Genomic DNA, 72,089 nt, shown 5'->3' with positions numbered 1-72,089 from the left:
AAGTTGAAAATTCAGCAGGGCATTCCATTAGATACCAAGACCTGAAAATAATCCAATAACAAAGACTCAATTCTTTGTCCTCTGGCCCCACCAGAGTGGCAGGACTGAATACTAGGCTCTAAGCAGACCAGTCTCTCACCCTCTCAGTTCCCTGGGGCACTCTGCATTCAGGGTTCTGTCCCTGGAGTTATTCTTCCTTCATTTTACCCCATTTCTATCCCTTTCAGTTTAGGCTGGCTTTTTTTTTTTCCCTAGTAAAAAAAATGTTAAATTCCTGTCTGTCTTCCATAGTTGTTGACTAAGTCTATACCATTGGACACAAAGGTTCTTCAAAGATCCTTCGTAGATAACCACACCTCTATTTCTAATTTCCAGTTGGTTGGATTCATAAGCCACACTCCTAATCTCTTTAGTAAATGCTTGTCATCCATAGCCTTGACCCCATTTCCAGAAGATACTCTGTCTGGATAATCTGAGAACATCAAGTTCTTTTTTATTTAGCAATTTCTTTTTCAATGTATCCCCTTTTTCTCACATTTTACTAAAAGCAGCAAGGAGATTTTAGGCTGAGCCTTCTACACTTTACTTGGAAATCCCAACAGCAAAACATCTAAGTTCACTGTTTACAAGTTCTACCTTTCTGCCAAGAGCAAAATATAATTCAAATAACTTCAATGTCACTTTCTAACAAGAGATCGCCTTTCCTCCAATGTCCAATAACATCTTCCTCATTTTCATCTGAGACCTCACCAGAAGCACCTTCACCATTCATCTTTCTAACAATGTTCTATCATGATTATATGTGTATTCACTCAGATAGTAGAATCTTTCTCTACTGCTGCCCTCTCTTCTAAGTTCTCACCAGAATTGCCTTTAATGTTCATATTTTTATCAGTGATCTTTTTAAGGCAATCTAGGCTTTTTTTCTATTGAGTATATCAAAATGCTTTCAGTCTACATTCATTACCCAATTCCAAAGCCATTTACACATTTAAAGGGATTTTTATAGCAGCATCCCACTTTCTAATACCAAAATCTGTACATATAAGTATGTATACATAGAGAGCCACCAATTGCCTATCTTTCTGACTAAAAATATAGGTTCCGTAAGAGCAGGAATCGGTCAGTTTTGTTACCAGTTGTATTCAAATACCAAGATTCTAGAACAGAACTTAGCATATTAGTACTCAATAAATAAATGCATAAACAAATAAACAAAACAATGCACACAAAAAAGAAGTCCAGTGCCCTTCTTTGCATATAATCATCAAACATTTGGTATGTTTGGGAACAGCACAAACTGTGAACACTGTAAATACAAGCAATTTTTTTCTGTCAATATTCATGCGTACTACTCCCCACACACACACACAAAATATAACGCCATTTGGTATGTTTTGACTGTGTTCCCACCCAAATCTCATCTTGAATTGTAGTTCTCATAACTCCCAAATGTTGTGGGAGGGCTCCGGTTGGAAATAATTGAACCATGGGGGCAGTTTCCCCCATACTGTTCTCGTGGTAGTCAATAAGTCTCATGAGATCTGATGGTTTTATAAGGGAAAGTTCTTTTGCTTGATTCTTATTCTCTTCCCTTGTCTGCCGCCATGTGAGACATAGCTTTCACCTTCCACCATGACTGTGAAGCCTCCCCAGCCATGTGGAACTGTGAGTCCATTAAACCTTTCCCTTTTGTAAATTGCCCAGTCTTGGGTATGTCTTTATTAGCAGTATGAAAATGGGTTAATGAAGTAAATTGGGAAAATGGGTTAATGAAATAAATTGGTACCAGTAGAGTGGGAAGCTGCTGAAAAGATACCCAAAAATGTGGAAGTGACTTTTGAACTGAGTAATAGGCAGAGGTTGGAACAGTTTGCAGGGCTCAGAAGAAGACATAAAAATGTGGGAAAGTTTGGAACTCCCTAGAGATTTGTTGAATGGATTTGACCAAAATGCTGATAATGCTATGGACAATGAAATCCAGACTGAGCTTGTCTCAGAGGAAGATGAGGAACTTGTTGGGAACTGGAGCAAAGGTGACTCTTGTGTTTTAGCAAAGAGATTGGTGGCATTTTGTCCTTGCCCTAGAGATTTGTGAAACTTTAAACTTGAGAGAGATGATTTAGGGTGTCTGGTGGAAGACATTTCTGAGCAGCAAAGCATTCAAGAAGTGACTTGAGTGTAGTTAAAGGCATTCAGTTTCAAAACAGAAACAGAGCATAAAAGTTCAGAAAATGTGCAGCTTGATGATGCAGTGGGAAAAAAAAACCCATTTTATGAGGAGAAATTAAAGCCAGCTGCAGAAATTTGCATAAGTAGCAAGAAGCCAATTGTTAATTCCAAAACAATGAGGAAAATTCTCCAGGGCATGTCAGGGACCTTTGAGGCAGCCCCTCCCATCTCAGCCACAGAAGCCTAGGAGGAAAACATAATTTCATGGGCAAGCCTGGGGCCCCTCTGGTGTGTGCAGCCTATGACATAGCGCCCTGCAACTCAGCTGCTCTAGTCATGGCTAAAAGGGGCCAACATACAGTTCAGGCCATGGCCTCAGAAGGTGCAAGCTCCAAATCTTGGCAGCTTCCTTGTGGCGTTGAGCCTGTGGGTGCACAGAAGTCAAGAATTGAGGTTTGGGAACCTCCGCCTAGATTCCAGAGGATGTACGGAAATGTCTGGATGTCCAGAAAAAATTTTGCCGCAGGTGCAGAGCCCTCATGGAGAACCTCTGCAAGGGCAGTGCAGTAGAGAAATGTGGGGTCAGAGCCCCCACGCAGAGTCACTGCTGTGGCACTCCTAGTTGAGTTGTGAGAAGAGGGCCTCTGTCTTCCAGAACCCAGAATGATAGATCAACTGACAGCTCGCACTGTGCACCTAGAAAAGCCACAGGTACTCAATGCCAGACTGTGAAATCAGCTGGGAGCAGGGCTGTACCCTGCAGAGCCACAGGGGAGGAGCTGCCCAAGGCCATGGGAGCCCACTTCTTGAATCAGTGTGACTCAGATGTGAGAGATGCAGTCAAAGGAGATCACTTTGGAGCTTTAAGATTTGATTGCTCCTCTAGATTTCAGACTTGCATGGGGCCTGTAGCCCCTTTGTTTTTGCCAATTTATCCGATTTGGAATGGCTGTTTACCCAAAGCCTGTGTCCCCATTGTATCTAGGAAGTATCTAATGTTCTTTTGATTTTACAGTTCATAGGCAGAAGGGACTTGCCTTATCTCAGATGAGACTTTGGACTGTGGACTTTTGAGTTAATGCTGAAATGAGTTAAGACTTGGGCCACTACTGAGAAGGTATAATTGGTTTTGAAATGTGAGGACATGAGATTTGGGATGGGCTAGCGGTGGATTGGTATGGTTTGGCTGTGTCCCCACCCAAATTTCATCTTGAATTGTAGTTCCCATAATTCCCAAGTGTTGTGGGAGGGATCCAGTGGGAGATAATTGAATCATGAGGGAAGTTTCTCCAATACTGTTCTCATGGCTGTGAATAAGTCTCATAAGGTTTGATGGTTTTATAAGGGGAAAGCCCTTTTGCTTAATTCTCATTCTCTTCCCTTGTCTGCCACCATGTGAGAAATGCCTTTCACCTTCCACCATGACTGTGAGGCCACCCCAGCCATGTGGAACTGTGAGTTCATGAAACCTCTCTCTTTTGTAAATTGCCCAGTCTCAGGTCTTTATTAGCAGCATGTAAATAGACTAATACACCATTTCTGAAGACTAAGTTGGTTTCTGAAAATAAATCGAGTTTTCTATGCTGAAAATACCAAGAATGTCATTCTAAAAAATGTCAAAATGTCTAGCCCAGTCAATAAGAAAATAATCAGTTTGTTTTATTTATATATACATATATATATGTGTGTGTGTGTGTGTGTGTGTGTGTGTGTGTGTAGTTATTTTGCTGGGCATGGTGGCTTATACCTGTAATCCCAGCACTTTTGGATGCTGAGCCAGGAGGATCACTTGAGCCCAGGAGTTCAAGACTGGTTTGGACAACATAGGGGTACCCTCATCTCTACAACAATTTTTTAAAATACATATTTTGATATCATCCAGAGCAGGTGAGTCAATTTTCATGTTAAGGTTCTATTGTCATTTGCAAAACTGGCCTTATGTAGACACTCTATTCCAAACCATCAATTGAAATATGTTGATTTTTTTAATATGCATCATTCTGTCTTCTGATTAAAAGTCTGAAAAATATAAAATCTGGGAAAGCTATAGATAAGTAAACCATGTTGATTCTTTGTCATGTACCAAATGTAACAGATTTAATAACAATATAATTACTCATCTCCCTTTATCAGATAAACTAACACTAGGTGAGAGCCGTTTACTTAGAAAGATGATTAAGTTTTGTTGTGATCAGTAAGTTGATCAATTTGCTTTTAGCAATGTTTATTGTAAGCAAATGATACAGTTTAAAAATATTACACAGTTAAAAAATCAAATATTGGTAGAGTTTAAAAACATTTCTTTATAATACCTGGTTAGATAAGGTTCAAAATGAAAAATATAGTGACATAGTATACCAATAAAATTGTAATAGCAACATAAAAATGATACTTAGGAAAATGTAATATAAAACATAAAGTAGGATATAATTACACTGATTAGAGAAGACTGAATTATTATTTAAATGAATGGTCACGAGGACACTTTAATATCACGAGTACAAAATTAAAATGAAGTAAAAGAGTTTAAAATGACCTGAAAAGGGTCCTTTGTTATTCTGAAAAATACAGACTCAAAATCCTTCCGTTTCCTCATTTAGCTACATAAATCAAGAAAATGAAAGTATTAGGAGCTGAGGTGTTCTGAAAATATAAATGTTCAGTGAATTTTTTAATGATTAAGGAAAATAAAAAACTTATCTTCTCATTTATACCTGTAACATATATAAAATAATATTTAGCGACCAATAAAATTTCAACATGAAGTCGTACAGTCCTTGGTTTCAGCAGGGGTGGTTTACTGAAGCCTCAGAAATTAAATACATTTGTATGAAGATACGAAAGGCATTATTTAATTTAGCCCTCATAATTCCCTTTTGAAGTAGGACTATCCTGCTCTATGTAACCTATATTTTTACTTGGAAAGACATTGTGGAGGTGAGGAAACTGAGCCAGGAAGGAATTAAGTAGACTCAACTAACAAGAGGAAGAGCTGAGGTTTGAAGTAACGATGTTTGACTCCAGCATCTTCACTCACAAGCACTACTCTATACTGAGTATGGGTTGTAGACCTAATCACCAGTCTTTAGCTTGATGAGTTAAAAACGTGTGAACCAATTTTTGCATGCTGAATGTTTCTGTGAACACAGCATAATAGGAAGATGGGCACTGGTTAAGACGTACAGTGTCAGGGAGACAGTTCAGCAGGCAGCATGAAGGAAGAATTTGACACCAAAATGTTTTCCCAACTGACATGCTCCAGAGATGTTTGTTTCTTGAAATTCCTTTAACTCTCCTGTTAAAGTTTTGGTATTTTTTGTAACAAGCAAAACCTGCTAATCACAGAAAAGTTTTTAAAACAAAATATCACAGTGAAAGAAAACATGAGTGAATTGATTTTCATGGTTTCTCCTGCTCTTCAGCACACATCCAACAGCGACTGGGATTCCAATATAGCATTTGCACCCTTGATTCTAACTCTCTTGGTGTTTTCATCCACGTTAATAATATTATATTAATACTGATACTGTTAACACTAGCATTGTGTTAACATTAACACTATTTACTAACATAATTAATTTTGTAGAAAAATTTGTGCAGGGTCTTCTTAAATATCCTCCAAAGATTTATTTTAAATGCCATATTCAAATTGTATTGTTTCCTTTGCTGGATTTTTAAACAAAACGTGTTTCTGCTAAGGAATTAAAGGAAATAGGATAAACAAAATTCATAAGAAACAGTAAAAATAGATAGTAAATAAGCTAGAAGTTTATTAAGTATAAATAAAGCTCATAGGATATGTCAAATATAAAGAATGAGTAACTAATTAGCTGGCAAAATTCATCATATATGTTAAATGTCCATGGTAAGTTAGTAACCTGTAAAACATATTAAAGGTAGGATGAATAAGTAGAAGATACAATGGAACAAAGAATGGTAACATATAGGAGGAAATGGTCAGATGGAGCTATGATTACGTGACCTCTAGGCTGAGGACAGTTTCCTCTAAAACAGGCACACATTAGTTATTCTGAACAGGGACACATTCCAGCAGTATGTGTGCCCTACCCTAGACCCATAAATAAAACTCATGGCTGTTCAGCAGGTTAATTGGCAGGCCAAACTGTGCCAAGCATTCATGCCTCTGCATTTCTCTGATAGGCAAATGTAGGTCTTTGGCCCAAGGCTTTTTTCATGTGTGGACTTGCTTGCTCCAACTTCTACACTTGTTCTTCTAACCACACCATCAGCTGGGAAGGCTAATGGAGCAGAGATATGTGAACATTGCCTACTCCAGGATGCAACTTTCTACCAGCTTGCACTCTATTCTGTATATATTATTTTATCCAATTCTTTGTCCTTGCTTTTATTTTTTCAACCTTTTGTATGATTTTCATTTTTTTCTTGTTACAAAAGTACTAAAATAGTATAAAAGTTTATGTCCTGTCAAAGTTCTCCAGAGAAATGGAATCAATAGAAAATTATGTATATAATAATTATATATATACATATATATGCTGAGAAGTCCCATATATATATACACACACATATATATATATATGCTGATAAGTCCCCTAAATTGCTGTCTGGACACTGGAGACTCAGGCAAGCCAGTGATGTAATTTAGTCCAAGTTGAAAGGCCTGAGAACCAAGGATGCTGATGATGTAAATCCTAGATCAAGGGCAAAAGAAGATGAGGTAAAATGTCTCAATTCAATACTGAGGTAGAATAAAAAGGAAAGTGAGGCTGAAGTTCTCCTTTCTCCACTTTTTATTCTCTTAAGATCCTCAACCTATTGGATGGTGCCAGCCACATTGGAATGAGCAATCTACTTCACTTAGTCCACTGATTCAATTGCCAATCTTATTCTGAAACACCCTCACAGACACACTCAGAAGCAATGCTTAATCTGGGCACCTATGGCCCACTCAAGTTGACACACAAAATTAATCATCACTGTTGAAGAAATTTTAATATTTAATAAACTATGTGGTTCAAGCAATGTTATATACAAACTTGTTTTGTGATCTCACAGGCTATATATGTTATATATGAACTTCCTGTTTTGCGTTCTCACAGGTAGCTTGCCTGGTGATGTACTTTGAGGCTACCATTTTATAAAGGAAGCTTCCTACATGATCCAAGTTTGCCTTAATAAAGTTACAAATGGCTTATTGTAGATCAATAAAAAGTCACCACTTGAGAACACAAAATTCCTCAGCTAACAGTCAAAGTGTTTGAATGGCATTGAGCTATTATTATAAATTGAAGAAAGAAGATAATATTAATAACATAAACTATCCCAATTGTATAAGTTTTAGTGTAAAAAAAGAAAATGAGAGAGAACACTAAAGGCACAGAGAAATATAGCATTATAGGTTGAAAGTATCATTATGTTTTAGAGTTTTCTTTCTTTCCCATAACTTTCAAAACTTCCTAACTTATATTTTCCTTTCAAAACTTAATGTTTGAAATATTTGTCTAGATGTTGTTTTATAAGTGAGCAGTCATTTAGAGGTAAGTTCTGTTGAACCGATGTTACTCTTTAATATTTGGACTGAGAAATTAAATTTAAAACACAGTTTATTGGCTGGGCGCGGTGGCTCAAACCTGTAATCCCAGCACTTTGGGAGGTCGAGACTGGCAGATCACGAGGTCAGGAGATCGAGACCATCCTGGCTAACACGGTGAAACCCCGTCTCTACTAAAAAATACAAGGCGAGGTGGCGGGCACCTGTAGTCCCAGCTACTCGGGAGGCTGAGGCAGGAGAATGGTGTAAACTCGGGAGGCAGAGCTTGCAGTGAGCTGAGATCCGGCCACTGCAGTCCAGCCTGGGCGACAGAGTAAGACTCCGTCTCAAAAAAAAACACACAAAAAAACCCCACAGTTTATTTATTATATCCACATTACATCATCCAACCAGCTGTCCATCACCTGGGATCATTTTGAATTATCTGGGAAATCTTATTTCCTCTCATCCCTGACCCTACATTCAAATTTCTTACATTAACTCACCAGCTTCATTAAGAGTATTTGACTTTGTGTTATTAAGAACTTATCTCAATTAAAATGTTAACATTTCTGGTCATTATTTGTTTCGGTTAAGCCTTTACAGCTCCCAGCGTGGAATTATGAATAGCTCTATCAGACACTTTGTAAGCTTGAAGCTAGCTTGGGCAACACCCATATAAGGAAATAAATCACGTAGTGAAAGGAAGGAATGGGAGGATGGATACATGATGAGGACATTTCAATAAGTGATCTGAGCATGGAAAGACTACACTAGTTAAAAGTTAAAAATCACCCTGCAACACATTTTTGTGCATGTCCAACCCCTGCTTGGAGAAAATTTCCCTTCCAAACAAGCAGAATAGTAATTAATGCAATGAGAGTCTCTGCTAGCTCTCCTTCTGTATTACACTAATGACTCCAATCTTAGCTCTACCTCATATTTCAGCTACCATTTTGGGTCCACAGTTATCAGACCCCATTCTAGCATCAAAAGCAAAATTCTCAAGTGAAAGTAGCCGGGCAACCTCAGATAACCTGAAAAAGAATGTTTTTTCAAAATTTAGAACACAAAGCTAAGGCTTTATGATTTTTGGTTTATAGAAGTAAGTACACTTCTGTCTAAAAGATCACTGCTATTGAATAGTGAATAGGTAAATATCATATGAACCTACATATTTCATTAAGAAGTTCTAGTCAAGAAGAAAGAGCCATTTGCTACATGTTAATAAATGTAATTGAGGAAACCATCAAAATATGATGGACATAAAGAAGATACTCAACTATCCATCATTAGTGAAGCTCCATTATGACAGATAAATAATATTTGGGAAGCAATAACTTTAAAAAATTGCACACTTCTTTTAGGAAAAGCACCATAATGGGTCAACTGAGTTTCTTCATTCATTCAGTTAACAAATGTTTACTGAGTTCCAATTGCATTCCAGATTCCAAGTTAACTGCTAGACACTGGAGATTCATTGGAAATACAGTTCTCATCCTTAATGAGTCTATGTACCTCGAATTTTTCCTATGTATCCTCAAACTTTCATTTTTTCATTGTTCAACTGGCATTTGTCCTATATTACAGCAGATTTTGTACAACAGAATCTTAAGGAGCAGTAATAAAAGTGCTGTAAGAAAATATGAACTGGTGAAATGATAGGCCCATTTATGTTGTTGACTAAAGGAGAAATTATGTTTGATCAGTTTAGAACAATACTTTTCACAGTTTAATGTGCTTACCAATTCCATATACTCTCTGTTGAAATTTAGATTCTAGTTCAGTCTACAGTAGGACAGAGATTGCACATGTAATGAGCTTGGTGATGGGCAAACTGCTGGTCCCTGAGCCTTACTTCTGGTTGGAAAGCATATGTGTGTGTGTGTGTGTATGTATTATTTATACATATATAATATATATTATATATGTATATATACATGTATATATTATGTGTGTGTGTGTGTGTGTATATATCCACAGACAAAAGCAGATTTGGTAGTTAAAAGATTTTTCATGTGTCAATTTTTAAATTTCTCTTTCTCATTTTTGATTATCAGTCTCTTAATTACCTGTTCTCTGTTCTAACTGTCAGCTAGGGAGCTCTAAATTTTTATTTCACCAACTCTTATGTGAAACAAGATAAAGAATTCATATTTTACCCAAACCAAGTAAAAATAGTGTGAGTAACATTTCAATTAAGATGGCCAGAAAAAGCAGACACTCTTATGCAGGTAGATTGTCTTAAAGATGTAAGTTAATTAAATTACTGGTGGAGCCTTTTAAGGAACAAAACTAAGAAAGCATGCAGTTTCTAGGGTCTAATAAGCAGGTACAGCTGAAAGGCAAAACAGACACCCCAAATTAAGGATCCCATATTTACACCTCTCAAAAGAGGTGAAGGTCATCGGACCAGAGAGTATAATGTTTTTACCATGTATTTTACTGCAAGGACATTCCCCTGAGGCTGGTGGGCAACTCAAAGCCAACCAGCCCATTTTATAATTAACATTGCTATTTTTTTTGGTTTTTCAGAGTCCAGAAAACTTTTTTTGTTTTGACCTATGTACAGCTTTTAACAATTGGATAAAGCATACTTCTGTGAGCAAAATTTTGAGCATATTACTTTCTCTCTACCTGATTTCTCAAAAATTTGAATACCATTTGTAAATATACTTAATTTATGGCAGTATAGTTATTTGCATAATTTCAATAAGAATCGGTTCTCTTTTGTAACAGGACATAATTAGAAACACTGGATTTTTTTTTTTTTTTAACCAGTGCTTTCACTGGAATGGCATGCTTTCAAATATAAACAGACTATCAAGACGAACTTTTAGAGTCAGTAAAAGTCCCTTGGAAAAACTGGCCTCATGTCTTGTCTATGCAGTCCCTATACAGGGTTCCTGACCTGTGGTAAGTAAAGAATGTCACTTTCTAACAAACCTAGGAGCCACAAGTTATCTTGGACATTGAAAGGAGAGGAATTCACTTAATCAGTACAGGTATTGGTAGCACAAATAAATTCATGGCTGAGCTTGAGGTTTTAAAAAGTTTAATCCATAATTCTTTATAAATAAGAATTCCAGCAAAGCCAATTTTAAAGGGATCCTATATGGCAGATAACTATTTTTTTCTGCACTTCATGAAAATAATCAGACCAAGCCTCATAAGACTACAACTTATTTTGCAAATAAATTTGTCCTACTGTAATTTGTTTTTAGTAAAAACAAACTAGAGAAAGAAAATCTATGTTTCTGTAAAAACTACAGTACACCTGTTGTTAGATTCTAGTCTTGTCCATTGTATTTGAATTTTTATTATTTTCCTCAATTTGGAATAAATCTTTAATTCTTTCTTTGCTACAAGACTCTAATGCATTTGAATCTTTCTTCCATTTTTCTGATTTGGAATCAATGAAATTATTACCACCTTATTTCTTGTAATACAGGTGAGAAAAACATTGACAGACTACCACTGCCTTCCTCAAAGTACTAATGATGCTTTGAGTCCAACATTTGGATACATTGTGGCAAACATTAACCTTTGTTTTTCTTCTATTTCCATAAAAACACCTCTTAAAAATACCAGTAAGAGGTATTTTTGTGGAAATAGATAAAAATCTATTTATGTTTGCCACATACAGAGGCCCACCCCTTCTGTAACACAACCTCCTGGATTGGATACAGCTATTTAATTAAATTGATTCATACTCAAGAACTGGACAGAAGTTATGACCACCTTCATGAACATTCATAGCTCCTCCTGTAACCTATTAAATATGTACTTAATCAACCTATCATCAAATCTTCACAAGAGGTCCAGTTACAACTGGCATTGGGGAACCTGCATGATAATTAAAACTAACTGCAATGTATACATCCTAGGTAATTGGGGAAATGTCTTGATACCCCTGTGAGACATGCATCAACAAATCAAAGCTTTGTCTTCACCCCACATTGTCATTAGATCAATGATTAGAATCCTGGTTTGGGTCAGGATCATCCTGGTGGTGAGAGCTACTTGTAACTTTGGCTCTGGTTGCAAGAACAGGCATATTTTTCTGCTGCAGTTTTTACTGTTGTTTCACCCTCTATATGGGAATGCAAAACAGGCTTTCCTAGAAACGTTCCAGACCTCATACCATCATTGTCCAACAAATACCATTTTTACGTCCTCGTACTTATGAATATTTCCAACTCCAAATGATCAGTTTCATACTGATATCCAATAACTATGCCCCCTTTCCGCAGGAAGTAGCCAGAATGAATATGGTACCCAAATCTCATTAAAATGGCATAAAACTTGACAGTGGGGAATTATAACCAAGTACCCCCATTTTTCTAAGCAATACTTTAGCCTTTTTCTCTCTTATCTTCTCTTTCTCACATCCCCACTTCCTACTTAGCTCTTTAGACTTGCAGTTATAACCTTTTATCTTCACTTCATGAGACACTACCTACAAGGCAAGCTTACCTAACTGTGTGCTTACTTAAAAGCTCCAGAGCAGAATGCTTTCCTACCAGGAGATTGCCTCAAGAGACGATAATCAGTTTACAACCAAAAGTACAACATAATTCTACCCACAATGGTGCCACCATTACCGCCCAGGAGATAACGCACTAAAGTGCATCATACAGACTCCCACCTGAATTTTTCTCCCTGTATGCCATTCATGCCAAGTTTCCTTTTTAAAGTGCCTACTTTCTGCTCTAAAACTAAAGCAGTACCCTTAAGGCAGGAGCCTATAATCCTTCCCCTAAGCTAACTTTGGAATCAAAGTCACTTTCTTCATACCATACTTTGCTCTTGTTAATTGGACTCTGTAAGTGGTGAATGACGGAACCTACATTTTGGTTATAGAGACATATTTTGGGGTGGCATATTCTAGTCTCTTGTAGTTATAAATCAGGGTAGCATGTCCTGAACCCCATTACTACATTAATTTATGCACTAGAGAACTTTTTCAAAGTGGACAGGTAAGCGGGAAAAAGAGTTATGCCACTCTTTTTCATTTAATTTTAATGAAAATTAAAGATTTTTAATAGGAGAGCAGTAGGCAAAAAGAGATCCTAGAATTCTGGTGGAGCAGTTATCTTAGGAGAAAACCTCTAGAAAAAAAATAGGTGGGTAAAGAAAACTATCAATGGATCAATAGCAAATTTGGGACAATTTGAAATACCCAATGATGCAATTTGCATATTGACAGCTCCTTAGGCAATTTATATATGGTCTTGAAGAGAGAAAACAACTTTTATCTGAGAAATATGAGCTCTTTCAAATTATCAGGCCCAGAAAAGCATTAAAATAAGACAGCAATCACCTCCTACCTCTCCCTTTTTGAGCTATGTTTTCATCTTTTGAAACTACTGGCTATTGTCACAAGTAGGTATAATTAACCAAATAATGCCACACTGAACACCATAACCCATACAATGTAGCTTAATAATGTATAGCCAATCAGTAGTCAATGTTATTTCTATAAGCCATTGAGAATCCCTGACAAAAATCTTTGTATCAGTCCATTCCCTGTGCCCCTTTTTTTGCCTTTAAAAACCTCTCTGTAACAAAGGTCAAATTAAGCTCATATCCAAGGGGACTTAGGGCTGAGTCTTCGAGCAGCTATCCTCAGTTTGTCTCAGATAAACTCTTTAAATCATATTTTGTGCTTCAGCTTCTTCCTTTTAGGATGAGAGACTTATATTACTTTTTAAAGGTTTTTCTAATTTACGTGTTTATATTTTGGACCTGACCATGTTTACCTTAGCTTTACCCCAGCCACACAATTAAACAGTTGAAATTGGCACTTTACTTCAGCTCAGGTTTTCAGAATAGCTCTTCCTTCCTCTTTATATTCAGTTTTTATTTACTATCCCTTTGTAATTATTAAGTGCAATCATATCTCTTTAGCCTGTTTTAAAATGCATTTTATAAACATAAATGTATTCAGTTTTGAATCCTTCCTTACAAAAATAGTTACTCTGATTTCCGAATAAATTTTATAGTCATTTTCAGCATCATTCACCAATTTGTAACACCTTAATTACACTCAATATTTAGAACCCAATATAGCATTGCTTATGAAGATTTGTAAAACAGATGTATGATTTTCCTTGATTCAGAACAAAGTTCATGAAGAAATACCTTGATTTCATTCCATAAATTTTTGCCCTTCCAAATCTCTAGGCTGCGATCCTAAGGAAACAAAGCAACCATTAAAAAATGAGACAATTTTGTTCAGCCAGAAGGTATTCAATTACCATAGCAATGAGGGTTGGGCAGTTCATGACACTCACATAGTGAACAACCTCATCTTTGTTAATACAAAGCTGCATCACCTTAGCTGTGTCCCTCCTGCATCATGACAATTGGGCAAGATTTTCCACAGTGCTCTGCTGTGATTTCTGTAAATTTCCCCTTCCCTACTGGGTATCTCTTAGGCTGTAAAATCACATCCTTCTATTGTTAGATATGCCACTTGGGGAGGCATTTTTAAGACTCATAGAGCATAGTCATCTGAAACATCCTAGAGTTTTATTTTACATATGTCCTTGGAATATCATGTAGAGGAAAATAGTTGTAGTGAAACTCATACAAGCTCTGTAAATTCCTAACTATGTGCCACCAAAGTTCAGTTTTCTCTGTAAGCTTGTTCCTAGATCATTGTTATGCCTGTCTTCTCAAACTTTAGTGTGCATAGATAGAAGTCATCTGAAAATCATGGCTGGGTGCAGTGGCTCACGCCTATCATCCCAGCACTTTGGGAGGCCGAGGCAGGCAGATCACAAGGTCAGGAGATCAAGACCATCCTGGCTAATATGGTGAAACCCTGTATCTACTAAAAAAACAAAAAATAATTAGCTGGGCATGGGGGCGGGTCCCAGTTACTTGGGAGGCTAAGGCAGGAGAATGGTGTAAACCCAGGAGGTGGAGCTTGCAGTGAGCTGAGATTGCAACACAGCACTCCAGCCTGAGTGATGGAGTGAGACTTCATCTCAAAAAATAATAATAAATAAATAATAAAAATAAAAATAAAATCATCTGGAAATCATGTTAGATCCATATTCTATTTCAGTGGTCAAGGAAACCAGGATTCTGTATTTTAACAAACTCTCAAGTGATAAGTGGTACCAGTGCTGCTTGTCTGAAGCCACACTCTGAGTAGCAAAGTACAAAAGACTCATTGTGAACAACTTAAGTTCTTTCAAAAAGCTGTGAAATCTCATGAAATGGAATCTGAAAGGTATATTTCAGATGTTACTATAAGTTACCTTTGGAGGTGAGTCAATGGAAAAATTGATGTTGAGCAATTTAACAGTCAAAGGATCTTGGACCATAAAGGTTGTGAGTAACCTTTGAGATCTGATGTAATCAGTGAGAGATTATACTAATGAGATATTGAAAAAAACTGATTGGGTTTTTATTACAGAATAATCACCACTGAAAAATAATCTTCAAGGTTCCAAGATGGCCGAATAGGAATAGCTCCAGTCTACAGCTCCCAGCACGAGTGATGCAGAAGACGAGTGATTTCTGCATTTCCAACTGAGGTACCAGGTTCATCTCACTGGGGCTTGTCAGAAAGTGGGTGAAGCCCACGGAGCAGGGCAGGGCATCGCCTCACACGGGAAGTGCAAGGGGTCGGGGAATTCCCTTTCCTAGCCAAGGGAAGCTGTGACAGATGGTACTTGGAAAATTGGGACACTCCCACCCTAATACTGCACTTTTCCAACAGTCTTAGCAAATGACACACCAGGAGATTATTCCTGTGCCTGGCTCAAAGGGTCCCACACCCATGCAGCCTCGCTCACTGGTAGCACAGCAGTCTGAGATCAAACTGCAAGGTGGCAGTCAGGCTGAGGGAGGGGTATCCACCATTGCTGAGGATTGAGTACCTAAACAAAGCAACCTGGAAGTTTGAACTAGGTGGAGCTCACTGCAGCTCAAAGAGGCCTGCCTGACTCTGTAGACTCTACCTCTGGGGCCAGGCCATAGCTGAAGAAAAGGCAGCAGAAACTTTTGCAGACTTAAACATCCCTGTCTGACAGCTTTGAAGAGAGTAGTGGTTCTCCCATCATGCAGCTTGAGATCTGAGAACGGACAGACTGCCTCCTCAAGTGGGTTGCTGACCCCCAAGTAGCCTAACTGGGAGACACCGCCCAGTAGGGGCTGACTGACACTTCATACACTGGGTTTCCCTCTGAGATGAAGCTTCCAGAGGAAGGATCAGACAGCAACATTTGCCATTCTGCAATATTTACTGTTCTGCAGCCTCTGCTGCTGATACCCAGGCAAACAGGGTCTAGAGTGGATCTCCAGCAAACTCCAACAGATCTGCAGCTGAGGAGCCTGACTGTTAGAAGGAAAACAAACAAACAGAAAGGACATCTGCACCAAAACCCCATCTGTATGTCACCATCATCAAAGACCAAAGGTTGATAAAACCACAAAGATGGGGAGAACCCAGAGCAGAAAAGCTGAAAATTCTAAAACTCAGAGCTCCTCTTCTCCTCCAGAGGAATGCAGCTCCTTACCAGAAATGGAACAAAGCTGGACAGAGAATGACTTTGACTAGTTGAGAGAAGGCTTCAGATAATTGGTAATAAGAAACTTCTCTGAGCTAAAGGAGGATGTTCGATCCCATTGCAAAGAAGCTGAAAACCTTGAAGAAAGATTAAACAAATGGCTGACTACAATAAGCAAGGTAGAGAAGACCTTAAATGATCTGACGGAGCTGAAAACCATGGCATGAGAACTATGTGACACATGCACAAGTTTCAGTAGCCAATTTGATCAGTGGAAGAAAGGGTATCAGTGACTGAAGATCAAATGAATGAAATGAAGTGAGAAGAGAAGTTTAGAGGAAAAAAGAGTAAAAAGAAATGAACAAAGCCTCCAAGAAATATGGGACTATGTGGAAAGACAAAATCTACGTCTCATTCTTGTACCTTAAAGTGACAGGGAGAACAGAACCAAGTTGGGAAACACTCTTCAGGATATTATCCAGGAGAAATTCCCCAACCTAGAAAGGAAGGCCAACATTCAAATTCAGGAAATACTGAAAATGCCACAAAGATACTCCTTGAGAAGAGCAACTCCAAGACACTTAATTGTCAGATTCACAAAAGTTGAAATGAAGAAAAAAATGTTAAGTGCAGCCAGAGAGCAAGGTCGGGTAACCTACAAAGGGAAGCTCATCAGACTAACAGTATATCTCTTGGCAGAAAATCTACCAGCCAGAAGAGAGTGAGAGCCAATATTCAACATTCTTAAAGAATTTTCAACCCAGAATTTCATATCCAGCCACACTAAGCTTCATAAGTGAAGGACAAATAAAATTCTTTACAGACAAGCAAATGCTGAGAAATTTTGTCACCACCAGGCCTGCCTTACAAGAGCTCCTGAAGGAAACACTAAACATGGAAAGGAACAACGGGTACCAGCCCCTGCAAAAACATGCCAAAGTGTAAAGACTATCAATGCTAGGAAGAAACTGCATCAACTAATGAGCAAAATAACCAGCTAACATCATAATGACAGGATCAAATTCACACATGACAATATGAACCTTAAATGTAAATGGGCTAAATGTTCTAATTGAAAAACACAGACTGGTAAATTGGATAGAGAGTCAAGATCCATCAGTTTGCTGTATTCAGGAGACCCATCTAACATGCAAAGACACACATAGGCTCAAAATAAAGGGATGAAGGAAGATCTAACAAGCAAATGGAAAACAACAACAACAAAAAAGCAGAGTTTGCAATCCTAGTCTCTGATAAAACAGACTTTAAACCAACAGAGATCAAAAGAGACAAAGAAGGCCATTACATAATGGCAAAAGGATCAATTCAACAAGAAGAGCTAACTATCCTAAATATATATGTACCCAATACAGGAGCACCCAGATTCATAAAGAAAGCCTTAGAGATTACAAAGAGATTTAGACTCCCATACAATAATAACGGGAGACTTAAACACCCCACTATCAACATTAGACAGATCAACGAGACAGAAAGTTAACAAGGATATCCAGGAATTGAATTCAGCTCTCCACCAAGTGGACCTAATAGACATTTACAGAACTCTCCACCCCAAATCAACAGAATATACATTCTTTTCAGCACCACATTGCATTTATTCAAAAATTGACTATATAGTTGGAAGTAAAGCACTCCTCAGCAAACATAAAAGAACAGAAATTATAACAAACTTGTCTCTCAGATCACAGTGCAATCAAAATAGAACTCAGGATTAAGAAACTCACTCAAAACCAATCAACTACATGGAAACTGAAGACCCTGCTCCTGATTGACTACTGGGTACATAACGAAATGAAGGCAGAAATAAAGATGTTCTTTGAAACCAATGAGAACAAAAACACAACATACCAGAATCTCTGGGACACACTCAAAGCAGTGTGTAGAGGGAAATTTATAGCACTAAATGCCCACAAGAGAAAGATGGAAAGATCTAAAACTGACACCCTAACATCACAATTAAAAGAACTAGAGAAGCAAGAGCAATCAAATTCAAAAGCTAGCAGAAGGCAAGAAATGACTAAGATCAGAGCAGAACTGAAGGAGAGAGAGACACAAAAAAACTTCAAAAAATAAATGAATCCAGGAACTGGTTTTTTGAAAAGATCAACAAAATTGATAGACTGCTAGTAAGAATATAAAGAAGAAAAGAGAGAAGAATCAAATAGATGCAATAAAAAATGAAAAAGAGGATATCATGACCGATCCCACAAAAATACAAACTACCATCAGAGAATACTATAAACAACTCTACACAAACAAACTAGAAAATCTAGAAGAAATGGACACATTCCTGAACACATACGCCCTCCCAAGACTAAACCAGGAAGAAGTTGAATCCCTGAACAGGCCAATAACAGACTTTGAAATTGAGGCAATAATTAATAGCCTACCAACCAAGGAAAGTGCAGGGCTAGACAGATTCACAGCCAAATTCTACCAGAGGTACAAAGAGGAGCTAGTACCATTCCTTCTGAAACTATTCCAATCAATAGAAAAAGAAGGAATCCTCCCTAACACATTTTATGAGGCCAGCATCATCCTGATACCAAAGCCTGGCAGAGAAACAACAAAAAAAAGGGAATTTTAGACCAATATCCCTGATGAATATCGGTGCAAAAATCCTGAATAAAATATTGGCAAACCAAATCCAGCAGCACATCTAAAAGCTTATCCACCAAGATCAAGTTGGCTTCATCCCTGGGATGCAAGGCTGGTTCAACATACACAGATCAATTAAGGTAATCCATCATACAAACAGAACCAAAGACAAAAACCACATGATTATCTCAATAGATGCAGAAAAGGCCTTTGACAAAATTCAACAGCATTTCATGCTAAAAACTCTCAATAAATTTGGTATTGATGGAACATATCTCAAAATAATAAGAGCTATTTATGACAAATCCACAGCCAATATCATACTGAATGGGCAAAAACTGGAAGCATTCCCTTTGAAAACTGGCACAAGACAGGGATGCCCTCTCTCACCACTCCTATTCAAGATAGTGTTGGAATTTCTGGCCAGGGCAATCAGGCAAGAGAAAGAAATAAAGGATATTCAGTCAGGAAAAGAGGAAATCAAATTGTCCCTATTTGCAGATGACATGATTGTATATTTAGAAAACCCTGTCGTCTCAGCCCCAATCTCCTTCAGCTGATAAGTAACTTCAGCAAAGTCTCAGGATACAAAATCAGTGTGCAAAAATCACAAGCATTCCTATACACCAATAACGGACAGAGAGCCAAATCATGAGTGAACTCCCATTCACAATTGCTTCAAAGAGAATGACATACCCAGGAATCCAACTTACAAGGTATGTGAAGGACCCCTTCAAGGAGAACTATAAACCACTGCTCAATGAAATAAAAGAGGACACAAACACATGGAAGAACATTCCATGCTCATGGATAGGAAGAATCAATATTGTGAAAATGGCCATACCGCCCAAGGTAATTTATAGATTCAATGCCATCCCCATTAAGCTACCAATGACTTTCTTCACAGAATTGGAAAAAACTACTTTAAAGTTCATATGGAACCAAAAAAGATCCTGCATTGCCAAGACAATCCTAAAGCCCAAAGAACAAAACTGGAGGCATCACGCTACCCAACTTCAAACTATACTGCAAGGCTACAGTAACAACCAAAACAGCATGGTACTGGTACCAAAACAGAGATATACACCAATGGAACAGAACAGAGCCCTCAGAAATAACACCACACATCTACAATCATCTGATCTTTGACAAACATGACAAAAACAGGGAATGGGGAAAGGATTCCCTATTTAATAAATGGTGCTGGAAAACTGGCCAGTCATATGTAGAAAGCCAAAACTGGATCCCTTCATTACACCTTATACAAAAATTAATTAAAGATGGATTAAAGACTTAAATCTTAGACCTAAAACCATAAAAACCCTAGAAGAAAACCTAGGTGATACCATTCAGGACATAGGCATGGGCAAGGACTTCATGTCTAAAACACCAAAAGCAATGGCAACAAAAGCTAAAATCGACATGTAGGATCTAATTAAACTAAAGAGCTTCTGGACAGCAAAAGAAACTACCATCAGAATGAACAGGCTACCTACAGAATGGGAGAAAATTTTTAAAATCTACTCATCTGACAAAGGGCTAATATCCAGAACCTACAAAGAACTTAAACAAATTTACAAGAAAAAAATCAAATAACCCCATCAAAAAGTGGGCAAAGGATATGAATAGACACTTCTCAAAAGAAGACACTTATGCAGCCAACAGATACATGAAAAAATGCTCATCATCACTAGACATCAGAGAAATGCAAATCAAAACCACAATGAGATACCATCTCACACCAGTTAGAATGGCAATCATTAAAAAGTCAGGAAACAACAAGTGCTGGAGAGGATGTGGAGAAATAGGAATGCTTTTACACTGTTGGTGGGACTGTAAACTAGTTCAACCATTGGGGAAGACAGTGTGGAGATTCCTCAAGGATCTAAAACCAGAAATACCATTTGACCCAGCCATCCCATTCATGGATATATATCCAAAGGTTATAAATCATGCTACTATAAAGACACATGCACATGTATGTTTATGGTGGCACTAGTCACAATAGCAAAGACTTGGAACCAACGCACATGTCCATCAATGATAGACTGGATTAAGAAAATGTGGCACATATACACCATGGAATACTATGCAGCCATAAAAAGGATGAGTTTGTGTCCTTTGTAGGGACATGGATGAAGCTGGAAACCATCATTTTGAGCAAACTATTGCAAGGACAGAAAACCAAACACCACATGTTCTCACTCATAGGTGGGAATTGAACAATGAGAACACTTGGACACAGGGTGGGGAACATCACACACTGGGGCCTGTCATGGGGTTGGGGAAGGATAGCATTAGGAGAAATACCTAATGTAAATGATGAGTTAATGGGTGCAACACACCAACATGGCACATATATACATATGTAACAAATCTCCACATCGTGCACATGTACCCTAGAACTTAAAGTATAATTTAAAAAATAATAATAATAAAGAATTTGATTTTTATATTTCACATCAAGGTCAGCAACCTATAACACATAAGGCCAACAGAAGTTACCCAGTACTCCATTTTCCTCTCCAAACAGCTGAGAATACATATAATGCCTTCCTTCCTCCAACACACACATTCACAGACCTGCATGTTATCATATGCCCTGACTGCTCTCATGGAGGCCAACATATGGATACACATCAATCACCTCATGTAACCCCCCAACATACCGGAAAAATAGGCTGTCCACTAGGTAGACTATATCGTATAATCACCATTCTTGAGCACCTGTAATGTGCTCAACGAAGGGGAAAATCACACACCGGGGCCTGTTGTGGTGTGGGGCGATGGGGGAAGGATAGCATTAGGGGATATACTTAATGTAAATGATGAGTTAATGGGTGCAGCACACCAATGTGGCACATGTATACATATGTAACAAACCTGTATGTTGTGCACATGTACCCTAGAACTTAATGTATAATAAAAGAAAAGAAAAGAAAAAGAAAAATAATCTTCAAAGCCACTGCCAACGAAAATCTGCCACTGCTACTGAGAATATCCTCTGATAGGGGAAGCTTTGGGGAATCGTATATGGGAAGCTACCAAAAAGATCAGTTACTAGGAAAAGCACACAGGGTATTTTTTGGGGAGGCCTAATTTCTTAGAAGTACTGACTTCTTCCTATCATATGTTATCTTACCTTCAAGCACAAAGAGTTTATTTCTATGTATCTCAAAGTAGACTGGGGAATGCTAGTTTTTTATTAGAGGGCTTAATAAGAGGAGATCAGAATTTTCTAGCAAATGCCTGATAGGATTGGCAGTCCAAAAATTTGTCATGGGGTGAGGAGTACTCAAACCAATATTAGAAAATCTGAAACAATCTCCAGCCTTCTGGTTTTCAGTTGCAGAGCACAACCCATTAAATAACAGAGACATAAACGCTAATCAAACACTACATAAAGTCCGCCTGCCTCTGACTCAGTTCTATCATTACCACTGAGCTGCTCCTTTAGCCTGAAACTCCAAATTCAGATTATGACTTTGTTTTGAGGACCTACTTGTTTACTCATGCCCATTGCCCCATCTTCCTCTGACTCTCAAACTACTATCTACAAGTCATCAGCAGATTGCATTGCTGGCGAACTGTGAGCCTATTGCTAAATGAGTGATATAAATCTTATTTAAAGTATTCCCGAATTCTGAACCCCTGGGAACCCTGCTTGTCAACTCTGCCCTAAAGAATTATTGTCCATCTATTATTACCTTCTCTAGTTTGCCAGTTACTCATCTATTTTAGAAATCCTATGCTAATGCCAATATGTTGGGACTTATTCACAAGCTTTTTGAGAGATGCTTTATCAAAAGCATTGCAGAAATCAAGATAAATTATGCCTTTTCATAAATTAACTTAGTTACTTCATCAAAAAATGTAGATTAGCCTGACATGATTTATTTTTATAGAATACAGGCTAAACACCTGCTCAACAACCCAGATAATTGATTCCATTATTTTAGAAGAGATTTAACAGAGTAGCTTAGTTTTGAAGAAAAGTGCAAACAATTGACCAATCACCTTTTCCATTAAAAATCCAGAAAAAGACACAGAAAATACTAGTCTATTAACTATGCACAAGAATAGGGTTTTTTTTCCTAATTATTATCTAATTACCATCTGATATAATTTGGCTGTGTCCTCACCCGAATCTCATCTTCAATTGTAGCTCCCACAATTCCCACCTGTTGTGGGAGAAACCTGGTGGGAGGTAATTGGATCAAGGGGGCAGTTCTTTCTGGTGCTGTTCTCGTGATAGTGAATAAGTCTCATGAGATCTGATAGGTTTATAAAGAGGAGTTCCCCCTGCATAAGTCTTGGCTCTTTTCCCTGCTGCCATGTAAGAAGAATCTTTGCTCCTCCTTTGTCTTCCACCAGGATTGTGAGGCCTCCTCAGTCATGTGGAACTGTGAGTCCATTAAATCACTTTTTCTTTATAAATTACCCAGTCTCAGGTATGTCATTATTAGCAGTGTGAGAACAGACCAATATACCATCTTTAATAACTACATCCCAGCTATTCTGAGTAACTTGAAAATTGTTTTCACCTTAATAAAAAGATAAGAGAAGTACCAGGTGGGAGCAGTGACTCACACCTGTAATCCCAGCACTTTGGGAGGCCGAGGCAGGCAGATCACCTGAAGTTAGGTGTTTGAGACCAGCCTGGACAACATGGCAAAACCCCCTCTCTTCTAAAAATACAAAAATTAGCCAGGCATGGCGGCACGTGGCTGTAATCTCAGCTACTCAGGAGGCTGAGGCAGGAGAATCACTTGAACCCGGGAGGTGGAGATTGTAGTGAGCCAAGATAGCCCCACTGCACTTCAGCTTGGATGACAGAGTGAGACTGTCTCCAGAAAAAAAAAAAGAAAAAGAGAAGGACCATATATTCCCATGCTTGTGTGCCACTCATAAGACTATGACTGCTCTATGATTTCATGAAATTTCCTCTATACCCGGGACTTAAAAGAGTGGGCATGGAAGGCAGAGTTGGAATTCTTTACGAATAAATAGCCTGAGTCAGTTTTCATGTTTCCGAGAGGCTGAGATGGTCGTTGGGGCTGTGAATTAAAATTAGAAAACTTTTGGATCCATGTGATGGAAACATATCAGTACTTTAGCGAGAGATGTTCTTGGCTAGGAAGCTAAAGTATAGAAAGAATATTGTGGGTGAAGATCAACCTCACAGACAACTAGAACCACTAGAACCAGGAATATGAACACTACCAGGACCTTCTCTTGTTTGAATATCAGCTGCACCCTTTCAGGCAGGATTCTCCCACATGGATATAGGTATGCACCTTGCACCCCTCAGACTCACATTAACAGCTTGCTACAACTGAGAGCAATTTGTTGCTGGTTCCAGGTTTTTAAAAATGGTGATCTTTATTGGGTTTAATATAAAAATGATTATCTTTATTGTGTTTAATTTAAACCAGGATTCAATTTGGCCTGGTATGAATAACCTCTGGGAAAACAATATTTCTAATATCTCTGGTTTATATATAGACAACTTGGTAAACCAAGAGGTTTAAGCAAGTTCTCCCTATAAGAGAAGCTTAACCACAGTGTAATTTGTGACAAAAACACTTCTCTTGCCTCCCACCTTCCAAATGCACAAGTTGTCAGTAAAATAAGCTATAAATAATAATTCCCACTGTCCATATCAGAAATAGACATGTCTAGACTTACCCACAATAAAATGAGAATTTAAACACACACACACACATTTAAAATGATTGCACTTCCAAGCTTCCGATAACATTTAGAACAAATCAACGGTCATTTCAAGATGGCAGAATGAGCACATATTTTCCCCTTTCTTCCCCTTCCCAAATATCATTGAGATGATAGAATAAATATAAATTTGGAATAAGAATGAAAGAGGGAAGAGAGGCAAAGTCCCCACCGTCAGTGTTAAGCCTGTTTCACAAATTGCTGAGAGCTAGGAATGTGGTGGGATAGCTCTCACCAAAAGAAACAGGCCTGAGGAAGTCACAGACGAGTACATATGTTGAGAGAGCAGCAGACCAGGTAGGAGCAGCCCACCCCTTGATTACAGAGAAGCTGTGGGCTGAGACTCAGTGAGCATGCCAGAGGCTGGGAGGGAGAGGGAAAGCTTAAAACAGGAGGCATAATAGACGATTTGTATGTGAACACTTCACTGCTCTTTCTTATTCACAATTCAAATGTAAGCAGCGAGGTTTAACTACAAGCAAGACAGCGAGGACTCATCTCTAAGGAATGGAACAAATAAGCTGAGAAGACCTAGGATTTCTTGTGAGGAGGATGGAATAACGTAACAAAATCCTACTGATCCATACATTTTAGAAGCCAGCAACCTATTAATTCTTACAGCCAAATGACCTAGCTAAAAAAGGATTATACTCAAGGAGATACGTAAACATATGTGGTTTACACAAGCCTTCATTCTTCAAAATGTGTCAAGGATGAACACAAATGGAACAAACACCATGAAGAAGAAATAACTAGATAAGGAATCTTTTTTAAAAATTTTCTGAGACAGTAGAGATAATTCAAGAAAGAAAAGTTTAAAAATCTAATCAGTGTGCACAAGATAGGTAAGAACGTATTTAATTCATAAAACAAGAATCAAATGCTATCAAAAGGAATAGGTAGAACAGGGAACAAACACTAAAAGGTTAAAAATATGCTTATGAAATGAACTAGATGAAAAGCTTTATAAAAACCTATGATTATAAAACAAAAACCAAAGATTGAAAATATGAACTACATTATTTTGTGTAGTCAAAAATCATATAAAAGCTATTGATTTTTAACATTCATAGTCAACTCATAAACATAATACAAAGAATTACAGTTTTATAGAAAGTGTTAACATCCCTGACAGTGTAAAAAGTATTAGGAAATAGGCAATAGGGAAGTCATCATCTCCCATAAAATGGCATCATTTGTTGATTAAAATGATGGGAAAAAGAAATACAGCTAGTTACAGTTACGTAAGTAAACCAGAAAAGAAAGTAACAGTAAAAGTAGCAAGAACATGGAGAAGAATGTGGGCCAAGAAGAGATGAGCTAAATTTTCATCTTTCAAAGTAGGAAGGCACTAAGGCATGGGATTCTGTTTAAAGAGATTAAGTTCAGAAACAGTGGCATAAACATTATCTGGAGTTATGGAGGCAGCCACAAAGAAGCTGAAAACATAAATGGTAAAAAGTTGTTGCCTCTAGGGAGTGGGAAGAAGATTAGGAGGTATAAAGCAGGAGACTGGTGCTTTTATCAAAAGCCGTTCATGTTATAGTAGTGGATATTTTGCCAAGTGCTCACATTATTTTGATTTAAAGTAATTACAGTAAATATTGCCCATATAGATTAAAGTCAATTAATGTTATGGAAGTTCAGCCTCAAAAGCATTTAAGTGTTCAGTTCTATATCAAATTCATTTAGGGTATAGAGTAAGAAAGTGATACTTTAGCAACCTCTAAAACAGCAGTGTAAATCAGAAATGTCAAAAATCCAAGGGAAGAAACAAATATGATAATTTCCAAAATAAAGTAAGCTTTGTGAAGTCTGCACCCCTAGAAGCACTCAGGAATATGTTATTGTATGTAATTTGGGGGGTATTTCAAACGAAATAGATCCATTATACTCAAGATTGGGTAACTACAGGACTGGCAATACCTAAGAAAGCCAGGCCCAGATATGGACACAGCTGGGCAAGTATGGGGACCTCAACATAAGACTACAACTAGTAGAATATTATTCTGGAGATGTACGTGAGTGACACACTCCTAAATCAAGGCCCTCATATTTGTCAGTGTACTGTCTCTCCTCCCCTTAGGTAAAAAAATGCCTCCTTCTCTGGGCTGACTCCACTTCTGCTCCCCACCACCAGTCTCATGTCTGAGCTCCTATTCAAGATCAATCTATCAGGGAGAACTTCCTCTATCATGGCATTATGTCTCTATATGGAAAGACCATCAAGAATTCTACTCTAGCCTCTCTTTTCCACTTAAGTCAGTTCTGAAAGGAAAGGAAGTGATTTACCTGACGGGTGGAACTGAAGGAAGAATGAGGCATCTACAGCCCTGACCCTTCTTATCCTGTTGCTCTTCAGGATTTCTGTGCCCGCAGAGAACATGTATGTGGCTCTGCTCTCTGCGGGGAGCGATGTGGGGCCACCCTAACCCGAAAGTCCTGTGGTTTTCCACATTACCTGATTTGGGGTAACGTGATGCCTGATATTGGAGGAAACTATTAGAACGGTTATTGTTTTCAAATACTCAAGCCACATTGTCCAGTTGCTCCATTAGTAACAAAACTTCCATGTATGTTTAAAGTATTCATTATACAAACACCAACTGAGAGAGCTGATATGGCAGGACAGTATATAAAAAGCCTTTGGGATTTTAGTTGTCTAAATATAAGCTAACAGTTATGGATAAGCTCGTGTTAATTATATGCCATCACAATCCCTCTTTTAGGGATCTAACCCTTTAAAATAGTGATAGAAATATGTTGATGAACTTGAGACACAGCACTCTTTGCCATAGAAACAAGTGTTTACTGAATCCTAAAGGAAAGCAAGACTGGTTTCAAATAATCTGAGGGGGGAAAAAAAAAAACTTATTCAATAAGTTTTAATGGAATCTCACAGAGCTCTGGGATTTCTGGGTTCTGCCTCGGAGCTGTCAAGGAGAACGTAGTCAGTCATGGTTCCAGGTCCCCCACACAGCCCCTCAGCCTCCACCAGATGAGCCTCACTTTGGACAGTTTACTGTCAGATTTTATTTGGGAAAGAAAAGTCTTACTTTGCCTTTTTTATACTAGGTTTACATGATCTGGCCTCTAACTCTCGCTGAATTCACCTTCTGTTCTGCTCTGGCCACTAACACTGCCCTTTGAGTTTGAATTGTTTCCCTTCTCTTCTCTCTTCTTTCTTCTCTTCTCTTCTTCTCTCTTTTCTTCTTCACTCTTTTCTTTCCTTCTCTCTTCTCTCCCTTCTTTCCTTCATTTTTTCTTCCTTTCCTTCCTTCCTTTCTTCCTTCCTTCTTTCCTTTTTCTGCCTTTCCTCTGTCTTTTCCTCAACAAGCATTCATTGAATGCCTGATGCTAATCAATGTTTTTGTTCTTCCTTCTTGATCTTTTTCTGACCTCAAACAACTTCCAGGTTCCTCTCCTGGGTAACTTAACCAAATTTTGGAAGCAGTGTCAAATTCACCCCCATTATTGGTAACAAAAAAAAAAAAAACACTCAGACCAAATTGACCGTGAAGATATTTTTTAAATGCACATGAAAATAACTAGATTAAATAACTGCCCAGTGGAATATGTAGAGGTAGCATCTGCTTCCTCTCCAACTCATTTTGAGTATTCTTTCTCAAAAACATTCAAGGTCATCAGCTTCTTTGTTACCAGGCTACCCTTTTCCAGAGTCTCTTCAAGACTTACACTTTCTGATTGCATGCTTGGTCTAATCTCATAAAATTTATAGTATATTTTCTTTTTCTCTCAAGTCTGGTTATTCTTATCAGCACATTTAAGCTAAACAGGCTGATCATATGTACTTTAAATGCACCCAAATAATATCATTGTAGTAAGAGCCGACTTCACTGTCTCAATCATGCAAATCAAGAAAGGAGAGAATTTTAGAGTCCTTGGGAAAGAGATTTATAGACAAAGAAGTTTGGAACACGTTTCATATTATACCAATATAGGCAGTTGCCTGTACTTTTATGCAGTCCCCTATTTCCTATCTAGAAACAGCAGCATTAAAAAGCTGATGTGGCATTGAGCCAGTGAGTGAACAGCACTGCAATATGCTTATTTCACACATTTTAAATCCCATTTTCTCCAAGTAGGAATCCTTTTATTAATGGAATATGAAGCAGCTTCCAGTATCTAATTAGGTCTAATTTAATTCCTTTTCACAGCCCTATAGGGTGGCAAGTCAGAGGTAAACAGCAAGTGGGCTTAATGAAGCTGCTGTAGGAGAAAAAGTAATGCAAAGTTTCAAAAACAATAAAGCTTTCAGTTGGTACTTATTTCACTGCAGACACCTCAAGGAACTTGGAATCGAAGTCCTCTAGGAAAAAAAAAAAAATGCAAAACTCTGACCTTGGGAATCTACTACCTTGCCTTTGAAAAAAGACAAGTATATTTTATTACCATTCTCTCACCTGCCACTTATGTTTTTTTCTGGTGAGGAGATGAGCAGGGAAGAATCAGAGGAGATCGACTGAAAAAGCCCTCCATAGAACAAAGTGAAAGTGAGGCTTAGATCAGTTCACAAAAATCCAGGAAGCCATCAGGAGGACAGTTGGTGGCACTCTGTGACCAGAAGAGAGGAAAGAACACTGATGAGGAGCAAGGGTAGGGAGGCTGGAGCGAGCACACACAGCTCTGGTCCCTTTTTCTCCTGATGCTGTGACCTTGTGAGTGATGGAGACTCCCACGCATGCAGACTGCCGGCAAATGTGAGGGAGTTGGAGTGGCACTTGTCCTCTCCCACACACTTCTGCCTAAAATAGAAGAATATACTTCAGCTGTGATAAATGCATGTCTGATTTTAGCTTACCTTGCACACACATCAATTAAGGCAGGTTTGGTGACTCCAGCGACATTGCAGATTTCTGCTGCATAATCAGAAAATATTAATAGTACTTTGGAAAACACTTTCAGGTAGTAAATGTACTCATGGGGGGGCAACATTGTGAACTGATTTGAGTGAATGAAATGATAGACTTAAGGGAATTTTTTTTAAGAGATGATCTTTCTGATTATTATAATAAAGTGTTTATTAGGTAATATTGGATATTATTAAAGACATTCTTTTTAAAACTGTTAGCAAAATATTTTACATAGCTGAGAATGAGGAAAGAAGAAGTGATATGCAAGTGTTGTGCATGGCAGTATAAAATAGCTCTTTTAAAATTATGGTTACACTAAAATGTGGACTTATAACTTATTTTAATGCCTGAAATTAGAGTATGTCAACAAATCTTTGTTTAAAAACAAGAACATCTACACATTTTAAAATATATATTCTACAAGTTATTGCTCATGTAAAGAATATGGCTAACAGCACACAGTTTTTATCTATGAAAGAATAAATCTGCCTTTTAAGATCAACTCTTTTCTCCTAAAACAAAATGTGAAGGGACTATTCACAATAGCAAAACGATGGAATCAACCCAAATGCCCATCAATGGTGGACAGACTAAAAAAAAACGTTGTGGTAATGTGGTATGTAGACACCATGGAATACTATGCAGCCATAAAAAAGAATGAAATCATGTCATTTTCAGCAACATGGAATCAGCTGGAGGCCATTATTCTAAGCAAACTAACAGAAATGGGGACACAAGTACCACATATTTATAAGTGGGAGCTAAACACTGGGCACACATGGACATAATGATGGAACAACAGATACTGGAGAATACAAGAGGAGAAAGGGAGGGGGACAAGTGTCGAAAAGCTACCTATTGGGTGCTATGACCAGTTCCTAGGTGATGAGTTCAATCATACCCCAAACCTGAGCATCGTGCTATATATTCTTGTAACAAACCTGCAAATATACTTCCTGAATCTTAAATAAAAGTTAAAAAGATAGTGGTGGCAACACTTAAAATATTTTTAATAATCAGACCTATTCTATTTTATTAAGACATTTATTTTTAAGTTCTGGAATAATGAAGGATGGTTTTGTTACATAGGTAAACATGTGCCATGGTGCTTTGCTGTACCTACCAACCCATCACCTAGGTATTAAGCCCAGCATCCATTAGATATTCTTCCTGATGCTCTCCCTACCCCAACCCTAACCTCTGACAGGCCCCAGTGTGTGTTGTTCTCCTCCCGGTGTCCATGTGTTCTCATTGTTCAGCTCCCACTTATAAGAATATGCAATGTTTGATTTCCTGTTTCTGCATTAGTTTGCTGAGGATAATAGTTTCCAGCTCCATCCATGTTCCTGCAAAGGACATGATTTCATTCCCCTTTATGGCTGCATAGTATTCCATGTTGTATATGTACCACATTTTCTTTATTCAGTCTATCATTGATGGGCATTTGGGTTGATTCCATGTCTTTGCTATTGTGAATAGTGCTGCAATGAACATACACATGCAGGTATCTTTATAAAAGAATGATTTATATTCCTTTGGGTAAGTACCCAGTGATGGGATTGCTGAGTCAAATGTCATTTCTGATTCTAGGTCTTTGAGGAATTCCACATTGTCTTCAACAATGGTTGAACTAATTTACACTTTTACCAATAGTGTAAAAGCGTTCCTATTTTTTTTTGTAGTTGTTTTTTTGAGATGGAGTCTCGCTCTGTCGCCCAGGCTGGAGTGCAGTGGCGCGATCTCAGCTCACCGCAAGCTCCGCCTCCCAGGTTCAAAAAGCGTTCCTATTTCTCCACAGCCTCACCAGCATGTTTCTTAGCTTTTTAATAACCATTCTGACTGGCATTAGATGGTATATCACTATGGTTTTCATTTGCATTTATCTAACGATCAGTGATGTTGAGCTTTTTTTCATGTTTGTTGGCCACATAAGTGTCTTCTGCCCACTTTTTAATGGGGTTGCTTGTTTTTTTTCTTGTAAATTTGTTGAAGTTCCGTGTAGATTGTGGATATTAGACCTTTGTCAAATGCCTAGATTGCAAAAAAAATTTTCTCACATTCTGTAGTTTGTTCACTCTGATGACAGTTTCTTTTGCTGTGCAGAAGCTCTTTAGTTTAATTAGGTCCCATTTGTCAATTTCTGCTTTTGTTGCAATTGCTTTTGATGTTTTTGTCATGAAATCTTTGCCCATGCCTATGTCCTGAATGGCATTGCCTAGATTTTCTTCTAGGCTTTTTATAGTTTTGGATTTTACATTTAAGTCTTTAATCCATCTTGAGGTAATTTTTGTACAAGGTGTAAAAAAAGGGTCGAGTTTCAATTTTCTGAATATGTCTAGCCAGTTCTCCCAGCACCATTTATTAAATAGGGAATCCTTTCCCCATTGCTTGTTTTTATCAGATTTGTTGAAGATCAGATGGTTGTATATGTGCAGTCTTTTTTCTGAGATCTCTGTTCTGTTCCATTGGACTATGTGTCTGTTTTTGTACCAGTACCATGCTATTTTGCTTACGTAGCCTTGTAGTATAGTTTAAAGTGGCGCAGCGTGATACCTCCAGTTTCGTTCTCTTTTACTTAGGATCATCTTGGCTTTACGGGCTTTTTTTTGCTTCCATATGAATTTTAAAGTATTATTTTTCCTAATTCTATGAAGGATGTCAATGGCAGTTTAATGTGAATACCATTGAATCCATTAATTACTTTGGGCAGTATGGCCATTTTCACAATGTTGATTCTTTCTATCCATGAGCATGGAATGTTTTTCCGTTTGTTTGTGTCCTCTGATTTCCTTGAGATGTGGTTTACAGTTCTCCTTAAAGAGGTCCTTCACTTCTCTTCTTAACTGTATTCCTAGGTATTTTGTTTTCCTTGTAGCAATTGTGAATGGGAGTTCATTCATGATTTAGCTCTCTGCTTGTCTATTGTTGGTGTATAGGAATGCTTGTGACTTTTTTTCACATGGGCTTTGTATCCTGAGACTTTGCTGAAGTTGCTTATCAGATTAAGAGGCTTTTGGGCTGATACAGTGGGGTTTTCTAGATAGAGAATCAAGTCATTGGCAAGCAGAGACAATTTGACTTCCTCTCTTCCTATTTGAATATGCTTTATATCTTTCTCTTGCCTGATTGCCCTGGCCAGAACTTCCAATACTGTGTTGAATAGGAGTGGTGAGAAAGGGAATCCTTGTCTTGTGCTGGTTTTCTAAGGGAATTCTTCCAGCTTTTGCCCATTCCATATGATATCGGCTGTGGGTTTGTCATAAATTGCTCTTATTATATTGAGGTATGTCCCATCATTACCTAGTTTATCGGGAGTTTTTAACATGAAGAGTTGTTAAATTTTATCAAAGGCTTTTCTGTGTCAGTCAAGATAATGATGTGGTTTTTTTAATATTTTTGGTTTTTATAAACTCAGGGAAATGCTGAAGGATAAAATTTCCCCCAAATTTAGTCACATTAGTTCAATAAGAAAAAAGCATCACTAGCCATCATTGATGTTGAATCATATGTTTTGAATGAGTGAGGGAGACATCACAGCTTTGGGAAGTCTAGCAGTTTTTCTAGTGTCCAAGTACTGGAGTACTGGAGCAAGCAGTCTAGTACATCATCTAGGTGTATGCAAAACACAATCTCATGTCAGCCTAGAACATCTCATCCATTTCTGAATCAAATAATCTCTAGAATAACATAGATAAAGACAAAATGGTGACTAGTACAAAGTGAGACTATTCTAAAACACAGCACATTCTAAAAGAAAAGAAAATATGGGGGGAGTCAAGTACAGGAGCAAAAGATGCAGATACTTTTAAGTGGTTTGCTCTTAAGCGGTTGTTGAAGGATGCTTTAAGTGTGTCATAGGAGAGGTCTCTGCCCAAATAATTTTTATAAGTGTAAATTATGTATTTTATATATAAAGTAGATGCATAAGAAACCTTATTTTGGCTGGAAATAGTCTTGACTTACACTTGTAATATCTGCACTTTGGGATGCAAAGGTAGGAGCATCACTTGAGGCCAGGAGTTCAAGGCAGGCCTACAGCACAGAATATATGCAGCCAGAAATACAGCAAGACAGTGTTTATAATCCCCCAAAAGATAAAAATCTAACTTTAACTTTAAAAAATTTTCCAAACTAGGTGAAAAATTGCAAGATAGGAAGGATATTTTTAAAACTCAGCAAAATGACCAATATGTTCTTATATTACAATAATTCCCACCTTGAATGGCTCACATCATTTTGAACCATACTTTATTGACTGAATGGAAAGTATTTACTGCCTACTTCCTACAAGCACAGTTCTAGACATTTGAGATGTAATAATGAATAAAATATAAAATACCCTGCCTTTAAGAGAACTTACTTTCTAACAAGAGAACATATTTTATAAAAATAATTATAATAAATGAGTGAGTTACATAGTGTGTTAGAAGGTGACAAATACTATGAAAATAGAGCAAATAAGATCAGTTGCCAGCATGGGGAGGCAATTTAGAATTTTAAAGGGCACCATTTCTGTAGGTGTTATTTCAAAGATGATATTTGTGCAACAACAGAAGTGAGTAAAGACAGAAAGAAAAACTGCCACAGTTGGAAAGTCCGTGTTAGATGGCAATAGGAACCATTCATTTCAATCCCAAGTGTGGAAGCAGAGCATCTGGTTGCAGAGGCTTTGAAGTAATAGATGTGATGGTGGCAATCTGTGGAAGTTCTTTTCTCATTGCTCTAATTTTCTCAGTGAAAATATGAAGAAAGTAATCAGTCGAGAGAAAATAAAAGGAAGGAGAACTCAAGAGTCTGAAGTCAGGGCAGAAGGTAGAAAATAAATCAATCTAGGAAAGAAGACAAACAACCCAGGGAAATGGCTTATGACTGCCAGGCGGCATTCGTAGCCCATTTTGGTCTCACAGTGGGAACACCCAACATATCTGCATGTTTTTCTTCAGTCACCATCGGCAACATGAGTGACGCCACAGAGTAGCCAAGGACTGTGGTTTTGCCAAGTAGGTATGATAAGACAATGGGCTTGTGGGAGAATGCAAGGGGAGTGGTTAGATTGATTACCCATGGGATGTACTATCAGTAAGAAGAGGGAACATGAAGGGGCTGAAGAACAATAGAAAGCTTGCAAGAACCAATGAATTAGAGGTCTTAGTGGAGTCAAAATATTATCAGGGTCAGAATAATAGAGGGAATAAATGGAAAACTTAGGGGGAGGTTAGAGTGGGAGGGATAAAATTTAGACAGTTATTAGTAATGACATAGGTCTACTATATGATCATAGGAATGCATAACTGAAGAAGACAAGACAAGGACATTTGGAGAAGAGGCATTGAAGAGACTGACCAGCAAAGTTGTTGGAAAAATCTTCTACATGTATTTCAAAGTCACCCAGAATTAAGCCTGAAGTTGTACTGGAAAGTGACAATGATCCAGGAATTAAAAGCGTAAGAAAATAATGCAAAATAACCTGGGATCAGTGGATGGCAGTCATAATTAGGACAGTACATTGCAAAATCTAATGACAAGATACTCAGTGCTGGGAGTTTGGGAGAGGAGGGACAAAGTGGCCTGGAAGTGGCAAGGAAAAGCAATATGGCACCTGTCCTACCTTTAGGAACAGTTCGGGGAGGATTGTGAGTGGGAAAACAGACACCCCTTGAGAAGGCTATAGGGAAAGGAATCCCCAAATGATACCTTGGGACTGTACAGTGTCCAACTCGTAGTTTACAAAAAAATCATTGTATAATACAAGCGTTATCCTGACTAAGGGGCTAGGCATGGTAGTCAGGAGTTTAGATTCCTGGAGAAAACAATCTCAACTCAACAATTCTCACTCCCCATTTTGCAAAGAGTTAGAGATTCTTCCAAAAGTGTTTTAGGAAACCACCTGGTATTAAATGCTGACTACCAGAGAAAGATCGTAGTCATTGGGAAGATACACCCAGTGTCCCAATCTAAAAGAGCCATCTGCTGTGTACAGGATAAACCTTATCATGCTGTGCTGCATATGTATGTAGACAAAAAATTCTCACAGAATGCCAATGCAACACATCTTCACTAATAAAACTCAGTCATCAAATTTCAAAACTGCAGCACTGAGCTTATCAGAAATAAAGTTCCTCCAGGTTTGTATAGGCCTTGCACAAGATAAATCTGCTCTCAAGAGTAGAAATTTTAGTTGTATTTTTCACTTGGCAGAGCACAATCAGGACCTCTCTACCATTTTTAAAGCAATGAAACATATTTATTTGTTCTAAATCCCATGCTTTTATTTAATATTCATGCTACTTTCAGCTCTCTTCACATGTGAAGAAAAGTTTAAATGTATCTCTTCAATTTCTCACACTGACTGATCAGTTACATGAATGGAAAAGTAATGAGTGACCGCTGGGAAACAAGTGCAATATTCATGATGAAAAGATTGAATAAAATGTTGACATTTTACTTTGAAAACTTAACATTCTTCTTTCCATAGCTTCTTTTTTCTCATGAAATTCTATCTCCATAACAAAGACAAAATGTATTTGCAACAGTTCATAGTAAAATGATAAGACATTGCTGAGTATTTCAGTCTTAAAAGATTACCTTCAAATACTTCTAAGATAAAGAATCCAACTTAACTTACCTTTTAATGTCCCTATCATTTCGTGAATAATGCATAACATAATCCTAACTAGCTTCTACAGTAGTAAGATGTCTTCTATATTTCTGAAACTCTGAGCAACTCTCTTGAGTCAAGTTACCATTATATATGCATTGATAAGAAGATGATAGTAAGGATTTGTTTTATAAATTCAACAGAGAATGCCCTTGTAGGCATTTGAGTTTTTAAAAAATATTCTTCTACATCCATGTTTAGCCATAATTTAAAGCAACTTTATTATCAGCTTATTTTATTTTTTATTTTTTATTTTTTATTATACTTTAAGTTCTAGGGTACATGTACACAACATACAGGTTTGTTACATATGTATATATGTGCCATGTTGGTGTGCTGCAGCCATTAACTCATCATTTACATTAGGTATATCTCCTAATGCTATCCCTCCCCCCTACCCCCTCCCCACAATAGGACCTGGTGTGTGATGTTCCCCTTCCTGTGTCCAAGTGATCTCATTGTTCAATTCCCACCTATGAGTGAGAACATGTGGTATTTGGTTTTCTGTTCTTGCGATAGTTTGCTGAGAATGATGGTTTCCAGCTGCATCCATGTCCCTACAAAGGACACAAATTCATCCTTTTTTATGGCTGCATAGTATTCCATGGTGTATATGTGCCACATTTTCTTAATCCAATCTGTCACTGATGAACATTTGGGTTGATTCCAAGTCTTTGCTATTGTGAATAGTGCCACAATAAACATATGTGTGCATGTGTCTTTATAGCAACATGACTTATAATCCTTTGGGTGTATCCCCAGTAATGGGATGGCTGGGTCAAATGGTATTTCTAGTTCTAGATCCTTGAGGAATCGCCACACTGTTTTCCACAATGATTGAACTAGTTTACAGTCCCACCAACAGTGTAAAAATGTTCCTATTTCTCTACATCCTCTCCAGCACCTGTTGTTTCCTGACTTTTTAATGATTGCCATTCTAACTGGTGTGAGATGGTATCTCATTGTGGTTTTGATTTGCATTTCTCTGATGGCGAGTGATGATGAGCATTTTTTCATGTGTCTGTTGGCTGTATGAATGTCTTCTTTTGAGAAGTGTCTGTTCATATCCTTTGCCCACTTTTTGATGGGGTTGTTTATTTCCTGTAAATTTGATTGAGTTCTTTATAGGTTCTGGATATTAGCCCTTTTTCAGATGAGTAGATTGCAAAAAATTTCTCCCATTCTATAGGTTGCCTGTTCATTCTGATGGTAGTTTCTTTTGCTGTGCAGAAGCTCTTTAGTTTAATTAGATCCTATTTGTCAATTTTGGTTTCTGTTGCTGTTGCTTTTGGTATTTTATACATGAAGTCCTTGCCCATGCGTATATCCTGAATGGTATTACCTAGGTTTTCTTCTATGGTTGTTATGGTTTTAGGTCTCTAATCCATCTTGAATTAATTTTCATATAAGGAGTAAGGAAAGGATCCAGTTTCAGATTTCTACTTATGGCTAGCCAATTTTCCCAGCACCATTTATTAAATAGGGAATCCTTTCCCCATTTCTTGTTTTTCTCAGGTTTATCAAAGATTAGATGGCTGTAGATGTGTGGTATTATTTCTGAGGGCTCTGCTCTGTTCCATTGGTCTATATCTCTGATTTGGTACCAGTACCATGGTGTTTTGGTTACTGTAGCCTTGTAGTATAGTTTGAAATCAGGTAGCATGATGCCTCCAGCTTTGTTTTTTTGGCTTAGGATTATCTTGGCAATGTGGGCTCTTTTTTGGTTCCATATGAACTTTAAAGCAGTTTTTTCCAATTCTGTGAAGAAAGTCATTGGTAGCTTAATGGGGATGGCATTGAATCTATAAATTACCTTGGGCAGTATGGCCATTTTCACGATATTGATTCTTCCTATCCATGAGCATGGTATGTTCTTCCTCTTTTATTTCACTGAGCAGTGGTTTGTAGTTCTCCTTTAAGAGATCCTTTACATCCCTTGTAAGTTGGATTCTTAGGTATTTTATTCTCTTTGAAGCTATTGTGAATGGGAGTTCATTCCTGATTTGGCTCTCTGTTTGTCTGTTACTGGTGTATAAGAATGCTTGTGATTTTTGCACATTGATTTTGTATCCTGAGGCTTTGCTGAAGTTGCTTATCAGCTTAAGGAGATTTTGGGCTGAGACAATGGGGTTTTCTAAATATACAATCATGTCATCTGCAATCAGGGACAATTTGACTTCTTCTTTTCCTAACTGAATACCCTTTATTTCTTTCTCTTGCCTGATTGCCCTAGCCAGAACTTCCAACTCTATGTTGAATAGGAGTGGTGAGAGAGGGCATCCCTAGTTTTTTGTTGTTGTTGTTTTTTTTAATTTTTATTTTTTCGTGAGACAGAGTCTTGCTCTGTTGCCCAGGCTGGAGTGCAGTGGAGCGATCTTAGCTCACTGCAAGCTCCTCCTCCGGGGTTCAAGCCATTCTGCTGTCTCAGCCTCCCAAGTAGCTGGGATTACAGGCGCCTGCCACCATGCCTACCTAATTTTTTTGTATTTTTAGTAGAGACAGGGTCTCACCGTGTTAGCCAGGATGGTCTCGATCTCCTGATCTTGTGATCCGCCCACCTCGGCCTCCCAAAGTGCTGGGACTACAGGTGTGAGCCACCGCACGCGGCCTATTATCAGCTTTAAAAAAATAAAAATAAAATTTTAAACACCTTAATTCTTAAACTTACAATTCAAATCAATTACAATTATTTTTATCTACCTATATTTAAGCTACTCATAGTTAAACTCATTTTTTTAACTCTGTCACTTACATGAGTTCTATTTCCCTAATCTCAAAACCCTGAATTTACGTTTTGCAAAGAAAAGTTTCTTCTGTCTGTAATTTTCTCACAATTCAAAACCTAAATTTTGCCCTCATCTTGACGTGGAATTCTTAATTGGAAAACTAGAGACACTATTCCTCTCTGCTTTCATATATGCCTTCATATACATATGCTTTTTAACATTTGTTTCTATCATATTTAAAAAATATTAATTTTGTTTGGCAGTCAGTGAGTCACTACGATCAAATGAAAGATGAAAACTCATAAACAACCAATTGATAAATGCTCCCCACATATTATCTTTTTAAAAATTATGTCTGTTTCCTAGAGATAAATATATGGAAGTAGAAAGAGCATCTTAATGGAAAATTAATGTGAGCAACTACTTAATTTCTATTGCTTCAACCTAACTGAGTCAGTTTAAAATCTCTAAACTGCTTGTGTCTTAATTATTAAAGCATTAATAATTATAAGTAGCTAGTATTTTACAGAACAGATATTTACATGATCACACAACTGTATTAGCATAATTAAAATGTGTTTTTCAAACAGTTGAATAGATATTAAAACCAAGATATTTGTGCCAGTACTAGAAAAAGCACCATGTTTATTATCTTTCCAGATGAAAACTGCTCATAATAAATGAGCTGAGCCCCAGTTTGCTCATCTATAATAATAAACATATTTTTCTCATAGAGGTAGTGTAAGGATCAAATGAGGAATTGCTCATGAAATGCTTAACAAATTATATCGTACATAGTACCATTCAGCTAAATCAGCTGTTACTGTTTTTTATATTATTCCTAATATGTCCTCATTTCCTTGGCTTGCAAGATTCTGTTACATTTGTGTTTGTTTTCCTCAGTATTCCATGGCACACTCTCTCATTTTAGGTTAATGATTATTCTGCTTCCTTGCCTTCATTCATACTGTTCCATAATCTAAAATATTCTTCTTCCTCCTGCCCATTCCTATTATCTCATTTGTCTAAATCTCAGTTCTTTTCATCTGTATTAGTGATCCAGCATTGCACAATGAATTAATACTCCAAGACTTGTGGCTTGAACAACAAAAACTTATTATCTCAGTTTCTGTAGGTCCAGAATTGGGGCATGGTTTAACTGAATACTCTGCCTCAGGGTCTCTCACAGCACTGCAATCAAGATGTTGCCAGGGTTGTAGTCTTAGCTGAAGGCTCGAATGAAGAATATTCTACTTCCAGGCTCACTCACATGGTTGTTCATAGGATTCAGTCCCTCATGAACTGTTGATGTGAAAGCATTAATTATGCACTGGCTTTTGGCCAGCTGCCGCTGTCAGTGCCTTGGTACCATGAGCATCTCCAATATGGAAGCTGCTGCTTTTTTTTTTTTTTTTTAAATCAAAGTGTGCAAACTGAGACGAAATAGAGAATGCCAACAAGATCAAATCAGTTCTTTGTAAACTAATTATGGTAGTGACATTTTATCATTGTTATCTGATTCTACTTCTTAAAAGCAAACCAGTAGGTCCAGCTCATGCTCAAGAAAAGGGGATGGGAATACCAGAGGTGACTATTGAGGATCATTTTTGGAAGCTGCCTACAATACCATGTCACTTTCAAACTACTCTGACTACTCAGTTGCTATAAACCTTTATGATTATAGTTGGAAAATTAAATGTTAATTTCTAATTTTCAATTTTGACTAGTCTTGTGCTCTTAGAATTCTGAAAGCATTAGTAGCTTGATTTAAAGTTTTTAATACAGTATAAAATTGTGTGTGTGTGTGTGTATGTATGTGCATGTGTGTTATAGTTTCAACTATATTATACCTTGTCATGTGTTTCTATCTCTCAGGGAAAGCTTAGTACCAATGCTACATTATATAAATACTAGTTGAAAGAGTAAACATTATTTCTCACTGATAAACAATGGAGATGACAGAATTTTGATACATTCCCATGAGAGATATTCAAATCTCTGGAAAGAGAAAAACACATTTCTTTGTGTATAAAAATGCTACATTTAATTTTATTAGTGCAAAAACAAACTGCCCTATATTCTCTTCCTTTGTGACACAATATAATGTTTTCTATGAAAAGATTATGTGACTTTAGCTGAAAGTCACTGTATTTTAATTATTTATGAGAACAAGGAAGCAAAAAGGAGAAATTACTTCTAAAAATTTGAAAATTATTTTATGATTATAAGGATTTAGTTCTTTCCGTTTTTTCTTCACTCCTGTGTGTTTACCAAAAACAATATTTAAACCAATCACCTTTAAACAGCATAGAAAATCACATCTAGTGTATATGCCACTTACTATATCTTCCAAATGCTGGAAAAGATTAAAATGAATTACCATGGAGATTTTCCTTTAAAATATTAATCTCCTATAAACATAGCTTTATATAGGCCTATACACTGAGAGGAACTGTTTGTAAACTGGGACTAAATTCTTTTTATTCTGAATAGCCTAATGACTTACTTTTTCTTTTAATAGCCAGCTCTGGCAAGTAACACCAAAATTAGATGGATTGCTTTATATGACTTCAGACTGAGCTGTGTAATTGGAATTTGACTGATTCGAGAGGGAAAATCAATAAAATCCCTTGAGCCATATAGTTGTATTAAGTTTTCAAACTTTATTCCTTTCTGACTACATTTATACTGGGGTTCAATATTCTGTTTTAAATGCTTTTGCTGCGGAAAAGTGGAATAGCGATGCTAATATTTGCATTAATACTGATGATTTTATGTAATTCTAAAATTATTAGAGAATTATTACAATTTAAAAATATATAGCAATACAAGAGATTCTGATTAAAAGAAGCAAAGTAAAAGCATTGTTTGTCCCTTTCTGCAAATCCAATGAAAGCAACAAATATATACATGGGGAAGATGCTCCATCTTCCATTAAGAACAAAATATCTAAACCCTCAAACTCACACACTTCTTCTCCAATTTTAAGTATATAGTTGACCCTTGAGCAACATGGGTTTCAACTGCATGGATCCACTTATATGCACGTTTTCTTCCACCTCTGCCACCCCTGAGACAGCACAACCAACCCATCCTTTTCTCCCTCCTCCTCAGCCTACTCAACATGAAGACAATGAAAATGAAAACCTTTGTGATGATCCACTTCCACTTAATAAGTAGCAAATATATATTTATAATTTTTAATTACATTTTCTTTAGTTTACTGTAAGAATACAGCATATAATATATGTAACATATAAATTAGGTGTTAATCAACTGTTCATGTTATTGAGAAGCCTTCTAGTCAACAGTAAGCTATTAGTGGTTAAGTTTTTGGGGAGTCAAGAATTACATGGATTTTTACTGCATGGGGGAGTCCGCTTCCCCCAACCCCCACATTGTTGAAGGGTCATCTGCAATTCAGATTTGATTAAAGTCGTTGTTAGTAAACAAGCTCTTAGGAAAAAAGAGACATGAATTATTTTTGTGTACTCGAAACAAAGAAAGATTTATCAAACATAACACAAAACACCAATCATAAAGTAGTTATTTAAAAAGATAAATGAATCATATTTTTAAACGGATCTCTTTTCATGAAAAAAAAAAAGGTAACTATGCTGAGACTTCTATATCCACTTAGAACACAGAAAGCCATAAGAAAAAGTTGTCCCTAGCCTAACTTTAAGAACAGGCTTGATAACTGTAAAATCATACACACACACATACACACACACACACACACACATATATATAGATATATTTTTTTTCTTATTTTTTTATTTTTTTAGATGGAGTCTCAGTCTGTCACCGAGGCTGGAGTACAATGGTGTGATCTCAGCTAACTGCAACCTCTGCCTTCTGGGTTCAAGAAATTCTCCTGCTTCAGCCTCATGAGTAGCTGGGAGTACAGGCATCTGCCATCATGCCTAGCTATGAGGTTTCACCATGTTAGCCAGGCTGGTCTTGAACTCCTGACCTTGTGATCTGCCCACCTCGGCCTCCCAAAGTGCTGACATTACAGACAGGAGTCACCGTGCCTGGCCTATAAGATCATATTTTAAACTAATTGAATTACTTAGAATACAAACACATTTACAAAATTTACTTAAATTTACTAAAAATGGAGAATACAGAAAATATGGTAGAAAAGCTTAGAAGCAACTCCATTGAATAATAGGGAGAGGATACATGTGTCTGGGAGGAGGCAGGAGAGCTAAGAGAGACCCCATCTAAGGCATAGACACTACATCTGTAGAAGTTTTGAGGGTAGGGAAGTAAGACTGGGATAGAACCTCCAGGCATTCTCATCTCAAACTCTGCTGAAGAGGTCTTCAGCATGTCTTCACATTATTTAAAGACAATGGGGTACAAATCTAACCAAAACAACATGAAAACTTAAACCCATCTTAGGTATAAATTAGATAGATTCCACTCTCCACACAAGCACTCCAACAAAAATGGCTCATTTATGTTCATTTCTGAGCCTAATCATTTATTTAAGTCTCCTCTGATTTTTAATGCATAATGCATTATACAATTAAAAATAAGTCATGAAAAGAATGAAAACAATATGGCCAATCAAAAAGAGATGAAATAAATTATGAACCAGACTCAGAGTCTTTAGAGTTATAATGATAAATATGTTAAAGGATCTATTGTGAATGTGGACAATATGAATGAATACACGGAGAATTTCAGTAGAGAATTGGAAACTGTATGATAGAATCCACTGGAAATGAAAGAAATGAAAATTGGATTTTAGAGATGAGAAATTCTTTCAAGAGGCTTATCAGTAGTCTGGCACATTATGAAAAAAAGCTGATAATTATTATTGGGTCAATAGAAATTAAACTGAAATACAAGCAGAAGAAAAGGTAGAAAAAGCATAAAACATGCTATATCTGTGGAACAATATAAAATAAAGTGCCATATGTATAATTTGACTCAGAAGATAGAAAATTAGGCAAAGGAAATACATAAGGAGATAATGGCCAATAATTTTTCAAGATTGATAAAATAAACCACATATTAAAATTCAGTAAAACACTAAGCAGAATAAACAAATCAGAAACATTGTAGTTAAACTGCTGATATCCAAGAATAAAGGTCAAATCTCAAAATCAGAAAAAAAAATGTTGCATGTCATAAAACAGATAAAAATGATTATTGAAGTCAATAGAAATTATGGAGGCCCGAAAAAAATGGACAATTTCTTTATAGTACTGAAGGGTAAAACTGTCAACCTAGAATTGTATAACCAACGAAAATGTCCTTTCAAAATAAAGAAAAATAAAAATTATTGGTGATTTTAAAGCATGGTTATTTTAATGTTTATGAGGGAGTTATTCTATAATGATATAATGATCACCCTATCTTACCTGGAAAATCTTTTCACTTTTATATAAACCTAATTCTGCAGCATTTTCCACGATGAGGTGAGACTATAGAGAATGAATAATTTTTTTTCAATGTCCCAATAAAAGGTTAAACATGAAAAAATAAAAGATCTCATAAGGGCATTTAAGTGACTCAAATTTTGTTTGACATTGCGACAATTGTGCTGTCATTGTTTTGAATCCCCTTTTTAAGTCCAGAAATATGTAAGCTCACAGGCTTGGGAAACACTAATTATAGCTGAAGTGAATTCAAACAATCTTGAACATTAAAGCTCATTACTGAAATGAATCTGTGTAGCTAAGACTAGTTCGTTAGGAACCTACTCTATAACTAGGAGTTTGCTAAATTAACAGTTTGCTAGACTGTTTATTAAAGGATAAATAATAAAAATGTGCTAATTTAACTGTTTAACCACAGAAATTCTTTAGAAATTAAACCAGCAAAAAATTTTCATTCTAAAAAGAGAATTTTATCACAGGCTGTATATGTTTGCAAGGGCTGCCTTTACAAACAACCACAGACTAGATAGCTTAAAGAACAGGAATTTATTTTCTCACAGCTCTGGAAGCTAAAGTTCAAGATTAATGTGTAGGCAGGTTTGATTTCTTCTGAGGCCATATTCCTTGGCTTGTGTCCTCAGTGGCCTTTTCTAGGTGTATGTGCACCGCTGGTGTCTCTCTGTGCATCCAAATTTCCTCCTCTTACAGGAACACCAGGCACACTGGATTACAGTCCACTCTAATGGCATCGTTTTAACTGAATCATCTCTTTAAAGGCCCTATATCCAAATATGGTAATATTCCATGGAAGCTGAAGTAAGAGATTTAACATATTTTTTTCAGAGGGACACAGTTCAGCCCATGACCCTGTCCTAGTTTAGAATCTCTTTCATATTATGATAATAAAATCTCTAAGTAACTTTAATTCAGAATTGTTATTTTTAAAACATTTTCTATGGCTTACTTGTATCCTGCAGGTTAACAAATCCCAGTGCCCCACAGTACCTAATAATATACCTAATAATGAAATAACAAACACTTTCCTACGACAATCATGAGCAAGGCAAGGATTTCAGTCATCACCATTTCTATACATCTCTGCATTAGAAAATCTAGCCCATGTGATTGAGCAAGAAAAAAAATGTAGACATAAAGATTAGACAAAGAAATAAAACAATATTTATTTGCAGATAGCATAATTTTGTATATGCAAAACCCTTAAGAAATCTACAAACCAAATCTAGAAATCATGTCAATAATCCCAATGTTGTAAGATTCAAAGTTAATAAATAAAATTAATTATATTCCAATGTACTATCAATTCACAATAAAATACAATTTTAGAAGTTTGCAATTGGACACAAATAATTCTTAGGAATAAATATGGATGGTCTTTACACTGAAAATTACAAACATTTTTGAAATAAAGGAAATGAAACTTTTAAAATGGGAATAACATGTGCAAGGATTGGAATAGTCAAAATATTAAGATATGAATTCTCTCCAAATTTAGGATTGAATGTAATCCCAATCACAATTTGAACAAGCTGTTTTTTAGAAACTAACAAGAGGATTCTAAATTGTGTTTGAAAATGAAAGGAGCTACAATAGATAAAACAATCTTGAAAAATAACGAGGTCAGAGGACTTACCTGATTCAAAGACTTACTATGTGACTGGGTGCAGTGGCTCACATCTGTAATCCCAGCACTTTGGGAGGCCAAGGTGGGTGGATCACTTGAGGTCAAGAGTTCAAGACCAGCCTAGCCAACAAGGTGAAACCCCATTTCTACTAAAAATACAAAAATTAGCCAGTTGTGGTGGCCACGCCTGTAATTCCAGCTACTTAGGGAGGCTGAGGCAGGAGAATTGCTTGAACTGGGGATGAGGAGGTTGCAGTGAGTCGAGATCACGCCACTGCACTCCAGTCTGGGTGACAGAGCAAGACTCCATCTCAAAAAAAAAAAATAGTTGGAGCCATGGCCCGAGGCACCCAAGGGTGGTACCCCAGTAGGCTATAGGGCAGCTGAGGAAGAGACTGAAGCCCAGCACCTATTGCTATCCTGGGGGCTGCTGGAGCCCTGGGTGCTGCTGGATACCCTGGGAACAGCCTCCACGGCCTCCAGCAGGTTTCTCAGAAAAAGAGAGTCAAAACTATTTCTCCCCTTGTTCCAGAGGTCCTGTCTGTTTTTGTGGCCCCTTTTATCAGTAAAGAGGACAGGGTCAGGTGCTGTGGCTCACTGGTTATCCCAACAGTTTTAGATGCCAAGGCGAAAGGAATGCTTGAACTCAAGAGTTTGAAACCAGACTCGGTAATCTGGCAAGACCCTGTTTCTACACAAAATTTAAAAATTAGCTGAGTGTCTGAGACAGGAGGATTGCTTGACCCCAGGAGGTGGAGGCTGCAGCAGTGAACTGAGATTGTGCCACTGCACTCCAGCCTGGGCAATGGAGAAAGACCCTATCTCAAAAACTGAAGAAATAAAAACACACACACAGTCAAATGCCAGTGCAAATGGCAGCACTCTTGGTAAAATCAAGAAACCAATCCTTGAGAAAGAAAAAAGAGAAGCCCAAAACCAGAGCAGAAGATGGCCTTCCCAGGGTCCCCAGAGTGCCAGATCCTGAAGCTGTCACTGTGCCAGGAGACATGGACCTCCTTGCTTTGCCCCAGCTGTGCTTTCCTGGGGATGTGTGCACAGCCTCTGACCTGAAGGATTATGTCCACTCCCTGGTGCTGACTGGTGTCTGGGGGACCAGGTCCTACCACGTGGTGGCCCAGTACTACGGACCCCTGTACAAGTTCGGTTTCTATAATGGCAAAACACACTGGGAGTCATTCCAACCGTCCCTCAATGTGCTGGCTGCATTGTGCCCTTTGCAGTGTGGTGGTCTCCAGGTTCCCCTATTATAATTCTCTCAATGATGTCTTCTCCTGTTTATTGACTCATCTGAAGCTCTGTATTTTGAAGTTGACAATCCTATAAAAGATTTTGCTGCAAAACTGTAATACCTAGTCTACCACCTGGACCACTCTTTTTGGTAAATTAAATCTGAAGTTATGTTTTTCCTTGGCATATAGTAAAAGTAAAATGCTGAAGATACTGTAAATGTTCTAAACTATTTCTGAAGTTCTGGCTGTTGCAAACCAAAAATAAAATCCTAAACCTATCCTCCCCAGCTGACTGAATAGACCTCCTCTTGGCCACAGGGAACCCAGAGAAACCTGAAAAACTGAGTTCTTCTCCAGGACAGAAGGGAAGTCAGATATGCCTAATTATACTCTCTCCCTTTTGGAGTACAGGCATCACTGACCAGCATCAGGTTAAAATGGAGATCCTGAGACTGACAAAACAGACTCTTCGTGGCTATAGGATATCAAATTATAAACAAGACCTAAAGCCATGCAAGGAAAGGGTTAAGTCATTCTCTGCAAACCATAAAATCTCCTGAAATGGGTTTTTTAATCAATTTAGTATAATATGATCTACTTTCTGACCTGACTCTGGTATAGCATCACATGACAGATAGTAGACCCTGAAGAAAACCAACATATTTTACCCCAAAATATGCATATATGTATTTGACATATTTTGAAATGGCCCTGCAAAACTGTCTTTTACAGGGGAAATTTGCATCTGTAGAGAACCTCTATTAATGCAGCCGAGCTTTCCTTTTCTAGGCCTTACCCAGATCTATGAGAGATTAACTGAGAGTCTGACACCTTTAAGATCTGAAGAGAGATTTGCCATTCATTCCCTTTGAGGGCTACTGCCTGCTCACTTGCAGATGAGGCTTCATCCACAGGTAATAAGGGCCTTGGCCCCCTCAGTCCCCTTATCTTGACTCAAGCACTTCTGCTTTTTGACTTCACATCTTTAAACAAACTTTGTCAACCAATTATCAAGTAAAGAATCCCTAAAATCCACCTATGACTTATAACCCACCTTCACTTTGAAGTGCCCCACCTTTTTGGGCTGAACCAATGTACACCTTCAGTGTATTGATTTATGTATTTGTCTTTAACTCTTGTCTCCCTAAAATGTATAAAACCAAACTAACCCAACTACTTCAGGACTACTTACTCAGGACCTCCTGAGTTCCCCGGGCCATGGTCACTCAGAATAAACCTCTTTAAAAGAAAAAAGAAAAAGAAAATTAACAGAAAAGCCATGAACTGGAAGAATATATTTATAATATATGTATTCAACAGTGGACTAGCCTTCAGGATATATAGTTAACTCCTACAACTGCAGTAAAAAGGCAACTCAATTTTTTAAATGGTAAAGACTCAACAGGCACCTTGTAAAGGAAGATATAGGAATGGCCAATATACTCCTGAAAAGATTGCTTATTTTTTAAGCAAACGAGAAACAAGTAAATTAAAATCACAGTGAGATACCTCTCAACACACAACACACTATGTACAGAGATGCACACACACACACACTAAAATAGCTAAAGTTATTTTTCTAAAAAACTGATAACATAAATGTAGACAGAACATGAATTCATTGCTTTTGAGTTTCCCAAGAATTAGAATCAGTGTTAAGTCATATTAACAAACTAAAAGGAAAATCAATTTCACTATCTTAATAGATGCTGAACGTGACAAAATTCAAAACATACTTATAATAAATTCTGTCCATAAATGAGAAAATGAAGGGAACTTCCTCAACTTGAAAACAGGTGTCTATCCAAAATCTACATTGCATATCACTTAATGATTAAAGACAGGATTCTTTACTCCTAATATTGCAAATAAGGGAAGGCAGGTTCTTGCCACTTCAGTTAAACACCTTGCTGGAGGTTGTAACCAGTGGAATAAGGTAAAAAAAAGAACTATGAGTAATCTCAAAAATATGCTGAGTGAAAGAAGCCAGTCATAAGAGTATATATTATATGATTTCATTTATATGAAACTCTAGAAAAGAAGAATTTAATATATTGTAGACATAGCAGATCAGTGGTTACCTGTTCTGGGAGATGGGGAAATAGAAGATTGATTGATTGGAGGGGGTACAAGAGAACTTTATGTCATGCATATATTCTGTATTTTGATCATGGTGGTTGTCTACATAAATGTATATAAATTTGTTAAAACACATCAAAAAGCACATTCCAAATGAATGCATACTTTGGATGTAACTATACCTCAATAAACTTTATTTTTAAAAATACCTTTAAAATAATAAAGATATCTCTTTTAAGGAGAAAGATTTATACTTGTGTTTCTTTTAAAGAAAAAAAAAACAGGGAAACATAGGAACTAGCTAGTTTGAGGGATACTACCATATCTTTTTTGCTTTATTTTAGAATTCATGAACCGTTAGTACTATGGTGAGATTAGCTTTCTTTAATTCAGGGTCTAGTCATTGCCAGGTACTTTCCACATCCTAGTCTGGAAAAATGCGTCATAGTAGATAGATATATATATACACAAAAAAATGTGATATAAGTATATCATATATACACACACACACACACACACACACACACACACACACACACACACATATACATACCCCTGTTTTGCATACAAGCAAACTAAGGTTCCAAAAGCATTTTAACTTGCCAGAGACAGTAAATGCCAGAGAGAAGATTTCTTAATTTGATCCCAGGTCAAATGTAAATTATATTTGTTATACCATACTGCCTCTATGGTGTTAACATATATCATGGCCTAGTACATTGAAAATTGAAACTCTTTGTAAATATTCAGTTTTATATTACTGTAAAAAATCTTTTTAGTTCTTTAGATATTACACAACTTGCCAATATATTTTTCTCCATCAACTTTTCAATTCGACTTGATTAGAATCATTGTACTACATCTATAAAGGTAAGAGATATATATATCTCCTATATATATCTCCTATATATCTCCTATATATATATCTCCTATATATATATCTCCTATATATATCTCCTATATATATTCTTCCTATATATATCTCTCATATATATCTCCTAAATATATCTGCTGAGAGTATATCTAATATGTGTATATATATAAAATCTGCTTAGAGCACAGCCTATATATATATATAGGAAATATATATTTTTTTCAGCTACTTTTGAAGCTGAATGATTTAAAAATATTATGATCAGCCTATTAGGATTAATAAATGTGAGTTTACAAATGTCCCCTATATAATGGAGCCAGCTTTGTTGATCAACTCTCCCCCATCACTTTAAACATAATGAGAAATAACTTTTAGCCAACCTTACTCTCAAACTCATTATAGATTTTATAATTACTCACAATTATTTTATACAAAAATAGAGTGGAAATTATTGTCATTGATTCAAGCAGTCAACTGTTAATGAGTTGTCATCTTGCATAATTCAGCGCAAAATATTTGTTGCTTTGGTGACATTAGAAAGTAATTGAAATATCTTGTAGAACTGCCTTTAAGGGTCAGTTCCAGATCTTTGCTTTAGCCTATTACCGTGGATGCAATTTAACTTCCTTTCTCAGTACAGGGCAAATTGTGCATTGTTGATTTGTGCACTGTTCATTTCCAGTTAATCCTGAACTGGGCAGTTGTTTCAGGTGCTCCTTTTTTTCCCTCTTTTTTGTCCTTAACTGTCGTAAGTCACATTCTTGGGCTTGTGCATTCATGTTTTCCACATGTTGCTGCACTACGTCAATTTATCTCTTAATTAGCATTTAAGAGTTTCTTTTTTTGGCCTAAATTTGTAGGAAAATTTGACATGAAGACAATGAAGAATACTTTATATGAGAATGAAATGGAATACGTTACCAGAAATGATGTCAAAACAAAGCCAAATTAGTTGGTAATTCCAGATGATGTCAAGACTTAGAGCTTCACATACCTAAGGCCACTAACAATGAATCAGTATCCCAGTGGAAGTATTAAATTATAATAGATATCTGGGACATAGAAGAGGGATATATACACAAGTCTTTCTGAGTCTTTTCTTTTGAGGCATGAGGTCTAAGATAACCCCTAATGATTTACCATGAGGAAAGATGACAAGGTGATGCATCTCAATCATTAATTATATATTTATTACATTTCTACTAAAGTCCAGACCCTATTTTAAATAAAGTATTAAATGCAACCATATTAATTAATAAACATTATTAAATAAAATGTGAAAACTCCTGCACTCAGGAACTGGCATTTTAGTGAGGAGATCATTAATAAACAGACATATAAAAGATAATATATCAAGTGTATGTAAGTGCACATTTGATAATTTTTTCCATTTTTCTATTAACATCTCTATATTAGTGATGTAATAATAATAAACAAATACAATTGTTTTAATCAAAAATAAATTATAAGTGTAAAGAAAAGTGTAACATGGGAAGAGGACTGATGGGAAATGCAAGGGAAGGTTGCTATTCTGTAGGATGCTTCTGGAAGGCATTCTGAGGAGGTAACTTTAGTAAGAAGTGGCTGAAGTGAAGAAATAAGTGATGCGTACAGCTGGGTGAGGAATATTCTAGGCAGGGGGAGCAGCACAAGAAAATACCTGTCATAACAAAGTGTTGGCACATCTGAGACACAGCCGGAGTCCAGTGTGGCCAGAACACAGCCTAAGGAGAGTGGAGGAAGGGGAAGTTGGACCCATAGCCAGGGTCAGATTATGTTTGCCTCAAAGACATGACAACAATTTAGGATTTTATTCTAAGCAGGAGGAGAAATCATTGATTGAGAGGAAGTGGGTAAAAGATTTCTTTTGGCTATGTTTTACTTTGCCTATAATTCTGTTTACATACAGGCCATGTCTGAAAGAAAGTAATTTATAGACGTAGAGCTTCTCACTTGCATTTTGGTTCTAAAACTTGGTGACCACTAGCTTTTGCATCTCAAGCAACTATCTGGCTAAATTTATTATGTTCTTTGTCATATGAAATTATAATTAAATTGGTGTGTCTGTCATTCTGCTAGATTATAAGCTAGATGAGCACATGAGCACAAACCTTTAGGTAATGTATTCTAGAACTAAGTGGGGGTCCCGTACAGATTTTTATTTTTAATTTAACTTACTAAATATAGTCTTTTTTTTTTTTTTTTAAGGCAGAGTCTTGCTTTGTCACCCAGGCTGGGGTGCACTGGCATGATCTCAGCTCACTGCAACCTCCACCTCCTGGGTTCAAGCAATTCTCCAGACTCAGCCTCCTGAGTAGCTGGGATTACAGGCCTGCGCCACCGCGACTGGGTAATTTTTGTAAATAGAGTCTTTTAATGCAATCCTTTACACTTGGTCAATGGAGTAATATGCACAGCTGTCCTTGGGCTCTCATTTTAAGAAGGCCACTGTAAAGCAGAATTAATCTCACCTTTTGTATATTTTCCACTAAAATTGAGCCTAACATGTCACAACAAAAGTGGGACTTAACAGGCTCATGGATATTATCTACAACTTATTTCGTTCGTTCAAAGAGAATTAAAACAATCATACAATTTTCCATAAAGATGGTATTTTTTAGAATAGATTCATCATTTACCACTCAATAAACTAGCTGACTTTAAAGACCCATTTCTGAAAGCAAAAGATGCCATTTATAGATATTAAATTAGATTAATTGACCTTTTCCAAAATACGAAAAGACTGTTGTTTTTCTCATATTCAGATTTCTTAAATGTCAGACTAAAATAAATGCCAAATGTAAAAAATTAAAAATAGTAGGAAAACATATGCTATTTATAATTCTTGAAGGACAAGCACTGTCTTTATATCAATTTGTTATGTGATTAAAATCCCAGAAAGTAATTTGGCATAGTTTTAAACACATGACATTATGTTATTTTTAAATATCTTTATTAAATTAGCTTCTTTATATTTTAGATATGCCTATACTTCTATTCACTTTATTTCATAATTATTATATTCTAATTAAACCTAATGAGAAATATAAATTATGTATAGTTCATAATATATTTTATAGTTCATAATTTTAAAAATGTTTCCAATATACACGTTTACCATAAAGAGACAAAAGATAACATGCAGCTCTTATAAATATGCAAAAATAATTTGTCTTATTATCTGTTAACAAATTTTTTAAAAATGTACTTCTCTGTGTATTATTCACTTAAAAAATATATATTCTATTTTTTAATGATTTGCCCCAATAAGTTATCCTAATTTTTTAAGTTATTAATTCAATTATGTAACAAACTGATTGAATACTATAATCTTTGTCACATGTTGGGGAAAAATAAATTTTAAGGATAAGTGGAATCTTGTATCCCAGCTTTCCAAATTACACAGATACTAGACATATTACTATTTTTCTCAAATATGGTAATGCTCACAAAATAATATTCTACTAAAAATACTTACTCTATTATAAATAATTTAGCATTTAAACACCAAATAAGGGAAAATTTATGTAATTGATTTACTTTTTCCTTCTTGGAATTGGGTGACAAATTCATAAAACAATCTTCAAACTTTTGGGGTACAAAAATAATGTACTATGGAATTACCATCTCTTTTTGTTAAATAAATTTAGCATTTAAAAAATTTATGTTCTTTGCATCCTACTTAAAAGTTTTTACCTATTGAAAGCCCATCAAGATTTTCTTCTCTGGTTTTTTCTAGAAATTTAATAATTTTAGCTGTCACAATTAGGGCTTTGATTCATTTTCTGTTAACTTGTATATGTGATGTAAAGTGACAGTAGGGTTTCTATTGTTACATAAAGATATTTAATTGTCCCAGCATCTTGTGTAGAAAAAATTGATTTTGTTTCCTCATTGACTTACCTGGACACCTTTGCTGAAGGCAATTGGCATTTTATATATATATCACAATTATATTATGTATATATATGTAGCACCAACGTGTGTGTGTGTGTATATATATATATGTTTATTTTTGGAATTTCTGTTTTCTTCCACTGATCCGTATGTCTATGTTGAGAGGGTACAGGAATCACTACTCCAAAATATGGCACCTTGGAAATTCAGAAAGCAGCAGAAGCGGAAAAGTCACTCTCTTTCTCCTACCTTTCTGTGTGAGACCTGGTCCTAAAAAATTATCTGATCTACCTCCCTTGAAAGTAGGTCATAAACCCTCATGTGACAGATCTTACCCTATACTGGGGAAAAGGAATGAAAACACAAAAACACCAAGAAAAAACTGAACAGACAGGTCTTGCTAAATTCTCCCCAGATAATTATCATTAGAACATACCCCCTTTTGTCCAATCACACTTTTACATGACTATCCACTGTTTAACAAACCTAGGCATATATTACCACTCAATAAATTAGCTGACTTTAAAGACCAATTGTTGAAAGCAAAAGATGTCATTTATAGATATTCAATTAGATTAATTGACCTTTTCCAAAATACTAAAGACTGTTGTTTTTTCTCATGCTCAGATACATGAATGTGTATTACCGATACATATTTAAAATACATAGTTTTCCCCTTTTCTTTGAGTCTTCATTTTTGAAGTATTTCATGTCCTGTAAAACCTTATCAAAATTAATTTGTTATGCTTTTCTCTTGTTTATCTGTCATTTGCTATAGAAGTATCAGCCCTGAACCTTGTGACGGATGAGGAAAAAATACTATTTTTTCTTCCTTACACTGCAGAAAACCCATCCCGTACTAATTAATGTAGTACTTTAATTTCTTAAAGTAATTAATGTAGCATTAACAACAATAAGAAAGTCTTAGAATGTGTCAGCTGACTCCTATAAGTTTGCTTTCTTTTTTGAAAATGATTTTGGTTATTCTGTGAACTTGAAAGAGCTTGTCAATTTCTACAGAAAAAAAAGACTTCTAGGATTTTTATTTGAATTGCATTTGACTCTAGATCAATTTTGAAATAATTGACATCTCAACAATATTGAATCTCTCAGTTTATTACTATGGTATAGCCCTCTGTTTATTTAGATCTCCTTTAATATATCATAGCAATAATTTACAGTTGTCAGTATATAATTTTTGCACACATTTTGTTATACTTATCCCTAGGAATGTCATCTTTTAATACAATTATAAGTAGTATAGTTGTCAATTAATGTTTAAAGGAAGCCTAAAACCAAAAAAAAAAAAAAAGTTTTCCCTATTTCCTCATAGTTCTCATTCTGCTGAGCAGTAGCAACCTCAGACTTACTACGAGAACCTTTCTGTGGATCCACAGAGACAATAAGCTACAAATACAAGCTCTTATAGAGCTCACCCCATGTTCCTCCTTTGGTGACTGGATATGCTTGGCATCTGGAATTTCCTGATAGGTCCATCAAGCTCTCCACCCATGCCTATGCTTCAGGAGCGTTGACGAGCGCTCTCTATCTGAACCTCTGACTCCATCTTTCCAGACTTCACTTCCTCAACATCTTACTCCCATAGCACTTGCTACAGCTCTGCATCCCTAACTGTCACTTCTCTACTCATTACCCTTTCTGTGAAAGCCCTTATAAATTTTAAGAGACCTCAACCCCATCTTAACCATGTGATCAAAGTTAGCACCAGTAAGGAGACAAATGACACCATGTGCATTTTAATGCGTTGCCCTGATATGACTACAACAGGATTTCTGATGTATCCCTGCCATAAATGGGTAACCTGAATCTAATAATGAGAAAAGACTTCACAAATCCAAACTGAGGGGTATTTTACAAATAATTGATCTCTTATATTAAAACTATATCAAGATTATAAAAAAAATCTAAGGAGCATTTCAAAGTAAACCAGAGACATGACAACTAAATGCAATATACAATCATAAACTAGAACTCAGACAAGAAAACAAGTTTTCTTCTTTAAGAAAGACATTCATTGGACAACTGATCAATTTTAACTACCTATAGTTTAAAGCACTGTATCAAAATTAATTTCCTGATTTTAATAATTGTTCTGTGTTAATTTAAAAAATGCCTTTATTTATAGGCAGTGTCGACTGAAGTCTTTAGAGAAAAAGGAATATCTTGTCTACAACTTTCAAACATTTCAGGAAAAAGTAATATAAATGTAAAAATGTTGATGTTAATTTGGAGAATCTGGATGGTGGATATTTGAGAATTCTTTGTACTATTTTCACATCTTTTCTATAAGTCTGAAATTATTTCAGAAAACCTTAAAGACACCTCCAGATCAAGACTGCAAATAAGCATATGCTTTTATCTCCTCCTCCTGAGCTACCTTTAAAATACAGAGAAGGAAGGAAAGAAGGGAAGGAGGGAGGAAGGAAGGGAAGGAAAGAGAGGGAGAGAAGAAGATGGAGGGAAGAAGAGGGAGGGCAGGAGGGCAGAAGGAAGGAAAAGGGAGGGAGGAAGGAAGGAGAGAGGGAGAGAAGGAGGAAGAGTGGGAGGGAGGGAGGAAGGAGAGTGGGAGGGAGGGATACAAGGAGGGAGGGAGAAAGAAAGGAAATTCCTCACTATGAGTTACAGATACATCTTGTGGGGCACAAAGAATACCAAATAACTAAGTTGAATTTTAATGGATACCTGGCAAATGTCAAAATCCCTCTTGTAAAACTATAACTAAACTAAAGGTTTCATACAAACAAAAATTTATGTAAAAAGTAATTGTCCAAATAGGAGCTAACTGGTCTAAATAGGAGGAGAAAATCAATGGAAATTTAAGCAGCAAAATTAAATAATTCCAGTAAAAGAATGAAATTGAAGGATATTAGAATTGAGTTATGGCAAGAAGGTATATATTTCTTTACTGACTAAAGATTTTAAAGAAAAAACATGAACAAAAACTCCAGAGGTAGGGAGAACTCAGGCAAACATGCCAGAAATGCATACAACAAAGAGAAAGACTTCAATATGAAGTTTTAATTGGAGCTATTCATGCATTCATCTCTAAAAATAGTATAAAGATATTTTTGGGAATGACGAATATAAAATAGTAGTCACTTCTGTGGAGGAGGAAGATAGATGGGATAAGAGAGAATTACAAAATCTCTTTACTATGTATGGTAATATTTTAGACCTTCAGCTGAGTGGAGAGCACATGGGGGTTCTTTGTTCTGTTAGTATGGTGTAGGGAAAAAGGATTTATCTCTACATAAATCTCTATGTTCATGACTAAGACCCCTATAAGAAAAGACATATTAACAAGAGAAAAGCACCATACAGTTTTTAATAGAAGGTTAACATGATACAGAAGTCTTCACAAGAAAATAAAGACTCCACACACACACAAAAAAATAGAATGAATAAGATCTAGTATTTGATAGCATAGTAGTCAATAATAATTTATGCATTTAAAAATAACTAACAGTATAACTGGATTTTTGTAACACAAAGAATAAATGCTTGAGGTGATGGATATCTCATTTACACTATTACACATTGTATGCCTGTATCAAAATACATCATGTATCCCATAAATATATATATATACCTACTATGTACTCATGAAAATTAAATATTAAAATTAAAGAAAATGAAAGACTCAGAGAAACTTGTAAACTTGTGTTTTGTGCTTAGTTTAGTGAAAGGTAGACAGTAATGGAGAAATACAATTGAAGGAAAAAAGAATATGATCTAATGATAATAAACTCCAGGAAAACTCAGCAAGGCCTATTTGTTCAGTTTCTCCTTGGCATCTCTGTGTCTTTCGCTCCTTTCCTCTAGGTATAGGGGTAGCACCTTTTAGTTGAGGATCTTATGACCCCGCTTAGTCGGAGATGGGCAGCAGAAGGGCAAACAGTGACCTTCCTAGGTTTTATGAACTGCTTTCTGGGAGAAGACAGGAAAATCAGTGTGACCTTCCTGCTTCTGCTGTTTTCTCAAATGCCATGGTGCCATATTTTAGGGTAGCACATCCTGAACCCCATCAATGCTACTCTGACTTTTTTGGTGTGTCATAATTTTATAATCTTGTAAAACGTAAAAGTCATAAAAACATAAAAATGTGTATTTGCATGTCTATATCAGTCTCCAGTTTTTCAACAAAGACAACAACTATTTCACACATAGAAAACAATCTCTCTAGACCAAAAGATACTTTATTTGTACAAATTGTATGCTGGAAAGACCTTCTTTCCTTGATAAGGGCACTGACATGAAATTAAAACTTGGCTTGTTGATTTATCAGGCTAACGCAAGGTCCTAATAAGGCTAAATTTAACCATACACTGTTCTATATTTCATGAAGCAGACTTTTATCATTTGTGATATCTTTCCAAGGACATTTGTGTCAAATTTTACTACGACAGTTATATCTTCAATGTAGCCTCTAACCTCCATTATTAAGAGAATTTCTTGGGGAGAGAACAATTCTTATTTTAGGAAATAGTGTTAGTTAATCAAATACATGACCAAAATTTTCACTGTGAGAATGACATTATGTATGTAAGTTTTCCCTTTACATTCTTTGTTCCCTGAAAAGTCAGAGAAAAACCACAAGAATTTTTTGTGTTGCCTATCTTCCATTATCTATCTCACTTTTGCAAAAGACTTAGAAAATGATAAATTAAAGAGTTTCTGCCACTTTCTAGCAATAGTTATAATGCAAAATTTTGTTTATGCTCCCCACAAACTTTTGCTGTGATTTTGATTTCAGTGGAGAATTGGCAGGATCAATCTCACCATGGCCAAATCCTTCAGACCCTAGATAAGGTTCTAAATCTGTAATGGGAATTTTCATAAGATTAAATAGAAAGTATGGCATTTTAATTTTTATAAGCATTTAGATATTTGTGAAAAAGTGTAAATGAAAGTAAGTTTCCTAAATTTATTATATTTGCTTTGTTGTCAAAGTAGTTATAACTGAATGATATTTAAAGGCATGTAATATCACCTAAATATGGATCTGCTACTAAATAAAATAATAATCTCAATAATTAATAGGTTGTACAAAGTAGTTCCTTTAAAATCTCAAATAATATCTGTGGCACTTTTATTTACTTTTGAACACTTTGAACTAAAAAAAATTATATGTTTCTCTGGACATTTAAATATTTAAAAGTTTAAAGCCAGACACTAAAATGTATATATATAGAAATTACATCTGTAGTTCTGGTTAGTACCAGGAGATAAAAAAATTTAGAGAAACCTCAAAACCTATCTATATCCATAATTTCTCTATTTAATAATCATAGTGTGCTATCTAAACACAGTATGAAAATGAAAGTTTCTGGAAATTTAAGGATTTTCATTAAAATCAGACTAACTAGGTTTATCTAAATTTATAGACCATGAACCTTATTATAAGTTCTTGGATAAAAATAAAAATAAACATGAATACATAATTTCACATATATAATTTACATTTGTGCTTTATTTCTATGTCTTATCTGCTTGTAAAATGATTTAAGTTCTCATAAAAAGAACAATAAGTGGTGAAACAATTTATTGAGGTCATTATCTTACTCAATTGTATATATGTGTTTAAAATTAAATGTGTTTAAATTTAAACTTTAAAAATTAACATTAATTTATTTTAAGATTAAATATATAGAGAAATAAGAATTATTTACATATGTAAAGAAAGATAGCCAAAGCCAATATGTAATTTTAAATGAAATACTAAAATTTCAAAAGACAGTTGGAAATGAGGAAACGAAAAATGAGAAAGTAAATGCAACAACAGAAACTAAATAATAAAACAGGTAAATCCAACCGTATCAAAAATAATTATACTGAGGGAGGGGTACAGGATGGCCAACTAGGAAGAGTCTGTTCCACCAAGCGAAACCAAAATATTGAGTAAAGCAGCACACTTTAAACAGGTCTTTTGAGGAAAACACTGAGAGTTGGTAGAGAAGTGAAACACACAAGGAGGCGAAAGAGGGAGGAAGCTGGGACCCTTCGTGGGATTGTTTCTGGGCCCGAATGGCTCCTAAGGAAGTAGTGAGTACAGTAACCGTGAGGCAACCCACTCTCACCATGGACTTCTAGGATCCTAGTTACAAGAGATCCACTCACTACCTGCATGGACAGTGGAACTGCCAGGGGGAACTGCCCTGGGAGTAACCAGAGACAGAGCTCGACCCTGTGTGGAGCCCAGGGGGTTTGGACAACTGAAGAAAACGTGGCCATAAGAGCCCATCCCCCATGGCTCCCCATATTCCTCTGAGTGACTCTAGCCTTTGCTGACTGCCAGAGTGGGAGAGAACACGGCTGTGGTTCCCAGAGACCAGGGTACATCAGATCTGCAGCCGCCAGTTCTACTGGCTCCTCCAGGGATCCCTGCCTGGCCCTCTCACAGGAGCAGGGAGGCAGCACCGCCTCCACTGCCTCACTTGAGTGCTCTGTCAGTAAACCTCGCTGGAATGCTTTGTTGGCAGCCTGGGAGCAGCTCAGCACGCCCAGCATTAATTGGTGCTCCACCTCAAGGGGCCAGAGAACAAAGCTGAAGATCCAGTCCCAGCCCCTACAGTTACAGCACATAGCTCAGGAGTGCAGAGCTGAGGTCTGTGGCTGGAGCTTCAGCATGGGAAGAACCCTCGCTCTCAGTACACTAGCAAGAGTGGGTGCAGGTTCTTAGGCTGGTGCGGGAGCTGGGCGTTCCTCCCTCCTCAGGGCTGTGAAGGGTGTGGCCTATCTGCAAGCCACAGACTCAGCCTGAGGGAACCTCCATGGCCTGGAGCATCTAATAACCCAGTGATCTGGGTGTAGTAGGCTTGGGACAAAACTAGCAAATTGGACCAGATACTGGGACAGACACCAGAAGGAAACCCAGTTGAGGGAGTGAGCTGGGTGGTCCCCACAGCTGTATGTTGGGCAAAAAATACCCAAGCGACAGGTGCCACATCAGCTCCACACCTACAGCAACAACACCCTGCCTCAAGATAATCTGTCCTTGACCTACTGCATCAACAGACCATCCGTGGATGTTTCCCGCAACCCATTCTAACTCTGCCAAACATAGAGGACAAGTGGGCCACTGGGGAACTGCAGGTCTCTTGGCAACCTAACCATCAGTTCAGGCCACCCCACCCTTGGGGCTAAGGAAATGCAGGTGCAGAGCCAGTGATTGGTCCCCCTTAAGGCCCAGGAACGGATCTGGCAAAGGGGTCATCTCTGCTCCCTTCCTGTCTCCCCCACCACAATGCCCTGCTGTGAACACACTGAAATACAAAAGAGGCATGCAGGCGAGTAGCCTAGCTGCCTGGCTTTACTCTTTACTCTTAAGTACGATCTACTGGATTGTAACCTGAATTACACCACCAAAAAAAAAAAAATGCAGGCATACACAACCTATGAAACCTGATGCTGGAATCTAACCACAAATAAGGATGCTGTGTAGAGCCTTGGCCCTCAGTAAGCACCCAGAATCAAAGTCAATTGACTGTACTCAACTTACCCTATGGTCAAACCCTCAAGAGAAATAAAGAATATAAAAACATAGTGCCCCATCAAAATGACAGCAAATTCTAAAAGGTAAAGGAACACCAGCTCTATTAGATGAAAAAGAATCAACAAAAGAACTGTAGCAATTCAAAAAGTCAGTGTGTCTCCACCTCCAAACCATCACACTGGCTCCCCACTTGTGGTTTTTAACCAGATTGAAATGGCTGAAATGATAGACATAGATGGCAAGGAAACTCAATACGATGCAGGAGGAAGCTGAAACCCAATATAAGGAATCCAAGGAAACCGGCAAAATGATCCAAGAGTTGAAAGATGAAATAACTATTTTTTAAAAGAACCAAACTAATCAACTCCATTCTTGGACATACAGCAAGTCTTAATATACTTTTTAAAATTTGAACTCATGCCAAGCACATTCTCAGAACACAGTGCAATAAAAATAGAAATCAATACCAAGAACATCTCTCAAAACTACACAATGACATGGAAATTAAATAATTTGTTCCTCAGTGACTTTTGAGTGTACAACAAAATTAAGGTAGACATCAAAAAAATTCTTTGAAATTAATGAAAACAGAGACACAGCATACCAAAATCTTTGGAATGTGGCTCAAGCAGTGTGAAGAGGAAATTTTATAATGCTAAACACCTACATCTAGAAGTTAGAAAGATCACAAATTTACAATATTGCAACTGGGGGAACTAGATGAAAAACAACAAACCAATCCCAAAGCTAGAAGAAGAAAATAACCAAAATCGAAGCAGAACTGAATGGAATTGAGATGCAAAAATCCACACACAAAAATCCATGAAACCAAAAGTTGGTTTTTTAAAAGGATAAACAAAATTTGTAGACCACTAGCTAGCTTAAAGAAAAAAGAGAGGATCCAAATAAGCACATTCCAAAATGACAAAGATGACATTACAACTGATTCCAGAGAAATACATAAGATCCCCCAGACTATTATGAACACTTCTATGCACACAAATTAGGAAATCTAGAAGAAATGGATAAATTCCTGGAGACGTATAATGCCAAGATTGAATCAGGAAGAAACTGAAATCATGAAAAAGACTGATAATGAGTTCCAAAACTGAATTAATAATAAAATACCTACCAACCAAAGGAAGCCCCAGACCAGAAGTATTCACAGTCAAATTCTACCAGATGTACAAAGAGGAGCTGATGCCAGTTCTACTGAAGTATTAAAAAAAAAAAAAAAAAAATTGAGCTGGAGGGATTCCTCCCTAACTCATTCTACAAAGCCCACATCACCCTGATACCAAAAGCTGGCAGAGACACAATGAAACAACAACCAAAAAGCCTCAGGCCAGTATCTCTGATGAACATAGACACAAAAATTCATTAACAAATGATAGCAAAGTGAATCTAGCAGCACCTAAGAAAGATAATTCTCCACAATCAAGTAGGCTTTATTCCTGGGATGCAAGATTAATTCAACATATGCAAATCAATAAATGTGAGTCACCACAAAAACAGAATTAGAAACAAAAGTCATAAGATCATCTCAATAAACACAAGAAAAGCTTTTGATATCCAACATTCCTTCATGATATATACCTCCAACAGACTAGATGTCAAAGGAACATACTTCAAAATAGTTACAGCCATCAATGAGAAACCCTCTGCCAATATCATATTGAATGGGAAAAAGCTTGAACCATTCCCCTTGAGAACTGGAACAAGACAAGGAGGCCTGCTCTCACCACTCCTATTAAACATAGTACTGGAACTCCTAGCCAGAGCAATCAGTCAAGAGAAAGAAAGAAAAGGCATCCAAATATGAAAGGACATCAAGCTATCTCTCTTTGTTGATGATATGATTCTATACCTAGAAAACCCTAAAGACTCTGCCAAGTGGCTCCTAGAGCTGATAAACAATTTCAGTAAGGTTTCAGGATACAAAATTGTTGTATGAAATTTAGTACCATTTCAATACACCAATAATGATCAAGCCGAGAGCCAAATCAAGAATGTGATCTCATGTACAATAGCCACAAAAAGAATAAAATACATAGGAATTCAGCTAACCAAGGAGGTGAAATGTCTCTACAAGGAAAACTGCAAAATACTACTGAAAGAAATGAGAGATGACACAAATAAATGGAAAAACATTCCATGCTCATGAATTGGAAGCATCAATACCATTAAAATGGCCATACTGTCCAAAGTAATCTACAGATTCAGTGATATTACTATCAAAATGCCAATGTCATTTTTCATAGAATTAGAAAAATTAATTCTGAAATTCATATGGAACCAAAATAAAAGCCTGAGTAGCTAAGCAATCCCAAGCAAAAAGAGCAAAACAGGAGGCATCACATTACTCAGCTGCAAACTATACTACAAGGCTGTAGTATCCAAAACAGCATGGTACTGGTACAAAAACAGACACACAGATCAATGGAACAAACTAGGAAACCTAGAAATAAAGTCACATACCTACAGCAATCTGAACTTCAACAAAGTCAACAAATATAAGCGATGGGGAAAAGACTCCCTATTCAATCAATGCTGCTGGGTTTACTGACTAGCCATATGCAAAAGTATGAAGCTGGGCCCCTACTCTCATCATATACAAAAATTAACTCAAGACAGAGACTTAACTGTAGGACTTCAAACTATAAAAATTATAGAAGAAAAGCTAGGAAATACCTTTCTCAATATTGGTCTTGACAAATAATTTATAACTAAGTCCTCAAAGACATTGCAATAAAAACTAAAACCCTTGGTTTAAGTAAGAATATTATTGCCTTTTATTATTACTTTAACATTATTTTATTATAAATTAATTATTTCAGGTTTGTACTTTCAACAAAAATTTAATTGTACAGAGAACTAAATTATCAGATAAAAAGATATTTAATTATAATTTGTTAGAATTAATGCATTTTTAGCAGTCAAAATAATGTTAGTGTTAAAATGAAAATGTCAGTATTGTAATTTTTAAAAATATATAATTTCTAGCTTCACTTATTGATATAACTTAAGAATAATGTTGCCTCAGCTCTGTGTGTCTGACATGGGCCTTGGTGCACAGAATTTTATCTTCCACATATTTTTTCCTCTACTAAAATAAATCAGAATTTCTTAGAGGGTTGGAACAGGGTTTGGGGGCAAGTCTAGTAGATATTGTTATACATGTTTCAGTTCTGTGTTGATTCTAAGTAACACCAACTTAGAAGGGTATGTAATGTCCAAATTGCAAGAATTTAAGCATCCACGAAAGATAATAGTTGTAATTAATTATATTTTCTACAAAGCTTTGAATACAAACTGATATTCTTTATATATTTTTCCTTAAGAATTGTTAATATAGGCCAGGCATGCTGGCTCATGCCTGTAATCCCAGCACTTACTTTGGGAGGCTGAGGTGGGCGGATCACCTGAGGTCAGTTGTTTGAGACCAGCCTGGCCAACATAGTGAAACCTTATCTCTACTAAAAATAAAATTGAAAAAAAAAAAGAATTATTAATATATTCAGGTTGTTTTAGTTAGCTGAAAAAATCTTCTGGTCATATTTAGTTATAGGTATTATTTTCAGAATTGATTAAATCTATCCATATATAAAGCCTAACATAATGACCATAATGACTGTAAGGAAAATACTTAGAATATCATTAGCTGTCTATAACAATGAAAACAACTGTTTTGTACTTGAAATTGTAGAGAATGTCTACCAATACACAACAAAGAAATTTTTTTTTTTTTGAGACGGAGTCTCGCTTTGTCATCTAGGCTAGAGTGCAGTGGCCGGATCTCAGCTCACTGCAAGCTCCGCCTCCCAGGTTCACGCCATTCTCCTGCCTCAGCCTCCCACGTAGCTGGGACTACAGGCGCCCGCCACCTCGCCCGGCTAGTTTTTTGTATTTTTAGTAGAGACGGCGTTTCACCATGTTAGTCAGGACGGTCTCAATCTCCTGACCTCGTGATCCGCCCGTCTCGGCCTCCCAAAGTGCTGGGATTACAGGCTTGAGCCACCGCGCCCGGCCAAGAAATTTTGAAAAATAAATTATGACAAACTTTGTAGAGAAACATTACTTAAATGTCCAAATATTCTACTCATACTACTTTTCAATGTGTTATGTAAAAATAAATAAATAAAATAAAAATTTAAAACACTAGTGGGAACATCATAAGGCTTTTTTTTTACACCCCACAGGCAACCTGCCTATGGGAGTTAAAGTATAAAGGGATATTTTAGTACTAGGTATAGATGTACTATAATAGTTCAAAGTATGAATCTAAGTTATTGAGATACTATTGTCACAGAGGTAAAATGCCTTACCTCTTGACCCAAATGAATGATTTGGTTATCTATTGCCTAGAGATTATATCCATCTAAAAATTCATTGGAAAAATTATAACTACATAAGAGACTCTGCTCAGTGCTACCACAATGACAAGGTGTCAGAGTCCCCAACCTTGAATATGTGTTTTCTACTATGAAAAGACATCAACCCTAGACACGGCAGAGCTCTTAATACTTGCTTCAAACAGTTGCATTCTAGAAAACAGGTTGGTGGATATGTTCCGCAAATCAAAAATTTACCTTGTAAAGAGTCGTGATAATACTAACTCTCACAAAAGAAGCTGGAACTGTCTGCCTTGCAAACAAATTTAAAACTTATAAACTATAACTTTTTAAAAACGTATGAAATATTTTATAAGCAACTTCCCTCAGATTAAATGTGATATCTATCAAATAATAACAGCAGATTAGGATACCAATTACCTCGTTACTATATTTTTCCTTTTGAGTACCCTGGCATAAATAAAAATAAATATTTTGCGCTATCAGAGGGAAGTAGCCTAAAAATGGAAAAAGAAGGTTCCACCTTTGAATAATGTGTTTTGTGTAATTATTATTATATAAATGTTACGATTTCTGTCACAAAGGGTCTGCCTCCATTGTGCTGTTTGACTGCTGATAGCTTTCAAGCTCCACACCACTCCTTTGCCTTTCTGTCCCATTATCTGGGAAGCCAACAGGATAGCCTGTCTGCTCTCTCCTTTGGCACTGGTGAAAACTTCAAACTACACAAGTTCCCAGCCTCCGCACAGCAACCTTCACTCCAGTGCCACCCATTAAACATCCTAAAAACCCAAGCCAGCTTTCTAATTGCTTCTGATACCTGCTCTTTCAAATCAACTTGGACCTGTTTGGAAACATTCCCTGTTCTCCCCAGAAAATCTCATTATGTGAGTAATAAACCTTTCCATAACTTTTTGGTGTGTGTGTGATGTCACTAATCTCAGCACTCAAACCAAATTTTCGGTGAGGTGGCCCATTCCACCTCTGGAGTTGAGCACATTAACTCCAGATGTAGTTGATTCTAATGAAGGAATAGTGCCTTCAATGAGAAAATCACTGCTCAGATATCCCAAATTCTTTATTTGTAATTTGACTATTAAGAAAATTAACAAATTTGTATAAGTTAAATGGAACAGAGAAAGTTCAGAAAAGCAATTAAGGGAGAATGAATTAAACCAAATTATGTATGCTGAGAAATAAATTTCTGAGAGATTATATATCTGAATATGTCTTTATATTCACTCTCATATTTCATTGAATATTTTACTGCAGAATTCTAAGTTGGATATATTGCTCTTTCAGGATTTTGAAGTACTTAATCTATTGCTTGTAACACCAGTATTTCTAAGGCAAGTGTTGGTGAATTTTTTAAGTAAAGGACCAGACAGTGAATACTTTAGGCTTTGCGGACCTTATGTTCTCTGTCAAAACTCCTCAACTCTTCCATTTTAGCACAAAAGTTGCCACATACAGTATACTACTTAGTTTCCCAATCCTTGCCCTAAAGTGGAAATTTAGTGCTATTCTTATGCTCAATCACTTATATAAAAATTTTTGTTCTTTTTGGAAACTTAAGGATTATATCTTTTCTAGTTTTCTAAAATATTATTACTAAATGCCCTGGTATGTATATATTTTCATCTGTTGTCTTAGACTTTTTGTGAGTCCTTTTAACCTGGAAACTCATATACATTTCTGCACATTTTTCTAGAACTATTTATTTGATGACTTACTTTCTTCTGTTTTCTGTCTCTTCTCTTCCTGGGACTCTTACTCTTCATACATTAGAATTTATTTTATTTTATACTTCTTTGTAATTTTATATTACTGTTTTCTGTCTTTTCTCTTCCTGGGACTCTTACTCTTCATACATTAGAATTTATTTTATTTTATACTTCTTTGTAATTTTATATTACTGTGCCATTTAGGATTTATTGAAGATTTCCTCAACTTTATCTTTCGACTCTATCATTGAATTTTTACATTTAAATATCTGCTTAATTTTTATTTTTATAATTCTAATTTTTATGTCTTTGACAAATTACTGAATGATATATAGAGGCAAATAGCAAAAGAATTAGCTATGAAACTAATGTAAAGTTATTGCTTCTGAAGAGAAGGTTAAGAGTGAGAGGTTTTATGCAGAGTACAGCATTTTTATTACAATTCTTATAACGCTATTTGACTTTTAAAAATAAGCACATGTAAAATTTTGATAAAATTAAAACTAACTTACAAAGTCATTATTAAAATAAAAATTCTTCCTTTTTTAAAAAAGAAAATATGGAAGAAAAAATAGAGTCATATATGTGTGTGTATATATATAATAGAGTCATATATGTGTGTATATATATGTTTACTATGTTTTTTACTATATATAATATGTTTACTGTGTATATATATGTTTACTATGTTTTATATATGTATATTTACTATACATATATATGTATGTATGTTTACTCTGTTTTTGCTTGTTCAGTTGTTTACGTTTCCTGTATATATATATGGTCAACTGAATTTTAACAAAGGTATCAAGATAATTCAAAGAAGAAGTAAAATGTTTTCAACAAATAGTGTTTGAAGAACTTTATGTGCATATGGGAAAAAAGTAAACATGAACTGTACCTAACACTGCACATAAAATTTAACATGAGAAGAATTATAGTACTAATTGTAAAAGCTAAAATTTCCCCAAAAAATACATAGAAGAAAATCTTTGTAATCTTAGGGTAGACAAAGATTTCTTATACGGGACTTCAAAAAGCACAAACTTACTTCAAGCTAATAGAAAAACTAAAATTAAAATAAAGAACCTTTATAATATAAATAACAAAATCAAAGCAAGACGCCAAAAAGACTAATTTATTTTTGCAACATTTTAGATTCAGGGAGCATGTATGCAGGATTCTTATCTGGGTATATTGCACGGTGCTGAGATTCGGGGTATGAATGATCCTATCACCCAGGTCCTGAGCATAGTACCCAACAGTTTTTCAACCTTTGGCCCTCCCATCTTCCCCTATCTAGTAGTCCCTGGTGTCTATTGTTGTCATCTTTCTGTCCATGCGTCCACAATGTTTAGCCGCCACTTAAACTGAGAACATGCAGTCTTTGGTTTTCTGTTTCTGTGTTAATTCACTTAGGATAATGACCTCCAGTTGCATCCACATTGCTGCAAAAGGCATGATTTCATTCTTGGTTGTGGCTGTGTGGTACTCCATGGTGTATACGTACCACATTTTGTGTATCCAGTTCACCACTGCTGGGCAACTAGGTTGATCCCATGTCTTTGCTATTATGAATAGTGCTGTAATGAACATGTGAGTGAATGTAGGTTACTTTTGTTTTGGGGTTTTTGTTTTGTTTTGCTTTGTTTTTTGGTAGAACAATTTGTTTTCTTTTGGATATATACCCAGTAATGGGATTGCTGGGTCAAATGGTAGTTCTAAGTTCTTGGAGATATCTCCAGATGACTTTGCACAGGGGCTGAACTAATTTACATTCCCACCAACAGTGTATAAATATTCCCCTTTCTCTGCAGCCTCACCAACATCTGTTGCTTTTTGACTTTTTAATAATGGTCATTCTGACTGGTGTGAGTTGGTATCTCACTGTGGTTTTGATTTGCATTGCTCTGATGATAAGTCATGTGGAGCATTTTTTCTCAGGTTTGTTGGCTGCTAGCATGTTTTCCCTTGAGAAGTGTCTATTCATGTCTTTTGCCCTATTTTTAATGGAGCTATTTGTTTTTTGCTTGTTCAACTATTTAAGTTTCCTGTAACTTCCAGGTATTAGATCTCCATCAAATGCATCATTTGTAAATATTTTCTCCCATTCTGTAGGTTTTCTGTTTACTATGTTGATGGTTTATTTTGCTGTGCAGCAGCTCTTTAGTTTAATTATGTCCCACTCGTCAATTTTTCCTTTTTCGCAACTGCTTTTGAGGACGTAGAGAAGACTAAATTTAACTAAATCCTGTGTCTCAAGTAAACAAAACTTATTCTTTCCCTTCAAAGTAAGGAACTAAATTGCTCTCTCTTTTTTCTAAATTTACTAAAACAGTTATATCTGCAAAATAACCTTTAAGTTATATACTTGAAATTATTTCAAGTAGATATAAAACAATATTTTAATAAGAAAACTAGATAAATTTATGGAATATGTGTGCAGTGGGTAAATAACATCATTACTTTTTTTTCTTTTTCTTTCTTTTATTTCCAAAATGCTCCAGAAAAACAGAATAATTTTTGGAGGGACAAAATGACTCTATGATTATTATTTCCCACATTCACAGAGTTAATTAGATAATGTGTAAAGAAATTATTGGGGCCAGATAATTTCTCACACTGTTATCTCCGCACTTTGGGAGGCCGAGGAAGGTGGATCACGAGGTCAGGAGATCAAGACCATCCTGGCTAACATGGTGAAACCCCGTCTCTACTGAAAAATACAAAAAAAATTAACCAGGCTTCTGGTGGGCACCTGTAGTCCCAGCTACTTGGGAGGCTGAGGCAGGAGAATGACGTGAACCCAGGAGGTGGAGCTTATAGTGAGCCGAGATCGAGCCACTGCATTCCAACCTGGGCAACAGAGCGAGACTCCATCTCAAAAAAAAAAATTTTTTTAAATATTGTTTCTGATAGTTTTTAAACATAAGGCTTTGTTTGTGTCTTCATGCAGCTACATTTAAAGTCATGAGAGTAAATGAGATCACTGAAGGGAAACCAACCCTAGAAATTCCTTAATATAAGTCATATAAAGAAGAAGAGGACAGAGAAAGGAGCCTTAGGAAGAGCATGCAGAGAAGGATGAAACACAAAAGTGTGGCATTATGAAAGTCCAAATGAAGAAAATGTTTTGCAAAGGATAAAGTGGAAAGTGTACTTATTGCTTTTGAAGAATTGAGTATATTAACAACTGAGATATGCTAAGATGTTGATAGGCAAAAGAGCAATTTCAGTAAAATAATAGAAACTAAATCTCAGCTGGACACCGTCAACAGAAAACAGAGAGAGTAGAGAGTAAGAAGACAGTAGTTTCAGATATAGAAAGTAATAAGAGGCTTTCTTGAGAAGAACAGAGAAATGGAAAAATAGCTGAGAAGGACATGGGATTGGAAATTATTTTTAAGATGAGTGGTACTGGAGTGTATTACACACCAATAAAATTGATCCAGTAAAGAGTGAGAAGTTGATGATGCAAGAAAGAGAGGAAAACTTTCTGGGATCAGAATACCTTGCCAGTCTGAAAGGAATATGAATCACAAGTGAGGAGTCAGCGTTTTATAGGGTTAAAAAAAAGGAAAAAAAAAAAAAAAAGCAGAATACCTGTGCACATACAGATAGGCTAATAATAGTGGAGAGATGGGAGTTCGTCTGATCGCTCTGTTTTCTCACTAAACCATGAGGAAAGATGATCAGTTGATGTCAAAGGAGTATGTTAGAAATTTAAGATGTAAGGAGATTCCAGATGGTCACCTTTAGAGTGTGAGATAACAAATTTATTAAGGAGATAGAGTAAGATTGCCAGGCAGTGCCAGGTGCCCATTCAAGATCCAAGGTCACTAAATTTGAGACAAGCTGCCTTGGTAGTTCAATTTTCTCCAATTGCTCCAACTGCTCACCTGCTTAGGTAGGAAGCATTGTTGTCAATAATTATGTGTATCCAAGATTTTGGTTTTGCCATAAATGTTGGCAGAAGGAAAGAGAGTAAAGCTTGAACAGTGTTTCTTAAGGGCACGTACATGCGGGAGACATGGTATCTAAGCTGAAAAAAAAGAAGAGTAGATATTATTGAAGTATTGAAGAAAAAGATGGAAGCATTAATGGAATGAGAGACCTCAATGAGTCAAATAATTGCTGAAGTGAGAATACTTTATTTAAAATTTAGTCAAAAGCATAAAATGTGGGAGAGAAATTTTTCTATCATAAAGACACATGTATGTGTATGTTCACTGCAACACTATACACAATAGCAAAGACATAGAATCAACTCAAATGACCATCAATGGTAGACAGGATAAAAAAAATGTGGTACATATACACCATGGAATATTATGCAGCCATAAAAAAAGAACAAGATCATGTCCTTTGCAGGAACATGGATGAAGGTGAAGGCCATTATCCTTAGCAAACTAATGCAGAAACAGAAAACCAAGTACCACATGTTCTCACTTATAAGTAGGAGCTAAATGATGAGAACACATGGACACATAGAGGTGAACAACACACACTGGGGCCTATTGGAAGGTGGAGGATGGAAGGAGGGAGA

This window comes from Chlorocebus sabaeus, chromosome 7 (assembly GCF_047675955.1).
Source record: "Chlorocebus sabaeus isolate Y175 chromosome 7, mChlSab1.0.hap1, whole genome shotgun sequence".
Taxonomy (NCBI): domain Eukaryota; kingdom Metazoa; phylum Chordata; class Mammalia; order Primates; family Cercopithecidae; genus Chlorocebus; species Chlorocebus sabaeus.
This window is presented reverse-complemented; position numbering follows the sequence as displayed.